This window comes from Raphanus sativus, chromosome 2, assembly GCF_000801105.2.
Source record: "Raphanus sativus cultivar WK10039 chromosome 2, ASM80110v3, whole genome shotgun sequence".
Taxonomy (NCBI): Eukaryota; Viridiplantae; Streptophyta; class Magnoliopsida; order Brassicales; family Brassicaceae; genus Raphanus; species Raphanus sativus.
The window spans coordinates 2,921,999-2,974,786 of record NC_079512.1 but is presented as its reverse complement, the minus strand read 5'-3'; the positions used below and the strand labels follow the sequence as shown (position 1 = coordinate 2,974,786).

The following is a 52,788-nucleotide window of genomic DNA, read 5'->3' as shown; positions in this document are numbered from 1 at the left end:
CAGTCACTACAAGAAAACATCGTGATTCTGACGGATATTTTCCTCGGTATGTCTCGGAATAACGGTATTCCGAGGACATACCGACGAAAAACGTCGTCGGAAAAATTTGGTCGGAAAGTTCAGATTCCTCGGAAATCCCTCGGAAATTTCCGAGGAAATTCTGAGGACACTAGTTTCCGACGAAATTCGCGGAAGAACGTTTTGAGGACCATTCGTCGGTATTTCCTCGGATATGTCCGATAGAATATTCCTCGGAAATGCGTCGGTATATTTCCGAGGACATTTCGAGGACATATGCCCTCGGAAATTTCCGAGGAAATCTTTCCTCGGAAATTTCCGAGGGAATATTTCCTCGGAAATTTCCGAGGGCTGTGTCTCGATAAAGTCCTCGGACATATACCGACGCTTTTCCGAGGATGTGTATCCCTCGGAATATTCCGACGACCCTTTCCTCGAATATTCCGAGGGATACACTTCCTCGGAATTTTCCCAATTTTTTTTTTTATAAAAATTGTAAATTAATTTGTTTTTATTGGAATTAGAAAATATAAAATTAGAATTAGAATTGAAAGAAAACATATTAGATAATATTCAAAGTTGTACAAATTAAAATAAAACATTCAGAGTTTTTGAAAAAAAAAAAAAGAAAAACTACGGGAACTGCTCGTTCGGGTACATTCTCTTCATCATTTCCATCATTCTCTCGTTCTGCCTCCTCGTTTTCCTCCCATCCCGCCTGTTGATCCGCCATCCTGGTCTCCAACGCAGCAATGCGGTCATCCCTGTCCTTCAACTGATCCATAAATACTGCTGGATCAACTGAGGACGATGGTGCACAAGGAGGAACCGACTGGGATCGACGACCCAAACCGACCAAACGTCCTTCTTCTTCGGTACCGACTGAAATAGAAAATAAATAAATTTAAATAATAGAAAAGATGATAAATGAAAATAAAATAAATGAATTGAACTTTTAAAGAAGAACATACCGATGCAACGATTTCGTTGATTCGAATCCGGGACAAGTTGGTAGAAGCCGTCGAAGTGGCGTCCATGTCGGTTTGAAGCTGAGATAGACGGATCTCTTCGTCTTTCCTTCTGAGTTTGGATCAGGTCGATCACATCCCTCACAACACCATCATCAATCAGCCCAGTATGCTTGTTGGTATGCGCCTTCCTATATAGGAGGAGATCATCAACCGGCTCGCCATCATTTTCTTCCGCCTTGAAATAAACATAAGTTAAACAAACGTTAGAAATTAGAATAATGCATAAAAAATAAAATAAACATATTAAATAATTGGAAGAAAAAAAAATTGAACTTACCAAGCGATCTCTGAGAGTGGCAATAGTCTGGGCACCCAAATTGTGCTTGTACATGCCCTTCCCGCCACGATCGCTCTTGCGGTTGTTGGAGTTGGTCAAGGAGATTTCTTTCGTCTCCTCCTTGTTCCAATGCACACACAAACTCTTCCAGACGGTGGGGTTGATCGACTGCGGGACCTTTTAATAAATAAAAAAAATAGTTAAATAAATTCAAAAATAGTTTAAAAAACTTTTAAAAATAGTTTAAATAAATGAAAAAACCTCGTTGGCGAGCCACTTCTGCTTCCACTCGTAGATCTGCTTCCCATAGTTGTCCATAACTTTTATGGACGAAGGCGTTACGGATAAAGGGTGTATGATCGGAATGCCAGTTGAACTCTTGCTGGAAAAAAACACAATTAGTAGAATTTTTATATTAAAGATTAAAAAATATAAATAAAAAATTAGAATACTTACCGCAAACTGACGAAACCACATCTGCTGGTCCTCGAGAGGAAGTGAGTGAAAGTCGGATATCCCTCTCGAGGGTCGATTCATCATACGGTTGATCCACCCGCTGATCCCGTTCTTAGATCGGTCGAACCTAAAATAAGGAACAAATTATTAATAATGAATGAAATTTTAATGAAAGAAAAAAAAACGTTTAATTACCATGTTTGACCGAGTCCCCGTGGCTCCGGAGTAAGATAGGGAAGATGCTCACGACCGGGCTGTTGAACCAACTGTTCAACAGTCATCACTCCGGAACCACTGGAGGAGCAGGAGAGTGTGCAGCAGCGGGAGCAGAAACCGGAGAGGGAGATGTATGGTAAGAGCTCTGTGGCGATGAAGAATCCCGAGAGTGGCTGGACGAACCCGAGAGTGGCTCGCCGTACCACCACGACCTCGTGGTGCGGAACGACGAGGTCGAACCCGGGGCTGATCACCAGTAGACCTGTAAATTAAAAAAAAAAGTTTAGTCAATAAAAATTGAAAAATATTTAAAATACAGATTTTAATCACAAAAATAGTTTTAGTCAATATAAATTGAAAAAATATTTAAAAAGATTTTAATCACAAAAATATAAATATAATTAGAAAAAATAGTTTTTTAATAAAAAAAAGGTTTCAAAATATTAAAAATGTTAATAAGTATAGAAATGATTTATAATTCAAAAATAGATTTTATATATAAAAAACGTTTCATAATTATTATTTCGATTTTTAAAAATCTAAAAATAGATTTTAATCACAAAATATAAATATAATTACAAAAAATAGTTTTTAATCATAAAAAGGTTTCATAAATATTTAAAATGTTTAATAAATATAGAAATGATTTTATAGTTCAAAAAATAGATTTTCTATACAAAACGTTTTCATAATTATTAATTCGATTTTAAAAACACAAAATTAAGAATAAACTTTCAAAAAACTTCTAAATCAACTCAATACAAACAATAATCACAATCAAACTCCCATTACACAATCCTACCAATCACCCTAAAAAAAATCTATCTAAAAACTTCTAAAATCATCACATCTACTTAAACCCCCACCAAATCGAATCTAATAAAGTGGGATAGGGTCCTTACATGATTTATGGATGAAATTGAAGAGGATTAGGGAGGATTCGCCGGAAATCGCCGCGGGAGAAGAGAGTGGTCGGCGGAGATCGCGAGAAGAAGAAGAGAGAAATGGGGAAGAAGAAGTGTTTAGGGTTTATAAAACCGAATTTCCGACGGAAAAAACGGCCGTCGGAATTTCCTCGGTCCGTCGGAATTTCCTCGGAAATCAATTATTTAATTTTCGTGAAAAATTTGGCGGTTTCCTTTGCCCGGTTAAATGAAAACATTCTGAGGAAAAGAATATTCCTCGGAAATTCCTCGTATATTCCGAGGAAATTCCGAGGAATACATGTTTGTGGTTTCAAAACATCAAATTTTTTTGCCCTATATCATTTTTTATATTAATGTAATGCATACCAATGATAATTGTTTGTTTATATGATCCTAAATCATGAAATAACAAAATTCTAAAATGAATTGTATGTATTCCCTTTACCATTCATTAAAGTGTATAAGTGTTTCTCGTATGTTGTGGGGATTTCGTTCATACATTCCGAAAACTGTTTATTATCGGGTGATACACCAATTTTTGACTTCATATTCAGTCTAAGTATTTTAATAAGGCTTATATAAGTGTTATTGAAACCGAAAAAATGTTGTTTTCGACTAAAAAAACCTATATTCCTCGGAAAAGCCTCGGAATTTCCGAGGAAATTCCGAGGAAAACTTATGTTTCCTCGGTATTTCCTAAGAATTCCCTCGGAATTTTCCGACGCATTTCCGAGGAAGAGAAAACCCTATAATCAAAACCCTCAATTCCTCGGGATTTCCTCGGAAATGTCCGAGGCTTTTCCGAGGAACAGATACCCTATAACCAAATACCCTAAACCGTCGGAATTCCCTCGGAATTTCCTCGTATTCTTATATTAAAAAAAAAAAAAAAAAGGCGATGCTACTCTGTTTCGGAGTCATCATCACCAGATGATTCTGAATCTGGATCTTGGTGAAACTCTCCAATCTCTGGTTCATCCTCTACGTGAACGACGGCTTCCTCTGCGAAATCGGTTAAATCGACTACAAGGCCAACTGCAGCTAAATCTTCTGCTGCACTTAAGTTGCCAGATGTGCTTGGTTGTAGTGGGTCTTCCAGCTCAGAACTTCCCTGAACTCGGCCTCTCGGGTTGAGTGATGTAACGGTGACCCATGGATCATCTCTGTTCCTAACCCGGGGATACTTGATATAACAAACCTGTAACATTTAAAAATAATTTGAATAATACACATGATGATGAATCATTCTGAATAATTGACATATGTATATTTAATTACCTGATCGGCCTGAGAAGCAAGAATGAAAGGATCATAATATTGCAGCTTTCGCCTCGAATGTACTGATGTAACACCAAATGCATCTGTTCTCACACCTCGATCTGGAGTGTTGTCGTACCAATCACAAAAGAAAACAGTACAACGCAATCCAACCATGCCCGGATACTTGATTTCCATAATCTCTTGTATGTTTCCGTAGTATACATCATCTCCTGATGCAGAACAAACGCCAGCATCATAAGTCGTGCTCGAACGTCTCCTCTTTTGCGTTGTGAATGCATATCCTCGAGTACAAAATCTCGGATATGACTTCACAACATACTTTGGTCCACGCACCATCTCGCGTATCCAATCATCAAATGTTTCACCTCTGGCCATACCAGCAGACACCTATATCAATATATGTGAATTACTATAAATATGTGATAAATAATATTTTAATTTGTTTAAAGCACTCACATAAGTAAGCATCCATCCAGCAAATTCTCTCTGCTTCAGTTCTTCTAGAGCCTCCTCTGTGGCGTATCTATATTCGAACCGCTTTTCTGCCATGAAAATCCTGTACATATGATGACAATAATGTAATTAATTAAGATTTAAATTTTAACTTGTTAAAATAAAAATTTGTAAGCTAATTTATTTACCTCTCATATTGAAGAATATCTTCGCAGTTGGTGAGCAAATATGTTTGCAAATGACTGCGCTCCTGCTCAGTAAGTCGACGGTCCTTTGGTTTTCCGCTAAGTCGTCCAACATCTGTGAAGATGTCTGGAACCGTAACATGATATGTTGCCCGTTCGCCTCTATCATCATGCCGAGCAGGTCTTCTGTTTTTGGTCTGCACTTCTGTTGGAAAGTAGTACTCGGCAAAGTTTGAAGTTTCTTCATTGATCATCTGTGCAACTATAGAACCTTCCACCTTACTTAAATTTTTCACCATCTTCTTCAAATGGAACATATACCGTTCATACAGATACATCCATCTATACTGCACAGGACCACCAAGTTCCAATTCTCTTGCCAGGTGAATAACAAGATGCTCCATAACATCAAAAAATGATGGAGGAAATATCTTCTCAAGGTTGCACTGAATCACGGCTATGTTAGTCTTCAAATTTTCAATACCTTCAAGAGTCACTGATCTCGTGCATAAATCACGGAAGAAAGCACTTATCCCTGCAATTGCTTCATGAACATTCCGTGGTAATAGTTCCTTGAAGGCAAATGGAAGGAGGCGCTGCATCATTACATGGCAATCGTGACTCTTCAAGCCCATAAATTTTCCTTCGTTTCTATCGACACAGTTACGCAAATTAGATGCGTAACCGTCTGGAAATTCCACATCGTTTGAAATCCAATCAAAGAATGCATCTTTTCCCTCTGCATCAAGTCGGTATATGGGAAAAGGAGCCCTACCATTTTCATCAACATGAAGTTCTGAACGAGCACATATATCGACTAAATCCAGTCTTGACTTCAAATTATCCTTTGTTTTACCTTGAACGTTAAGGATCGTGTTCATGAGATTGTCAAAAAAGTTCTTCTCAATATGCATGACATCTAAATTATGCCTCAGCAGATGATCCTTCCAGTATGGCAAATCCCAGAAAATACTCTTTTTGTGCCAGTTATGTAGTTCTCCAACAGCATCTACCGGATAACGCACGTGTCCACCGACGTCTGGCGTCCTATCTGCACCAAAATCTCTTAGTTGTGTCAACAAATCTGCCCCACAAATTTCCGGTGTTGGACTGTCAAACACCCTCTTGTTCTTCGTAAACAAATTCCTACTCCTACGATATGGATGATCAGGTGGTAGGAATCTCATGTGACAGTCAAACCAACATGTTTTCCTTCCGTGTTTTAGTTGGAAAGCATCAGTGTTATCTTGACAATATGGACACGATAGCCTTCCATGTGTTGTCCATCCAGATAACATACCATATGCTGGAAAATCACTAATTGTCCACATAAGTACTGCCCGCATTTGAAAGTTTTCTTTACACGAAATATCGTATGTTTCAGCACCTTGAGCCCATAGTTGGTTCAACTCATATATTAGTGGCTGAAGAAACACATCAAGTGATCTCTTAGGATGCTCTGGTCCGGGAACGAGAATGGAGAGAAACAAAAACTCTCGTCGCAAGCACAAGTTTGGCGGTAAGTTGTATGGTGTAAGAATGACTGGCCATAGAGAATATTGTCTTCCACTCTTGCCAAATGGACTGAAACCATCAGTACATAATCCAAGGTAGACATTTCTTCTCTCATACGCAAAGTCGGGATATGTTGATTGGAAATGCTTCCACGCTTTTGCATCTGAAGGATGTCTAATCTCACCATCTGTTGAATGCTCCGCATGCCATCTCATTGGTTGCGCTGTGCGTTCCGACTGGTACAACCTCTGCAACCTTTCCGTCAGAGGCAAATACCACATCCTTTTATATGGCACTGGAACTCTTCCACTCGTATCTTTATAACGAGCCTTCCCACAAAATTTGCATGTAACCCGCTGTTCATCAGCCCTCCAATAAATCATGCAGTTATCGCTGCATACATCTATTACCTGATACGATAAACCAAGACCAGCTACCAGTTTCTGAACCTCGTAGTATGAACCAGGGGCTACATTATCCTCAGGTAGAATACCTTTTACAAAATCAGCAATCGCATCCACACAGTCTTCAGCCAAATTATAATCTGTTTTAATGCCCATCAGTCTTGTTGCAGATCATAAAGCTGAATGACCATCTCTGCATCCTTCATACAAGGGTTGCTTTCCAGCATCCAACATATCATAAAATCTCCTAGCTTGTGCATTGGGTAAATCTTCCCCTCTAAAATGATCATTTACCATCTGCTCAGTACCTACACCATAATCTACATCCGTTCTAATTGGTTCTTCTAACCTAACCGCAGGCTGAGGTTCGCTAGTACTACCATATTCATAATCAGTTTCCCCATGATGATACCAAATTTTGTAACTCCGCGTAAACCCATTCAAATATAGATGAGTCCAAACATCCCACTCTTTAATAACCTTTCTATTTTACAATTAGAGCAAGGACATCTTAACTTACCTGTTTCTGCTTCCGGTTGTCGTTGAGCTATCCCCATGAATTCGTTTATACCTGTTGGTATTCTTCTGTAAGCAATCTCGTGTTCGGATCCAAATGAGGTCGATCGATCCAAGAACGATAATAATTTGAAGAAGACATCTTTTTTTCAATCAAATTCGTGAGTAAATATAGTATGTGAGAGGATGAAGAAATGGAGTGAATGGAGAGGATGAGGGGTGCTCGTATTTATAGATGAGAAGCTGCCGACATTACCCAGGAAATTCCGACGGAATTCCGACGGCAACGGCTCCTTCCTCGGAATTTCCTCGGTAATTTGAAAATTCCCAACGGCTCTCTAACGGCTATAATATATCCTCAGATTTTCGTCGGTTTTTTCCGAGGAATATTGTTTCCTCGGTATTTTCATAAGAAAATACCGACGAAATGTTGTTTCCTCGGAATTCCGTCGGTATATTCCGAGGAAATTCCGAGGAAACTCAAAATTTGAGTTTCCTCGGAATTTCCTCGGAAATCTCTCGGAATGTTCCGAGGATCTCATTTTCCGTCGGAATGTCCGTCAGAATCGCCTTGTTTTCTTGTAGTGAGTAGACATTTTTACAATTAATATTTAAAATACGTATCAAGTACAAAAGAGTCTTACAAATACATTTTTTATTTCTATTGTGATCTAACAAATAGGTTAATAATTTTATTTACAAAAAACAATTATGTGCTTTCAAAATATAGATGGAGATAGTCTTATATCTATCTATTCTATTAATACAAAAGTACAAAATTAGATTAACCCTTAGTTTTTCACTATATTTACATTGTCATGCCATTGAAATATTAAATGAAGCTATATTTAAGTATGATTGTATTTTCCTAATTTAAATAATAAATTTAAGCATTTAATGTTTCTCCAAATTTAAATAATAGATTTCCTGAACAAAATCTAAACCAAAATATATGTCCTTATATATTTCATACTAACATATTAAATATTTTTAATATTTATTAGTAATAAATAATAAAATAAAAAATCACACATGATAATCAATTTATATAACATCTAAATAAAATATATTTTAAAAAAAATGTTATATTAAAATTATGTAATACATTTTAATTTACAAATATATATAGTATACCATTAGCACAGAGAAAAAATTTAAAGTGAAAGAAAATATTTATACGGTCACGGGTCAAGCTCTAGAAATGAACAAAAACAGCGCAACATTATTTTTCTTTAACAAATTTATTTTAATAGAAATTATAGTTCCAAATATAATTATATGTTTTATGTATTTATAATTTTATTTTCTTTGTTTTGAGAGATGTTAAGATTTTTGAATTGGAAAAAATTATGATCCACCTCTATATTATTTTAGTTAGGAAATTTAAAATTTATATCAGAATATTTTATTAAAAATTTAATTTTAATTTTATTATAACTTCAATGATTAATTTATAATCTAAATTTATATATAAATATTACAAATACATCATTTAATATTAAAAAACAAATTAAAAGCATCAAATAAATATCCGTCCGGTCGGGCGGGGTCAAGATCTAGTATAATATTAAGAGGTCCTTAAGTAAATAAAAAATTGTATAAGTGATATATAATATATATATATATATGATCAATTATCCTATTTATTAAAAGTATTTAACATAAAAAGCATCTAATTAATTCAAAAGCTACATTTACCATTTAAACAATAAGTTTGCAGCATTTAATTCATAATCATAAACAATATTGTTACCATAATTCTAGATCTTCTATAATTTTTTAAATATCCTAATTTATTCTACAAACGGTTTTTTCCTTATAATATAAATTCATCGATTACATATTTCCTATAACTATAGGGATGTATTTGTGATGGAGTTGTGTTCATTTTCTTTGTAAATTAATGGAGTTGTTTTCATGTGACAAGCTTTTTGATAGGATTATTCAATTTGGATACTACACTGATAAGAAAGTCAATGAACTGGCGAAAACAATTTTGGGGTTAAGAACTTCTCACTCTCTTGGTGTTAAGCATCTAGAGTTCAAATCAATTTTCTGTTTGTTATAAATACAAAATTCTTTTTTTTTCCGAAAATAGTCGACTTTGACTCTCAATATACTTTCATTCAGGTTTTCCTAATGTATTTACTTTTCTCTATGAATGTTCTATTTATGTAACATCAATCTTTGAGTTTGAAATTCAAAATTTTCAAAATTTTGCACATGAGGTTTTTATACATGTTATCACTAGAGTCTATATTATGTAGTTCCAAAAGCTTTCAGAAAAAATATGGTATTGAATTAGATGTAATACTTTCTTCTGCAGCTGGTAACAAAGATTCATTTTTTTTTAATTTTGGTATCAATTAGGTAGTCGTTGGTGCTAATTTAAATTTGGCCTATCATTTTTTATATAATTGGTGCCACTCCACTTTTAGTATATAGAAAAATATAGACAAAAACTAAATTTAATTAACACTATCAGAAAAATATGGCTGAACCTGGATGAAATAAGACCAAAGAAAGTATATGTAAATTTTATATTAATCCAACGTAAATTTAATTTGAAATATATCCCAATATAAATTTTGCTAAGAATGAATCAACTATTAAATCTTGGATGGAAATTTCTGATCATACTTAATATACTATAATAAATTTCATATACATATATAAATTATAGATAAAGTTATAAATTTATTACATAAAATATTTTTTCAGCCAAAAAATAATTTCGCGCTTTAAAAGTGCAGATCAAAATGTAGTATATATTACTAAAACTAAAGTACATTTTAGTACTCTTTGGAAATAATGATAAAATGATAATTGTTTGGAAATATGAATAGCAGATTAATTACTTCCTTTTATTTACACATTTAGTTATTGCATTCACAATAAATTAAGTACTTTTTGTATTTTTTATTTATAAATTTTACCACTGTATTTAAAATGAATTTAAATTAATTAATAACAATGGTTATTATTTTTTGTGGTGAAAATAAAAACATAAACTGAAATATATAATATATATTATATTAAACAATTTTTAAATGTAATATTTCCTTATTTAGTCAAATACTAAAATTTTGAGGGTTTAATTTTTAAGAAAACAAAATATTATAACATTAATAATAATTCATAGAAAACTAATGAAATAAAATAAAAATTTTAATATGTTGTTTCATTTTAAAATAAATTAACAAAAAAAACAGCATGTTAATATATGAATAGTACAATTACATCAAATTGCATCAAGTTCTAAAATATTAATATAATATTTTGTACAAATAATAAAAAATTATTATCAAACATCTATATTATAAAATAATATATTTTACTCTATATGTAAATTACAAACATAAAAAATATAAATGAGATTTTTTTTATAAAACCAACGGTTTATAAATTTACGTTGAACACAAATTAAATCAAACATATGCACGAGAGTGCATGTCAAGTTCTAGTTTATCATTTAGCTACTAAATTAGATTCTAACTAATTTTATATTTGAAAATACTATAGTATAGCCTTCAGATTTTTTTGTCACAAATATATCTTCTAAAGATTAAAATGACCAAATCTTTAATTAAAGTTTAAATATATACTTATACTCTTAGGATTAGCTAATTTAGACATTGGGATTCAGAGTTAAGGGTTTATGTTTTGGGATTAAGGTTTAACATTTTATAAAAAAATTAAAAATAGTTTCAAAAACCATTTTCGAATTTCAAAAATAAATTTTTAAAAAATATTTGAAAAATAAATAAATTACAAAAGTTAGAATTAAAAAACATATAAAAATAGTTTTATTATATTTAACTTATTTATTTATTTGTATTTAGTGTATAAGGGTCCTTTACCTCTTAAATGAAATAATTTGGTCATTTTTCTCCTTAAAATTCTTTTTGTGACAAAAAGTTGAAAAATGTATATTTGGAAGAATGTCCTTGTAATTTTGTATGCTTACCATGCCTTTAAATTTATTGTTATTAAAATTATACCGAAATATCATTATTATATTTTAACCATAAAAAATTCTCGATTTTAGATAAAGTAATAAATTTATTGTTAATAAATTTAATTTATTTCCACTACATATTTATTTAAGTTTGTCATAATTAATTAAATTCCAACATAATTTTTTTCAAAAATGGTGATATATTTACTTAATTTAGTTATGACATACTTAATTAAAATTAGAGGGATTTATTTCTTTTAAATTAGTTTTTTGTTTACAAAAGCTTTTTTAGCCACAAATTTACTTAATTTGGTTAGTTTTGTTATTTTCAAAGATGTATTTTTATTTAACCATAAATTCACTTAGCTCTGAGTGTGAGACTTTCAATTGAATTTCTTGAGAAAGAAAAAAAGAGGAAAAAAATGAAGAAGATTTGAAGATAAGAGAGGCAAGAATTTAGAGTCTATTAGCTTGACTACGTCAGGCTCAAGTAGCCTACTAAGAAGTAAAACGCAAAAGAGTTGAATCTAATAATTAGGTAACGCGGTAGATAAGTGTGTTGCAAATCATTGGGATAAGAGTTTTTGTGACTTCTGTAGACAATCCTTGCAAATCATTTTAAGGTTAAGGTCAAAGATCTCATAATCAAGCTGATACTTGGCTCATTGAATGCGGATACGATTAACTTGATAAATTACTCACAGGAATGAATATACACAACATACACTCACTGCTTTCCTTGGCAAACATTACAATGGGAGAGGAGTGTCTGGCAAGTTATTCTTTTGAACCTGCAACACAACTTGCAAAAACAAATTTAAGACAATACCAAAAGGTTATAAACTAAGATGATGTGGTGTGTGACATACACTTACCATGTAACCTCCCAACAAAAAATGTCAAGAAACTAAGCTCCAAACCATGAGAAGTCATCATCAAATGCACCATAGGAATCAAACCCAGAGTAAAATGTGCTACTTTCAAACGCCGCCAACTCATTGAATGGAGACAGAATGTTACTGTCACTCTGAAATTGAGGAGGCAAATCTCTTCCTGCTACGCCGTCTTCATGTAAACCGTGAGGTTGAAGTACTCCTACTGAGGCCTCAGACCCGTTGTTGTGAGGCGGTGCTTGTGCGTTCATTTCTATAAGTACTTCTTCCTGATTATGAACAAACACTGCAGAGGGATTATAAAAGCTATAACCTGACCCAAACTGCAACTCCTGGTTAGGGTTTGGTCCGTAAAGCATTGGTCTTTCGTCTACAGGCATCATAGTTTGTCCATTAACCGGAGGAAGATAAGTATAATTATTATCAAACTCAAGAACCATCACTTCCCTACTGTTCTCCTCTGCTCCTAAGGCTATGTTTGGTTCCAAAACACCTTCATCATAGTGATGAGTACCGTTGATGTTATGTTCTAGCATAGGGGCATCAACATGATTCATATCATGTATAATATTTCTCTGTTCAGCTTCTTTTCTGCTTCTTGGTCTTTTCCTTCTCTGATGTTTCTCTGCTTTATCTTGATCTCTTACTGGCTGCGAGCTGGCTGTTACTGAACCTGAGGCCTCCTCTGTCCCATCAACATCATGGTCACTGTCACTGTTGACCACAGTTTTCCTCCTCTCAGCGTTATTATCACCTCTCCGGGGTATCTCAGTTACATTAGATGTTCCATTGTCGTCACTACTATGCTGCTGAATCAAGGACTCCTCTTGGTTCAAAACTGCCAACCAAATCGCGCTCTCTTTAGCCGTCATCTTGTCCTGCAAACACTTAGACTGGCGAACATGCCTCTTGATCTTCGCAACATCAGGCAACATATGGTTGATCACAGCCGTCAGAACCCCAACTTTCCACATCTTCTTGAGATCATGCGGCTTCCTGTAAGGAGGAGGACTCTGGCTCTTGCCCAAACCAAGCTTCACCCACCACTCTTCCTCCCCTGTCGGCCACCAAGGAGGAGCAACCCCTCTCTCCAACGGATACTTCCTCTGAGGAGGATCACAATGCTGCATCAAAGAAGACAGCAAAGACCCTAAAGTAGCATCTTGAAGATCCTGGAGCGAGTTTCTATTCCGGTCTGGTTCCCCAGACAACGCTAAACGCTCCTCTTCGTGCTTAGCTATCGCAGCTGGTCCGTTCTTATCAAACCTCACCTTCTCTTTCCACCAGGCTCTTATATTGTCAGAGGAGCCGCTCACAGGCTTCCCCTTCTCTGGTATAATGCCGTACACGAAGCCCCGGACTTTGCAGACTTCCATTAGCTTCAGCATGTACTTGAGTATACCGTCTTGTGCTCTAGACATTTTCTTTCTCTGTGCTTGATCAGAGATCTTCTTGGGAGTCTCCTTCGTTTGAGAACGGGTTTTTGTTTGTTCTTTGATTCTTTTGAGACGTACACGATCTTTCAACATCCGCCTCTCGAGGTCTTCCGCATCAATGTCTTCATCACTCACGTCAATCTCTGCTGCATTGTCGCTAGCTAAGTCATCAGGCTCATTCTCCATCCTATACCAATACATTAACCATTATTATCAGCTATTCAGCTATTCATTGAACCATCAATTTGGAATGAGACTGACCCACAAAAAGAAATTATCTTTGAGTATTGAAAGTTTAAAACTTTATGGGAATCACGTGACTCATTTCATCATCAGTTCGAACACACCTCAATACAATAAATGAGCTGAATATCGTAAATTCACAGCATAAAAGGCCAAAAAAAAACTGAAATTGAATTCGAATGTTTCCTCACCTGATATCTGCTACGGAGATAACAAGATCAGTCCCGCCTATGTAGGCAAGTCTGTTCCTGCTATGAAGAGAATTTAGAGTTTTTTTTTTTTGTTTTTTGTTCTTTAATTCATCTCCTATAGTTTAGGTGGAGGAGTATAAAATGGCTGTGAATTGGGAAGGAAGAGGCGACGATTGGTCGAGGACCGAATCCAAAAGTATATTATTTTATTTTATTTTTAATCAATTTTGTTTTATTTTTACTTTTGTTGCAAAAACCAAGTTGTGTTCTCTTTTCTGTCGTTTTCTGTTTTTTTTATAATAATGATTTCTTAGTTTTTATGGCCTTTTTTATCTGTCCTTCCGAAACAACTTTTTTTTTTGAATAATCGAGAAGTGATCCGGCGGTTGTGGCCAACCGACTAATCCTCCTGAGCCCGGAACCAGCTTGCGTCTGTACCCTCAAGGGGTCTAAGTCATTCCATGGCCAGCGCGTATCGAACCCGGGTAACTTCCAAAACAACTTTTTGGAATTTTTTTGTCAGCCCTTCCAAAACAATTTATTCTTCTTTATATTGCAAAAGAAAAAAATACTTTAATTGTTTTTGCTACCAACATTTAGTCTAATAGATATTAAAACGATTCAACTGATCTGGTATTGTATAAATATTTGAATGAAAACTACAAACACTGCATGACTTATTTTGTCTAATAGAAATTAAGGAAAAACAAATATCTGAATGAAAACTATATAGAACACTGCATATCTGTCTTTAGTATTTTAACTACCCAAAATGTATGCCGGCTATAACAGCAGCAGACACTTATATTTTTGATATATTAATACTAGCTTAATACAGCTCATATCGTTATCTATAATTAAAAGAAAATAGTTATATTGCCGAGTAGGAGTATCAACTACAGCATAATACACGCTTAACGTGCTTCAGTACAAAATATAATGGAGGAGCGTACAAGAAACAAAATTACGGAACCAAAGCCTATTACTATTAGTAGTATTTTAGCTTCACTAGAGAGATTCAACGAGATGGAACCTGAGTTTTGGTGATGTGGCGGCAGTGTCAACGAGTTGAAGAACTTGTTTGTCGCATACCATTATTTTCTTAAACGGAAATATTTAGATCATGGTTGCAATTACGACTGCATCTCATTTGGGGTGTAAGGATTAAAAAAGTTGTAGTTTGATTTGGAAACCAACAAAATATCTTTTTAACTGAATACTATATGGTCCTAATGAATTAACTCACTCAAAGAAAATATATTCTTGCAGTTTGTTTTGGGAACCAAACACAAAGATATTTTAATATTTTGAATGCTGTACTATATGATAATAGATTAACTCAGTCAAACAAAGAAGAAGATAAGATTATGATTTAAAAAATTGTATAGCCATGAAACTTTCATAATGACCCCTAATTTTGTTAAAAAATTATTGCTTTTCAATCAATACTATTAATTCAGGAACCCTTTTATGAAATTACCCTTACTCTTCCATGGTATATTACTTTTTGTGCCATCAGCTTTGTTCTAAAAATTAAAATTCATTAAGGGTAGTTTAGTAACAGAAATGTCAACCGCATGATGTACCTAAAATGTCGCCATTATTGTTTTGATTAATGTGAATATATATATGCTAATTTATTCTATACTAACAATTTGTTAATCGTAACCTTTTAAACAATGCAGAAGAATAACGAGAACGTATTAGGCCATCTTCTTATTTGTGGTATTGAACATTTGTTTTTTTTGTTTTTTTAATGTATAGAACGAAACCTATAAGAATGAATATATATATATATATACACACATATTTGTATAAACTGCGATGTGAGTAACATAATATCTTCTATAGATATATAGAACATTTCGTTTTCACGTGAGCAAAAAAAAAATTAACTCCTTATCATTAAACTTAAACTCCTATTTTAAATGTCTATCTATATCGAACTCCTAATCATACTAATCTCAATTTCGAAATTTTATTTATTTTTGTAGTTATATTTATATAAAATTAAATATATCCTAAAAAAAATATTCAGAGATATAATTGGTTACAGCCTGGATTTTATAAAAGTTATATTTCTTAAAAAAAAATAAAAAATATATATATATATATATATATCCTTTTAAGGGCGGATAATAAATTTGGTTCAACTATTTGGAAAAAACAATTTGAAGATGCGGGTTACGAGTATTTTATTCGGGGTGGGTACAGGTTGATAGATTTTAGATTGCGGATACACGCCGACATGGAAAATATTTAAAAATAAAAATAAAAAGAAAAGTAAGAACTTTTTTTTAAAAAATGGTGATTTCGAAAAATAATTTAAAATTTTAAAAAGATATAATTTTATTATAAATATATTTTTATATTTTTATAATAATTAAATTAAATAATTATTTTAAAAATTTTATAATCCGCGGATAACAAACAAAATTAAATGGGATGGGTGCCGATTCAAATTATATATTTGCGGGTAGTGCGGATAACTGCCGACACGAAAAGGTTTTAAAGAATAAAAATAAAAAGAAAAGTAAGAACTTTTTTTAAAATATGGTAATTTAAAAAAACAATTTAAAAATTTAAAAATATACAATTTTTATTATAAATATTTGTTTTTATATTTTTATTATAATTAAATTAAATAATTATTTTTAAAATTTTATAACCTACAGATAATCGCAAAATTAAATGGGACGGATGCCGGTTCAAATTATATGTTTGCGGGTTGTGCGGGTCATATTTTTTGACCAAAACAAAATTGAAATCCGCGGGTTGGCGGGTTCGACCGTTAATCCAGCCCTAACCGAGCGTATACCGGATCAATTTTTAAGTTGCTATTATTTAATAAAATATATTTTGATTAAAATTTACACACATATAGGATTATAAAAAAAAATACAAATATAATCACAAAGAAAACACAAATATGAAAATTAAACTAAAACAAAAAATATATCCGCCCTTTAAAAGGCGGGTCAGAATCTAGTGGTTTAATTAATTCATCGTACTTTGATTCAGCATACCTCGTTCGTCGTATTTATGTTTTCGGGTTTACTTTGTCTTAGTATTTAATATTCTGATCAATACTCCCTCTGTTTCATAATAAGTGTCATTCTGAACTCATTTTCTTGTTACACAAAGAGTGTCACTTTACAATTCCAATGTAAATTATACTAACTTTCAGCTGAAAATTAATTGCAAACTGCATTGATTTTATAAATAATTTTATTTATCTAAAATACTATTAGTCAAAGAGGTATAATTAATTACAACTTACATATATTTCAACAACTTTCTTAATCTGTGTGAAAAATGTCACAACGACACTCTTTAAGAAACGGAGGGAGTATATTAGAAAGCTTGATATGAATGATATGTGGTTTAGAGTAACTAACAACTAAACTAAATTAATACTCCCTCTGTTTCTGAATAAGTGTCATTTTAGAGTTGTGCACACGGATTAAGAAACCATTAAATTTTGCATATTTTCCATACAAAAATATCATTACCCATGTATCTCGACCAATAGAAAAATAAAATACATAATAAAATTAATAAATTCTGCATTGTAATTCGAAAACGACACTTATTTTGCAACGAAAAAAAATCTCTACAACGACACTTAATATGAAACGGAGGGAGTACTAACAATTGTTTTTAGTACTAACAACTAGATCTTGATCCGCACAACCGTGCAAATTTTTTTATTTATATACTAAAATGTTTTAATTTATATAACAAAGTTTACCAATAACTTAATGTAATTTAGTGTTAGCTATGTTTATGTGGCTTATATTAATTACTATAAATTTTGTATTCTGTAACAAAAATTATTTTGGAAACTTTATTATGTAACAATATTACTTTACATAGTTTTTTATTTTAAATTTAAATTTATTTGAAAGCAAAGTAAACTGGATCTATGTAGTAGAAATATATTTTTTGAGATACTGTAAATAATTTCTTTTAAAGAAAAACTATAATACATTGTACTTCAAAATATGTTTCTAGTAAATATCATATTTTAGAATACACTAAGTTATCAGTGAATATATAATTATAATACTTTATGTAATTTTTAAATTTTAATATAAATCAAAACTAAAATAAAATCTTAATTTCTAATTATAGTTTATGATAACTAAATTAAAATTAATTACTTTGGATATAAAATTTAAATTGATTCTGAAAATATTTTTAAAAGAAATTTCTTTAAAAATATTTATTTGTATTCAATTAAGAAGATAAATATTATACTACTATAATTAATTCTTGTAAAATTAATAAAATTTTAAAGAATGGTACAAATTAAAAATCACGCATGAAAAATTCATCACTACAGTATATATATATATATATATATATATATTAAAATAATTTTATATTTATCAATACATGTTTGTCAAGACAACATCTATATAAAAATTGATACATGTATAGGTATAACATAATTAACAATAAATAACACTTATTATGAAAATACAATAGTGTTAGTATTTTAATGTTTGAATTGATTTTATTATTTTCATGGTGAAATTCTAAGATTATTTTATTTGCATAATAAATGTTAATTATTATTATTAATTAGATCATATGCAGGTATTAACTCTAGAATAATTAATATTATTATGATTAAGTAGATTGTAAATGGTTATATGCAACTATAATTATATATTGATGGAATAAATATATTTTCAAAATTATCCATATCTAATAATATTTTGATGGAATAAAAAAAGAATTAAATATTTTGTTAGGATATTGTTATGAAAATACAAAAAAAAATGTAAGCAATTTTTTAGAGATGGTCCAACTTAAAATATCAAATTGAGGTTGTTACTTCTATTTTAATATATAAGATTTTCAAAATTATTCATATCTAATAATATTTTGATGGAATAAAAAAAGAATTAAATATTTTGTTAGGATATTGTTATGAAAATACAAAAAAAAATGTAAGCAATTTTTTAGAGATGGTCCAACTTAAAATATCAAATTGAAGTTGTTACTTCTATTTTAATATATAAGATGTTACCCTCATCTAACTGTCTTTTAAGAAAATATTTTTCTTGGAATTTCTAGAACACATCCTATTAATTTAATATCAATTATTCAACCCCAAAAATTGTAATTAACATTCGGTTTAAATGTAGTTATCACGATACTGTTTTCAGGATATTGTTATTTTATAATTTTATGATATGAGAATATTTCACTTTATAGTTTTGCATTAAAATTACGATAAAAATTATGACTTTTTTCTTGTTGTAAGCTGCCTTTCCCGCTTGTAACTTTTTTTTACTATTGATTAAGGGCCTGACTGGTGTAACCGCAGCGGTTTCGGTTGCGGTTGCGGGAGTTTGTAGGTGCGGGTGGTTGCGGTTTTAAGCGTTTTCTAGAGATTTGTATGATTGGTACAGCTGTTAGATATTGTTGCGTTTGCGGGACTTTTATGACAGGTAAACTACCAAACGCAACATCTGTTAAATAATAATTTAATAATATTTACATTTTATGTAATTACAAAAATATTAAAAATCATAATAATATGATAAATATAAAATTTATATTTATAAAATCATATTATTCAATTTTAAAAATTTATAGAAAATATTTTAGTTTTGAATTTTATAATATAAATTGAAATATAATATGAATACATTTTACAATTTCTATTATTTCAATTGAAAATTTTTATTGGATATTTTTAGTATTATTTTTATTTATTCTGTTTTTAAAGAAAAAAAATTTACCCTCCCGCAACTGCCCGCAACCGCAAACGCTAGCTGGAACCAGCTTTTGATTTTAAGAGGTTCGGAGCGGTTTGAAGCGATTTGTAGCATTTTCTGTGATTGTTTCGAAACACCAACAACCGCTATGAACCGCAAAAGCTGTGTTTGCGGGTGATAGCGGGAAAACCAGTCAGCCTGTAAGTTGTCTTTTTGGGGAGGGGGAGGGGAGGGGGATAATTCAAATACTCTGTAGATCCATTGTTGTTGTTGTTGATTTTGTACATTTTTATCATAACTGAAATTTTATATAAAAATATGATTTGTATATTACATTTTATAGTTTTGCAATTAAATAAAACAAAAAATATTAAAAGCAATGAATGGATGTGAAGGAACGGGAGGGGGTGGCGATTTCAAAACTCTGTTGACCTATCTATTGTCGTTGTTGTGGTTGATTTTGTACATTTTTCATACTATATGGAATTTCATATAATGATGATTTGAGTAACATTACTTTTTATAGTTTCTTAAACTAAAATAAAAAATTTTAGCAACAAAAGAAAAACTAAAATAAAATCAAAAATTTAAAGTAATTAGTGGGGACGTGAAGGAAAAGTCCTGATAAGAGTCATGAGTCTTGACGAAACAACAATATATGATTCTTAAGCCGTTTGTCCAAAAAAAAAAACAATAATTAACCAAATTTAGAGAAATACTTGGGTTCACCCCTAGAATGAACCTTTAGATTCACCCAACCAATAGATTTCGTTATTTCATATTCAGTATCTTTAAAAAAAAAACAAAATATTGTCAAATTTTATTATGTTTTTAAAATAAAAAATAAATAGAAAATAATATTAGTCGAAAAAAAGATTTTATATTTAAAATACCGTGAGCAAAACACTAAACTCTAAATCATAAACCTTAAATCCATGGTAAACCCTTGGATAAATCTTAAATCTTTGGATTTTTTTCTAAATATTTTTAACAAAATCAGCAAAACAGTAAACCCTAAACCCTAAATATTAAATCCTAAACCCTTGGGTAAATCAGAAATCCTTGGGTAAATCATATATTAAATCATAAACCCTTGGATAAACTCTAAATCATAAACCCTAAATCTTAAACCCTAAATCCCTGGATAAACCATAAACCCTTAGGTAAATCATAAATATTAAACCCTTGGGTAAATCATAAATACTAAACTCTAAACCCTTGGATAAATTATAAACCCTTGGGTTTATGATTTATCCAAGGGTTTAGGGTTTACCCAGAGGTTTAGTGTTTAAGATTTAGGGTTTAAGATTCAATGTTTGGCTGACGGTATTAAAAATATATTATTCTAAAACGTATTTTTATTTGCAATTAATATTAGTTTTTATTAGTTTTATTTTTTAGTTTAAAAATATTAATATAATTTGACAATATTTTATTTCCTTTTTTAAAAGATATTGAATATAAAATAACGAAATTTTATTGGTTGGGTGAACCTAAAGGTTCACTGTAGGAGTGAAGGTTCACTGTAGGAGTGAACCCAAGAATTTTTCCCAAATTTATCTATGGCCTTAGTTTACGAAGGTTAAGTTGTATCTAAAAAAAGTAGAGATGGAAAGAAAAGAAAGAATCAGTATGATCTCGTTGTTTAACTACCTAGTAGGGTTATGTCTTTCCATTTTACACTATGCTTTTAAATTTTAATTATGATTTACTACAATAATACATGCTTTTTTACAATTGGGATTTACTACAATAATACATGCTTTTTTTACAATTGGGCTTAGTTGGGCCAAGGTGGGCTTGTCCATCCGTTTCGAAACGACAACGAGAAGGAACCGGTCAATCAATCACACCAGTTTAAGGTATAAACCCCAAACCTCTCTGATAAACCCTAAGACTCGAGAGACGAATCCCCATGAGACGATTCCTGCAGAGATTCCCCAGTTTAGCGGCTCGCAGTCTCATCAACCCTCCCACGATTCTCCGACATCCAAAGATCATCAACCCTCGCGTTGTTGTTCCGTCACTACTCAACCGAGTTACTTCCCGGTTCGCCTTCTTCTCCTCAGAGCCCAACTCGGTCCGTGGCTCGGGAAGCAGCGAAGAGGTTGTTTCTAAAGAAGGTGACGTTTCTTGAAAAAACCAAACTTAAGTCTTTTTACTCTGTTCACTGTGAGCTTACTTAAACCCTCTTTTTTTTTATTTCTACAGAGCTGAAGAAGAGGATACAGAGCTTCTTGGAAGATGGAGACGAAGATGCGTTACCCGATTTGTTCGAGGCGATGATGAAGAGGAAGCTATCGGGGAAGCACGACGAAAGCGACGACGAGGTGATGGAGGAGGTGCGTAAGTACCCAATCAACGATGATGCACGTAAGAGTGATGGTGGTGACTCGTCTGATTCAGATGTTGAGAGTGATGATGACCTGAGCGATGGTGATTCTTCTGATTCAGATGTCGAGATTGATGACCTCAAAGAAGATAGTAGTGATTGGTCTGATGATTCAGATGTCGAGATTGATGGTGGTGATTCTCCTGATTCCGACATAGAGTTTGATGGTCTGAAAGATGTTGACTTGTCTGGTCGTGGTATAAAGTTTAATGATGGTCTGAAAGATGTTGACTTGCCTGGTCGTGGGATCAAGCTTAATGTTCCGAAAGATGGTGACTTGTCTGGTCCCGGTATCGAGATTAATGGTCCGAAAGATGGTAACTTGTCTGGTTTCGATGTCAAGATTGATGCTCTAAAGCCTGATCACTCGTCTTATTCTGATTCTGAAAGTGATTAACTTGGTGAGTTTCAGAAATTGCAGCTAATCTTTATTTTATTTGTTGCATGATTAATCACTATGTCAAAACCATTAACACACAGCATTTTTTTGGTTTGGTGACAGACTTGCATTACATCCCACTAATCGAAGATTTTGAGAGGAAGCAAATGGAAATAGAACAACTTTTGAGTTCTAACTTTTGAATATAACTAGAGCTTAGAACCTCGTGTTTGTACTTTCTCAGTAGTAATAATTTTCTACTCTAATGAATTTTTTATGCATACTTTTGAATGTGCCTTTTATATTTGATTTAGCTGTCCAACAAGTTTATTATACCTTCACGAGGTTATAGCAGAAAGCTGATGAATATGTTGGGTTCACATGGTTTCATCTCTTTCTCCCAAATGATGTTTAGTCTTTATATGCATTGTCTGAGCATTCTTTACAATTTATTAATCTATTTGAGCTTAGACCAGAGATTGAGTTATACATCTCGAGATCTCTGTGTAATCATGAACACTCGTTTAAGTAACGTGACTCACACAAAGCTATCTCCATCTATATATAGAACGAGAGAGGCCAACTCTTAACTCCAAACTAGAACTCTTCTTCTTATTCTCTCTATTAAAACTCCAAATTATAGATACAATGAAGTTTTCTGGCTCAAAACCAGTGTTGCTCATTTTTGCAATCCTTCTCTTACTCATTGTTGCTCAAGAAAACAGAGTTGTTGCAGGACAGACATGTGATCCTATGCAGCTTACTCCATGCGAGGAGGCCATATTGAAAGGCTGTAAGCCGTCGGATACTTGTTGCACCAGGTTGAACCAGCAACAACATTGTGTATGCCAGTACATGAAGAACCCTAATTTCAAATCTTTCCTTGACTCACCAAATGCTAAAAAGATTGCCACTGACTGCCGTTGTCCTAAACCCAAGTGCTAGTCTCTCTTCTTCTTCAGTCTTGTGTTTTTTCTTGCTTTAATGGATTTTGCTGTCCTTTTGTGTTAAGTTAATTATCATGTTTGATGATTTTCTTCATGTTTCCTACTTTGGTTAATGATTTTCTGCATGTGTTTGTCCTCAAAAGATCTCGCTTTCTGTGACATAAATCTAAGATTTAATAATAAACTAGATTTTGATCCGCACGCTCGTGCGGATATATATTTCTATGAAATATGTTAGTTTTTCATATTAATGTTAGAGTTGGACAAAAAACCGGAATCCAAAAAATCAAACCGATCCTGATACAAAAAGAAATATCAAATCCGAACCGAAATTGATTAAATTTCAAAATTTTGGTATTTAGAGAAGTAAAACCAAATCCATCGAACCGAAATATTTCGGATATCCAAATGTATTCGAAATAGATTTATATACTTATATATATTATTTTTTAGATTTAATGTATATAAAAACATCCAGAATATATATATGGTATTTTTAAGTTGGTTTAAATAATTATATATATATATATATAAATAGTCAAATGTAAATATCTAAAATAGCTAAAGTATATTTAAAACACCAAACTAATTATTGATTCTCTATCCACATATTTAAATCAAACCAATTTATATTTTAAGTTCAGGTATTTTGATATATTTTATTCAAAATTATATGTAATATATTGTTTTGTTTATATAGTTTGAGAAATTTTAAGTATATAATGAATTTTAAAAATAATTTAATCGGTTATCCGAACTCGAACAAACCCGCAAAGATCTGAATCGAATCCGAACCAAAATTTAGAAATATTCGAATGTGACTGAAATCTTTGACTCCGGAAACCCGAAATCCAAGCAGACACAAACTAAATCCGAATGGGTACCCGAAAATCCACCCCTAATTCACAATCTATTTTTTCCTTTAAAAACACAGCAAACATATAATAAATTACTTTACTATTATATAAATAGTTACATATATTTTATTTTTGAAATTTAATGTGAAATAGAAAAATTATAATTTAATTTGGTATATGAAATTTGACTTTGTATTGCATTTTTCTTATATATATTGAAAACATTTTTTAATAATGGTTATTAGAAAATATTTTAGTAAAAATAAATGTTTGAACATATGTATATTTTGAATCAATTTTTGATATAAATCAACTTTAAATTATTATTTTGATTTGAAATATATATATAAAGTTTAAGTTTTGTTTTATAATATTTTTAAAAAATTATATTTTAGATAATTAGATTAACTCATTTTAATATATTTTAAAGTTAACCCAGATAGATAGTTTCTCATGATATAAATGATTTCTAATTTTCCATTAAATTATATTTTTAGATAATTAGATTAACTCGTTTTAATATATTCGTATTTTACAAAATTGATTATTTACGTGGATTTCTACAATTTTATGTATTAGTAACAAATAATGATGAACAGACTAAAATACCATAACTAATATGAAATTACCAACTTTCATTTTTTTGTATTCTTATATTTCAAATTTAGTAGGGTAACTCCACAGTAATATTTTTAAAACTAAGATTATGTAATGTATTAATATTATTGGATAATTTATACAGACCCGTTCTTACCATAAGGCAAGTGAAGCATAAGCTTCAGGCCACATTAAAATATTTTGTTTTAGGGGCCACATTATAAATTTCATATTCTTTAAATCATTGTTTAGAAATGGTTCGGTGTGTAACAAATTTGCTTTACCTTAATTACATTTTTGTTTTTCTTTTAACTTTAGCACATATTTTGTTTTTTAGATTATTGGTACATATTGTTTAATAGAAATTTTATGCCTTCATAATCTGAGTAATATTGTTATGATCTTACTCTCTTTGATTTCTTCATCATAGAATATTTTCATCTAATTTAACTATTGCTAAATATATTTTACTATATCTTTTAAATATATAGCTGCAGTTTAATATAAATGTTTATATGGTTTATATATTTTTATCATTTTTATGAAATTTAGAACTTATAAAAACATCTAATTTTGATTAGTTATAAGAATAAATAGTTAAATATATCAAATTCACTAAATATTTTTATAGAAAATGATAAAGGCCACAATTTTAGATTGCTTTAGGCCACCGTATATTTAGGGACGGCACTGAATTTATAGTCTAAGCATTATAAGATTTTTTTAAAAAAAAACCAGTTTGGTTCATATAACTACGAAATGGATCTTCACGTGTTGGTTGGAAAAAAGGCTTAACATGTATAACAAAAATCAAAGGTCTAATTAGCAAGTAGAATTATTGTTATTAATGTGATAACTTTAATTTGGGGGCTTGTTATATTAAGTTAGCAAGATTTATATGAAGAGTAGTGGTTTGTTATGTTAATGTTAATTATTGTAAAGTTGATAATAAAAGATTTGGCACGTGAAAGAAAAGATGATACACATTTTTATCGGTTAGAAAAATATTGGATAACAAAATTTTAGTGGGCTTGTTATTCACGTGAAAGCCTAATAATAACTAATGAAAGTGTAGATTAAATGTTAGTGACATTTGATGGTAATTATTGTAGAAAATTCATGGTTAAATACTAAATGTACTTCTATTTTAATAGATTAGACTAGATTTTGATCCGCGCTTTGAAAGCGCGGGTTTATTTTTGTTGAAAACTTTATATAATCACATTTATATAATCTGTCTTGTATATGCATTTATATAACATGTTTCATATATGTATTTTATATCCGAGTTATTTTCGGTTAAAACTATATTGTAAATGTATTTTTAGGTTTTTAATTTTGAATTAGATATTTTAAATATAAATCAATATAACAGTTTTATAGTTTTGATCGGTGTTTTGAAACCCAACTCGGACCTGCCGTTGAACGGATTACCGGTTGGTAACCCGATATTTTTAATATTGTGATTTTTTAATGATAAGACAAATTCGGTGATCATAAGTTGGAAATTTGTTTAAAATATATTTATATTTTTCAAAATTGTTTTAAATGATAATGATTGTTTTCAAAATTAATAATTTTAGAATTAACTAAAATCTTAAAGAATAATCGTCATGCTATTATTGAATTTAAATAACTTACCAGACTAACCAAACTCATAACGGAACCAAACGACTTCACCGAAAACTTTAGTTCTTTTCGGCAATATTCAACCATATTATCATTTTGAATCAGAAATTAATCAATAGTAGATGAGATTAGATTTAGGAAACAGCGGTTTAAAATCAAACCATTAAATAGTTTAAAAAATGATGCAGTTTCAAACATGACCGATTAGAAAAATACTAAAACAATGCAGTATCAAATATTGAAATAATCACAGACCGAAATTGAATTAGAAAAACCGGCGCAAAATGTCCACAATACCCTAAATGAATACAAAGGAAAAACTCCTTAGTAAGGGTAAAAAGAGTAAAAATACCAATATGCTTCTGCTTTAATAGTATAGATATATGGCTGATAGTTCTATTAACATAAGATCGATGTAACATCCAGTTTCAATGACATTAATTACAAAATTTAGACTATTTATAAAGAGTTTCACAAAAAAAAACTATTTATAAGGAATATTTCTTCTGGCTGCAAATTTAATCTTTCTTCTTGCTGCAAATAACCTTTGATCAAATTAGCATAAGCTAAGATTCATATCTAAATTTAACATTCTTTCAAAAAAAAAAAAAGATTCTTATCTGATTCAATGCTTTTTGACTGAAAATCGACAATTGATGACTGTTTCCATACATTGCATATCATATCAATGGTCAAGAAAAAACAGGTACTACATGAATATATATAATTAAAAGGGAAAATTGCCAATAGAGAACAAAAAACAAGGGTGTTGTCCCTCTGGTATAAATCATTTTTTGTCCAATTTTTTTTCTTTTTACCCTTTGTATTTCTGAAAACTAATGAAATAAATAGTTTTGTGAATCAAAAAAATATTAAAAATACAAACAATTAATAAAACACATATATACACAAGCTGGTATTTTTTTCTTCTTCAAAAAGTTTATAAATAAAATTTTGAAAATACGTTCTACTAAAGGTAGAATGTGCCTTCTACGGAAAATGATATAGTAGAAAACGATTTCTAAAATAAACACGTTCATCTACTATTTTTAGAACGTACATTCTACTATTTACTAAATTTTTAAATAAGTGGAATGCACATTCTACTAATCCTAAAGCTATCTACTTTTCGTCCGGATGCATCTTCTACTTTTATTAAGTATTCTAAATTTTGCGGAATGTATTTTCTAAAATGTACTCTTACGTCTACTAAAAGTAGAAAGCGTGTTCTGGATTTTTGTCAATCTTCTAAACTTTTAGAAGGCGCCTTCTACGGATAAGATTACCTGATTTTTGCGAAAATTAATGAAAGTTTCAGTTAAGGAAATATTCTAAAAATATCCTAAAAATATTCTAACTTCCTAAAACGTATTATTTTCGATTTTACTTGTCAAATATTTTTTAAAAAATGATTTTCCCTTGTCTTCTTCATTAATCTATGGTTTTCCATAGTTTTTCTTTTGATTTTTTCATAAACTCTTGTTCTATATGATACATATATATACAACATGTGGTGTTTTGAAATTAGGTGCAATTTTTTTGTAAAGTTTTATTTTTATTTTATTAAAGTTTACAAATTTATTTTTATTAAAAACATTTTTAAAAGTTTTATTTTTATTAAAAAGTTTGATAAAATTAAAAAGGTTACAAACATTTTAAACTTTTTATAAAAATAAAACTTTGTAAATTTTTTTAATAAAGTTAGTTTAAAGTTTTTACTAAAAATTTTTATAAAAATTTATTTTTATTTTTATAAAGTTTAAATTTTTTTATTTAATTAAAGTTTTATTAAAATGTTTTAAACTTTTTATAAAAATAAAACTTTGTAAAATGTTTTTAATAAGTTTATTTAACGTTTTTATTAAAAAAATTGTAAATTATTTTTATTTTTACAAATTTTATTTTTATTGAAAATATTAAAAGTTATATTTTATTTTCCCTTTTTAAAAACTTTTTAATTAATTTTTTAAAAATTCTTTTAGTTTAATGTGTTTAATAAAAACTTTAGACAAACTTTATAAAATTTGTAAACTTTATAAAAATAAAAATAAAACTTTACAAAAAGTTTTTAATAAAAAGTTCAAACAAACTTTATAGAAATACATTTTAAAATTTTTTTCATATTTATTAAATTTTTGATAAAACTAAAAGTTTACATACATTTTAAACTCTTTGTAAACTGTTTTTTATTAGGTTGATTTAACGTTTTTTATTTAAAAAAGTAAATTATTTTATTTTTATTAAGTTTTACAAAGTTTATTTTTATTAAAAAATAAAAGTTTATTTTTATTTTCCCTTTTTAAACGTTTTTAATTATTATTATTTTAAATTATATTAGTTTAATGTGTTTAATTAGATTAATCAAAGGTTAGTTTTGGGATTATAAAAGAAATTATACTAAACGGACAACTAAATGATGGTTTTATACTATAGGGACAACAATGCTAAATTTTTGTTCCGTTTTGACAATTTTCCCTAATTCAAACGTATTTTATATATTTCATATGTGAGATCTTTAGTATAATATGTTTGGAAGTATTACTCATGCGGAAACCCTCGTAATATATAAATGTTGTATTTTATTATTTAAAAAATAATTCAATACATCACTATATATAAGTACAATGTTTTCTTACTTCTAACAAAAGAAAGGCAAAAGTAATCTATTAGCCTGATGAAAGAAACTCCAATCGAGGAAAATATTTGTCTTCAAATGGTAATCAAGTATTATGGATTCAATTTATTTATTTTTCATGGGTCCATTGAAAGAAAGGTAATCGAAAGTTAGGATTTTGAACTAGAAGAATGTGATATTCCTTTATTATTGAAAACACTGAACAAAAGGATCTCTACAAACTGTCCGCACAACCTGAAATGAAGGAAAAACCTCCGGACAAAGCAGATATAGGTAAACCATGGAAAGCTCGTTTGGAAGTTCAAAAACCAGCCGTACTCAACCCTCCAACGCCTGGTGATTGGGATACAAAAGATGACCATGATCACAAAACCCCCGGTAATCTTAGATTTCACCGGATTATGGTTTACTTTTTTTTTTCTAAACTTAAATTTTTTTTCTTTTTTCAAAAAAAAAAGAATGTGATATTCCCCTAGACAGCAAATCCAAACCTACAAGATAGGAAACTGTTCTAAGTGTCTTTTTTTAATTCTTTAGGTTTGATGTCTTGATTTGATTTTGAATAATACTCCCTCCGTTTCAATATAGTTGATGTTTTATAAGGATAATTTTGTTTCAAATTAGATGAAGTTTGGAGATTTTAAGTTTAACTTTAACTTTATTAGAAACTGTTCAACCAATTAGATTTCACTATCTTTTTTTATTATTGGTTAATTGATTCTAAAATAATTTTTTTAAAATAATTTTTTAGAAAAATCTAGTTTTCTTAATCTTTGTGCACTAAGGCAAAACATCAAGTATTATGAAACAGAAGGAGTATTTCTTTGGGTCAAGCTTGTGCAGTTACAGGATATTAACCTTTCTAAGATACACGCTTTATCTAAAGTATTGATAATTTCTAGGAGAGTGAAGACTTGAGAATCAATTATAACCTTGAAGAGAGTGAGGATCTTCAGGATAATAAAGAAGAAAAGATAGATGATATCATGATAATACTTCGAAGAAGAAAGAGTACACTTGGCTCTAGATTTGGAATCCATGACCAAAAAGGAATTAAAGGTGCGTGTGAGCATGCTCCAATCAATAAGCATGCTCCTGAGTGTGAGCGGAAAGCAGAAGCTGTCACCAACCAAGATGAATATAGTCTTCGTTCTTACTAAAAAGATAAAAAAAATCATTTTTTTGTAAATTAGTTCTTTCAATGTTCTTTATGTTAACTGATCTTTATCGATTTATTTCATCCATAGTGATCGTCAGAGAAGGTGTGGCTGTGGAGAAATATTCATTTAAACGTCCCATACCTGGTTATCTTCAAAAGGTAACTGAGCCACTAGACATCAATGTATGTTTTGAGTTTAGTGGTCGAGTTGCACATAGATGTGCTTGGGGAGGAGGGAAGGTAGTGTTTCAGATGCTTTTGCTGAAAAGAAAGGAGGAAACCAAGTAGTTGATGTTCAAGCAGTGAAGAAAAGAAGATACGAGGGAGGAACCTGTGTTTGTTTCTAGACGAGTTCAAGTTCAGAACAAAAGATCTTTTTGGAAATATGCTTTGGTCATGGCAAGGAAGCATCATAACGATGAGCCTGCAGAAAAAGAATGAGAAGAAAGAGAAGGAAGATTGATGCTGACAGAGCTTAAAGATCCAGATATAGTTTTTTTGTTTTTCTTTCATCAGGAACAATAGTGTTTTGGAGGATCTTGTTTAGATTGTCATCTTGGCAAGAACATTTGCATACATGATTTGTGAGGTGTAACCTTGGTTTAAAAAAGCGCTCGCTTAGAGCGTCATGGCGTTAGGCGAGGTGTGGCGATGTCCTCATCGACTCAGCACCTCAAGGCGTGGCCACAGACACAAAGCGAGCGCTTTCTACGCTTTCTTTCTAAAGGTCAAGGTGCATAAAGCGACGCTTTACTGATTTTGAAGTCAAACCGAATTGGTTTGTCAAAATAAACTACTAAACCGAATAACAAACCTTAAGAACACATACCCTAAGTTTAAAGTTACGATTTTTAGCTAGTATTCTTTTCTCTATTCACGTGAATTCAAGGTTTTGATTTATTCTCTTCTTTTCTATCACTGGTAATTACACTGTTTTGAGTTCAACTTCTAGCTATATATGCCTATGTTCATGCATGACCTTTCTTTGCTTTCATACACAAAGCGAGCGCTTTGTGTCGCCATAGAGCAAGGCGAGAGGCGAGACACCCGTTGCCTCACCTCGCCATGCGCTTTTTTAAACCAAGGGTGTAACCAATTCAATTTTTTTCTATAAAAACTCTTAAAAGACATGATTGTGGTGTCATTCTTCTCATTTCAGCTTAGCTTAGTAGAGAACGTTGGTACCAGTTATATTCGAGAGGATAAGTCTATAGTCGCTCGTAAATTTAAGTAGTTTTGTTAATTTAAGCAGTTTTTATCCATAATAAATCTTGTTGAAGAATTTTGTCATTAAAAATGAGCTTTTGGCAGTAGAACCAAAAAAATTCAGACTCAGCGTATTGGAGGGCTATTCTTTCACTAAAGCCGCTGGCAGAGCAATTTATAAAATGTGAACTGAAGAATGGTGAAGCTGCAAGGTTTGGTATGATAGCTGTGCCCTTATGGCCAGCTTATCAAATTCATTGGTTCAAATGGTCCCAGGGATCTTCGACTGCCCATTAACGCCTCGGTTGCAGCAGCAAGTGACTCAGCAGGATGGAGACCGTGATCTCCCCGATCCGACAACGCTTCTTGCTCTGCATATTTACCTAACAACGGTTAATCTGCCACACCAACATAAAGGATTGGAGGCTCAATACACTTTATTAACCATATGAGAAGTATTTATACAGAGTACAAAGTAGGGTAAATGTATTCTAATGTATTTACAATGTAATCCTCAAAGTATATTCTATTTACTTAACACGCCCCCTCAAGACGGTGGGAGTTGACGGACACCGATCTTGACGCGCAGGTCCTGAAAACGAGTTCGTGGGAGAGGTTTCGTAAGTTCGTCGGCGAGCTGGTCATGAGTAGAGACATGAGCAACACGGAGTCCACCATGCTGTATCTGTCCACGCACAAAATGATAGTCTAGCGCAAGGTGTTTCATACGAGAATGGAATACCGGGTTCGCACATAAGTAGGTGGCACCGATGTTGTCGCAGTAAATCGTCGGAGGCATTGGAAGCTGTATTCCAAGTTCGTGAAGAAGAGAGTTGATCCAGCGAAGCTCTGCAGCCGTATTAGCAACTGATCGATACTCAGCTTCCGTTGAAGATCTTGCGACGCTTTTCTGTTTCTTAGAAGTCCATGAGATAGGCTGGCTACCAAAATAGACGATATAGGCATTAGTTGAGACGTAATCATCAGAATCGCCCGCCCAGTCTGCATCAGAGAAAGCATGGAGAACAGGTTTGTTCTGTTTTGACAGAAAAATATCGTGGCTTAGTGTCCCCGAGAGATAGCGAAGAACTCGCTTAACAGCTTGCCAGTGCTCAGTTGTAGGTATATGCATGAACTGAGAGAGCTTGTTAACAGCATAGGAGACATCTGGACGAGTGAGAGCAAGGTACTGGAGGCTACCAACAAGACGACGATACTCATGAGGATCAGGCAGCGGTGTACCGGACTTGAGAGAAAGCTTTGGTGACGTTGGCAGCGGTGTAGCAACATGCTTCGTGTTGAGCATGTTTGCATTGCTCTGATACCATAGAGGATTGGAGGCTCAATACACTATATTAATCATATGAGAAGTATTTATACAGAGTACAAAGTAGGGTAAATGTATTCTAATGTATTTACAATGTAATCCTCAAAGTATATTCTATTTACTTAACACAACAATAGGGTACTGACTCGTTTCATTGCATGGTAGGCACAAAGGTATGTAATGTAATGGTTTTCGGCTAAAGATTTTTGGGAAACTTTAAGACCAAAATCTGAGCTGAAACAATGGACTATATATGTTTGGTTCAAAGGAGTCATTCCAAGACAAGCTTTCAACAAGTTTAAATAGATTGCCTACAAGGGTGAGACTGAAAGATTGGGGTTTGAATATCCAGTCATCTTGTTTCCTGTGCAACTTATTGGATGAGTCAAGGGACCATCTCTTCCTCTCTTGTAACTTTGCAGTGGCTCTTTCTTTGGAATCTGGTTTTTGCGCGTCTCCATCCAAACCATCGTCTCTTCTTCACCTGGACAGAACTGCTCTCTTGGACAAGACGATCTACAGAGGCAGCCCCATCTACGCTTAGGAAACTCGTCACTCAAGCAGTCATATATAACGTTTGGAGACAACGCAACTCTGCTCTGCACACCAACGATTTCACACCTCCTCAGATTACCTTCAAGACCGTGGATAGGGATGTGCGTGATACAATTTCAGCAGGAAGGCATAGGAGAAATTATTCATCTCTTATGTCAATTTGGATTCGGTGACTTCACCGAAATCATTAACTATGTTCTCCTTGTTTTTAAGCAAAAAAATAAAAAAAAAAAGATTTGTTTTATTGCAGTTGTAGACCCCAAATTGCGGTACTGCTCCAACGAAAATAGTTTCTTTCAAAGTTGTTACTCTTTACATATCATCAACATCTAAGCATAAGCTAAGATTCGTATCTATTTAAATGCGTTTTGACTGGAAAAAATCGACCATTGAACTAGAAAAACTGTAATTGACATTCGTTTTAAATGTAGTTATCAGATATTGTTATTTTATAGTTATGATATGTGAATATTCAATTTTATAGTTTTTCATTAAAAGTACAATAAAAGATTATAAGACTGTCTTTTTCTTGGAAGCTGCCTTTCCCTTCTGCATTTTTTTTTGTTACGATTGACTAAGCCACATTCTCTATTTCTCGAATTGTATTTGTGTAAGTAATAATTTCTTTTTGATAAAAGTATAAGTTGTATTTGTAAAAACTAAGCTTGTACTTTGTAGCATCTTGGGAACATTTCATTAGTAACGAGGTAAAGAAACATCCATACAACCTGCACACTTCCACTACCATGAAACCACAAGAGCCCCAGCCTTTCCAAAAGATAACGAAGGTAGCTAAGCTTCTAAGTTTGTACTTATATAAACTTATAGGTTGTATATATGTCTATAACTTTCCCCAAAAGGTTATGTTATCGTAAGTTAATATGTGTCCACATGGATAATATGTTGAATATTAATTTGAGTTTCACTACACTTTTTAACCTTATAAGCATAAACATACCTTAAAACAAAATTAAAAGGCTATCGGCAGCGTGCGAATTAGGCTAATATACTGTTTTCCCAAATTTTTTTTTTTTTGAATGAATGTAAAGTTTATTCAACCAAAAAAACCTTTTTACATCAAATGCATAGTGTTTGATTATATACTTCTATCTATAATCAAAAAAGAAAAACTTTCTTCAAATTTCAACTTTAAGTAATCTCTGAAACTAGCCGAGTCCCAAACCAGACGCACAAAGCCTTCTCCAAATATGCTTTACCATAGGCTTTAACTGCTAGCAAATGGAGCCGAATGGTTTTATCAATAAGCTTGCTCAAAACTCCCACTTCTTTTGGTTCTTCTCCATGCCTCCTTGAGTTTCTTTCTCTCCAAATACTATGAACTGCGGCTTGGAAAGAATATCTAACCAGAAACAACTTTGTAGAAGATAGACTCGCATCAGATATTAAGCCCACAATATCATCCCATCTTGCAGTGAACTTCTCATTCAAAATCCCCTTAACCAAATTTTCCCAAATGCAAGAAGAGTATGGACAGCAAAAGAAAAGATGCTGACAGGTTTCTTGAACTTCATGACATAGAACACACTCCGTGTTTATACCAACATTCCAGCGTTGCATCTTATCTCCAGTTTGCATCCTGCCACACATAGCTATCCAAAGCATGAAAGAGAATTTTGGAGTGGCTTGAGGAAACCATACTCCACGACTCCAAGTACAGATTTGCTTACTCTCTCTTAACTGCATCCAAGTCTTCTTTGAGGAAAACTTTTCTGTGTATTTCCCTTCCATACTCTGCCAGAGAGGAATATCATCATCAGTCATATTTCTACTTCGCACTTTATCAATCTCATCTTCAATATTATTGAGGAGATGTTCCCTATGTCTTCTTCGTCTATGATTCCTTATAACTTCCTCCACTGTTGCATTATCATCAACTCCAAATGCAATAGCACCTCGCTCGCCCATTTTTTCTTTTAAACATCCCAGCTGAGACCAATTTCCATACCAAAAAGAAGTATACTTCCCATTTCTCACCTCCATCTTAACGTAGCTTCTTGCTAAATCCCTCATTCGCAGTAACTTCTTCCATACCCATGACCCCAAACTTGTTACAGAGATCGACCAGAAGGATCCTTTGCGAATGAGGTAACAATGAATCCATTTCACCCAAAGCGATGATCTTGAAGATATAAGTCTCCAAATAAGCTTCAGACAATGAACTTTGTTTACTTCTTTTAAGGACCGAATTCCCAGACCACCTTCATTCTTTGGAAAGCACGAATCCTTCCAACTCACTTTAGCTTTCGTTGTTTTTAGATCCGGGCCTGACCACAGGAAAGCTGCACACAGTCTCTCTATCTCCTTCAAACAACTACTTGGCAACCTGAATGCTGCTAACCAAAAATTTGTCAAGCTCATGATTACTGAGTTAATCAACTGAAGACGCCCTGCGTGTGAGAGAAACCGACCCGTCCAAGACCTCATTCGCTTCCTGACCTTTTCCACTAAAGGCAAATAGTCAATGACAGTCATTTTCTTCGTGAGAAGAGGGAGACCCAAATAACGAACTGGCAGTTGACCCGACTCAAATGGAAAAGTAGAAAGAATATCAGTCTGATGATTCTCGTTTATACCAGCCATATAGAGAGTAGACTTTTCTAAACTGATCTTCAACCCTGATATTTTTGCAAACTCTTCAAAGATTCTAAGGATACCCTCTATCGATCTCTTGGTACCGTCTGTGAACACCAGTAAATCATCAGCAAAACACAGATGCGTCAAACAGATGTTCTGGCATCTAGGATGATAGCCAATTTCTTTCTGTTCTGCAGCCTTGTCTATCATCTTCGAGAGCACATTCATACATATGACAAACAAATATGGGGATAAAGCACAGCCCTGCCTCAATCCTCTCTTACTTCGAAAAAAACCCTGCTAATTCACCATTCACTTGGACTGAAAAGGAGGGAGTACACACGCAAAGCTCTATCCAATGAATAAACTGCTCAGGCATATTAAGGGCTCTAAGCGTATTCAGAAGAAATGGCCAATGCACCGAATCAAATGCCTTTGCTACATCAATCTTCATTGCACATCTAGGGGATATCTCATCCTTGTGATAATCCTTAACTATTTCAGTCGCTAATAAAAGATTCTCTACCAGCAACCTATCTTTTATGAAAGCCGACTGGTTATAGGATATACAGCTAGGAAGAGTACCTTTGAGACGGTTTGCAATAATCTTTGAGATGACTTTATACAAGACATTACAGCATGATATTGGCCTGTAGTCCCTCATTTCCATTGCATCATCCTTCTTGGGAATAAGTGCTAAGATTGTAGTGTTCAATCCTTTCGGCAGAAATCCTTTACTAAAGAAGGAGTGCACAGTAGTGGTGAAGTCCTTCGATATAACACTCCAGGAAGCTTTGAAGAATTCAGCTGTGAACCCATCCGGTCCTGGTGATTTATCATTTGGCATCTTGAAGAGAACTTCCTTAATCTCTTCATCAGTTACCGGTTTGATAAGCATACTTCTCTCTTCATCGCTACATCAAAACTGGACAATCCTCTGCAGTTCTTCAACTGTCTTCCCACTTAAATCACCAGGCTCATGCGCTAAAAACTCAGAAAAAAACCTCTCTGCTTCTTCCTTTATTTCTTCGTGTGAGTTAACTACTAGCCTCGATGCACATCTGATTTCTCTGATGGCGTTTCTCGTTTCCCTTATCTTAGCAGCGTTGTGGAAGGCCTTGTTGTTTTTATCTCCCACTTGCAACCAGTGAAGTTTCGATCGTTGCTTTAGTATTTTCTCTTCTATATCTGAAACCGTCTGCCACCTCTCTGCTGCTACAAGTTCTCTTTGGATATTTGATTGAGTGGGCTCATTTAGAGTAGCTTCTTGCCTATCACAGAGATCCTTATAAGCTTCACCAACCTTCTTTGTTAATCCTCCTAACTTCTTCTTGCTTAGAGTCCTTATCAACGGTTTCAGAGCTTTTAATGCTTTCGAGAACCTGAAGAGCGCAGAAGTAGATTGAAACAACGGCTGCTTATCCTTCCAGTAATCACTTACAGTTTTAAGAAACTCAGGCATTTCCGCAACTGCATTGGTGAACTTGAAAGGCCTATGTTTTCCAACTGCTTCAGGCTTATGGTGAAACCTTCCCCTAAGGTGGTCTGAACATCCTCCTGCCTCAAAAATACTATACGCTTGAGTTCTCTTATGCAACCAAGCTTCATTTACCAAAATACGATCAAGCTTCTTACAGATAATCCCCTCGTTCCTCCTATTGCACCAAGTAAACTTTGGTTCCTGATACCCCATATCTGTAAAATGGCAGTATTGGACTACATCTTCAAACTCTCTCATACCCCCTGTCATGATATCTACTTCTTGATAGTTTGAGTGCTCATCTCCCTCCAGTGTCTCATTAAAATCCCCCATGACTATCCATTCTTTCCCCCTGAATAAACTCGAATCTTGATGAGTTTTTATATCTTCCCAAAGTTCCCTTCTCTCCTCAACTGTATTCTCTGCGTATACAAAGGAACAGAAGAACTCATCTTGCTCCCCCTCTAGAAAAACTGATACTGTTATAATCTGAGCCGATTTAAAAACTGGAGTAATTCTGATTTGAGGACTCCACAAAACCCAAATCCTCCCCTTCCTGCTGAACTCATAGTTATTTACAAAAGACCACCCCCGACATACTGAAGATACAATCGCCTCAGCTTTATTTTCCTTCACTCTTGTTTCTAGTAAGCACCCAAATTGAAACTGTTTATTCCTTATCCAATTATGGACCACTGTTTGCTTGGATTGTTTGTTGAAACCCCTAATGTTCCAAAAAAAAACTGTCATTGAGAAGATTTTTTAACACCTCGTCTCCCCTTGGTTCCAGGAGTTCCTTTTCCAGTCTCTGAGCCATTAACCGCAGGTATGAGCCTATGATTTGTCTTTGAGCTCCTTGGAATATATGGTCTCAGATAAGTGCCCTCATCTTTCTCAACCCTTTGATCATCCTCTTCTTTCTCATCTCTTTGATCATCCTCTTCTTTCTCAACCCTTTGATCATCCTTCGCTTTCTTTTGATTTTCTCCATCATCTGCAGAATCCACATGTTTTATTTCCTCATCCTTCCTCATATCTCCAAGATCAACCACCTCATTGTTCTCTACATTCTCTTCTTTCTCTACATCAATTTTCCCAGCTTCTTCCATATCAGTCAATACCGAAAAACGTGATGCAAGTTTAACCTGCCCATACTCCAGCTTTTTCCCAAATTAATTAGTGGTTTATATTGTAGGGGCTCAAAAGCCATCTCCAATGTATCTAATACAAATATATCTCTACTCACGTAGTTGAACAACGAATCACTTAATTCTACAACGAAACTTATGGTAATAATAAATGTTAGTAGAGTTTTAAGGTAGTGTTCATCTTGCATTTGCTTATTTGCCATCACTTGTGCTTAGATCAAAGAAGACTTCTACGTTGGCTTTGCTTCTGTTTAATTAGTCCAACTTTTTAAGAATTAAGATACTAAGATTGCTGAAGGTCTTTAAAAATTAGATTGGAAAAAACTCATTCTATTAGTTCTGTACATAAATTAAAAGTATTCAACGATTTTTACGAAGTTTTGGAAATCATGCATTCAAAAAATTAGTCCTTCCCTCACGTTTTAGGCATTCTGGTATCTCATTAGCTAGTAGGTACTAGGTACACTAGCAAATATCAATGCTCAAAGTCAAAGTAAAGAAGATGGAAACCAACCTCCAAAGTTAGAATACAGAAGAAAAACGTGCTTGATCATATATACTACACCTAGCCAAACAAAAGACTTTGGAACACTGGCTAAAACAATAGTGAACACAAAAGTAGACAGACATAACTATTTTAGTACTCCATTACTCGTTCGTTCTCACAATAAATTGGGTAATTAAGAAAGAAGAAGAAGCTTAACATTTTACCAAAAAAGAAGAAGAAAAGGGTACTAACTGAAAAAAAAAAACTTCGAGGTCTTAAGAAGTTGTCTAAATAGAGCTAATGGGTCCCATTCAAACAATGACACACTTTCTCTATTGGATATACCTTCTGTTAAATTTAGAGGGCCCCACTTCCTTACAAAAATCCCCATAACTCTCATTTTCACTGGCCCACCTTTTGATTTTCTAATTGTCTTTTTCTTGATGTCAAAAAAAATTGTCTTTTTCTTTTATTTTAATAATTAAAAGAAAACAAATATAAAAATGGAAAACAAGTGTCTATATATATAAACGGAATTACTCGATCCATAACAGCCACTCTCCATTTAAAATATATATATTTTAAAACAAATCAACAATCAAATATGGCGAATCTTTCTTTTGATTTTCAGACATTCACAATGGATGATCCCATTACTCAACTTGCAGAACTGAGCAACACTCTTCACCAGTTCCAGACAATGTTCGCTTCTCCTTTCTCTTCTTCTCTCGACTCTCTTTTCTTTCATCATCAACAAAACCAACAATTACCGGATCATTTTCCCGGTAAATCTCTCGAGGATAATAGTTTTCAACAAGAGACTTTCCTCCCTTCTAAGTGTCAAGAACAGAGTGAAACAGAGGTTTTGAATGGATAATACTTTTTTCTCATTAATCTCTCTTGTTCGATTACATCATTGTCTTATAGTAGTCCTAAGAACAATCTAGATCCTGACAGCTATGCTGACAGCTCATAGCTTTACAGTTGTAAAGGTTCACACATCTTCAATGGCTAGAGTCTCAAATCTATTGCTGGTCTTTGTCTCTTGCGCAGGTACGGAAGAGGATAGAGACGACCGTTGAAGACTAAGGTTCTTGGGCTTCGACTGACCTTGGGCTTGAGGTAAAGTCTGATGGGCTTCATCCATACTTACATTCCCCCTCAAACTTGAGGTGGGAGGATCACCAACTCCAAGTTTGAACCGCAAGTCAACAAACGGTCTCTTTGCCAAAGGTTTGGTGAATATGTCTGCGAGCTGAAGAGCCGCTGGTATGTGACGAGTCTCGATCAAGCCTAGAGCAACCTGCTCACGGATGTAATGATAATCCGTGTCAAAATGTTTTGAACGGTTATGGAGAGCTGGGTTTGCGCTTAGGTAGACAGCAGACAGATTGTCACAGAGCAGCAAGGTGGCGTTTGGCTGAGCGACATCAAGATCCCTGAGCAAGAAGGAGAGCCAGGTAATCTCTTGCGCAGTAGCACCGAGAGCACGATACTCAGCCTCCGTTGAAGACCTGGAGACAGTGGGCTGGCGTTTAGCTGACCAAGAGATCAGATTCTGTCCAAGTCGAGTGCAGAATCCAGTCGTTGATCGTCTTGTTTCCTTGCAGCCAGCCCAGTCGGAGTCGCAATAGGCTGAGAGTTCGAGACCGTTATCTTTAGTTATGTGAAGACCGAGATGCAAAGTTCCCTTAATGTAACGGAGGATTCTCTTCAAAAGGCCAAAATCAGCTACTGTGGGAGCATGCATATGTTGACAAACACGGTTGACAGCGTACTGAATGTCCGGTCTAGTGATTGTCAAATATTGCAGCTTACCAGCGAGGCTTCTGTAGTAAGTAGGCTCCTCAAACAGCTCAGACTGGTGATCATCAATGTTGATTGGCAACGGGGTGGGCATTGGGTTACAATCAGACATTGAAGCTCTATGCAGAATGTCTTTAGCATAGGCCTGCTGGTGGAGAAAGATACCATCTTTGTGACGTTCCATCTCGACTCCCAGAAAGTATTTCGGAGTGCCCAAATCTTTCATAGCAAACCGAGAGTTCAATGCAGTGAGAAGCTCATCTAGTAATCCATCATCACTACCAGTAAGCAGAATGTCATCAACGTAAAGCAACAAAACCATAGTCTTCTTCTGGCGATGATACGTGAACAGAGAAGGATCAGCTTTGCTGCAGGTAAAGCCAAACTCGAGAAGAAAGCCACTGAAAGTATCAAACCAAGCTCTGGGAGCTTGTTTAAGCCCATATAGAGCTTTGGTCAGTTTGCAGACGTAGTCAGGCTTCTGTGGGTCTACAAATCCATCAGGCTGATACATGTAGACTGGTTCGGATAGGACACCATGGAGGAACGCACTGGAGACGTCTAGTTGCTTCACTGTCCAATCTCGAGCAACCACAATATTCAGCATTAGACGTATTGTCGCAGTTCTTACAACCGGACTAAACGTCTCCAGATAATCAAGCCCTTCTTCTTGCTCAAAACCCTTTGCCACTAGACGCGCTTTTGGATGACCTTGAGTTCCATCGGGGTTGATCTTGTCAGTGTAAACCCACGTGTTGCTGAGAACATTCATATCAGGCGTTCTGGGAACCAGACTCCACGTATGCAGCATGTGTATCTTTGTGATCTCCTCTGTTACAGCATTGTTCCAGATAGGATGGGCCATTGCCTCTCTGATGTTCCTCGGTTTCTTCAGATCATACTTGGACGCAAGAAGAGCATAGCGAGTGTTAGGCTTTTGAATGCCAGCTTTGCTTCTTGTTACCATAGAATGCTGATTCTGCAGGTTTGGAATCACAGGCTGGGCTTGAGCTTCAGGAGGAACTTCTAGGACATGAACAGGAGCTTCTGGATGGTGAACCACCTGAACTGGAGCTGGTATAGTCCGAGAGACCTGCTTAGGAGGAACAGATGCAGGAGCAGACGCAGTAGCAAGTTGCCAAGCCTTGAGTAAACAAGTGTCATAACGGGGAACAAATGTCTTGTACTGATCTTTGAAGGGAAACGAGGTCTCCTCAAAGATAACATGTCGAGATATATACACCTTGCCTGTTGGTGGATATAGACATCGGTAGCCTTTATAGCGAGGACTATATCCAAGAAAGACACAAAGCAGTGAGCGAGGCTCAAACTTGTGTTCTGCAACTGGACGGAGGCAAGGGTAACAGGCTGAGCCGAAGACACGTAGGTGATTGTAGTCTGGTTTGTTCCCAGTGAGAAGCTCGTAAGGACTCTTGTTGTTCCTTGAAGCTGAAGGCAAGAGATTGGAGACATACGAGGCAGTGTAGAAGGCTTCTACCCAGTGATGCAGTGGCAAGAAACTTTGAAACATCATAGCCAAACCAAGCTCTATAAGATGCCTATGCTTGCGTTCTGCAATCCCATTTTGTTGGGGCGTGTAAGGGCAGGAGACTCTATGTTGTATTCCATTATCTATCAAATGCTGTCTCAGATTGTTGTTTATAAATTCTCCTCCCCCATCTGTCTGTAATATTTTGATCTTCTTGGAGTATTGATTCTCAACCAGCTTTTGAAATCCAAGAAATACTGAAAAGAAGTCTGCTTTATTATTAAGTGGATAGAACCAACTGTAGCGAGAACATTCATCAATGAAGACAGCATAAAATCTAAACCCCTGGTTAGACACAACAGGAGAGGGACCCCAGAGATCACAGTGGATACATCCTAGAGGTTCTGATGAGACTAAAGAAGTTGAAGAAAAAAACTGCAAACGACTGCTCTTGCCCATTTGACACGGCGTACAGACAGGGAGAGTCTTGCTTTTATTAAAGGAAATGGCTTTGCTGCTATGTAAAAGTTGGAGAGTGTTGGAGCTCGAGTGTGCAAGCCGGTGATGCCATACTTCCTCAGAGGCAGACACTTGACGACTTGAGTAGAACGCTTGAAGCTCGGTACTCTGCAACTTGTACAACCCATTACTTCTGAGCCCCTTTGCTATCACTTTCTGATGTGGTATATCAATCACATAGACATGTTTAGCATCAAAGAATATCCCACACGGATAATCATCACATAGCTTGGAGACAGATAGTAAAGATTTCTTGATGTCAGGACACACCAATACCTCATGAAGAGAGATGTTACCTGAGGGAGTTGTGATAGCCCCGGTTCCAACATGAGTAACCGGTAGATAGGCTCCATCTCCGACCATCACAGCATCAGTTCCTTCATAAGGATGCGACGTCTGGAGGTTGTGAGGTGAGGAGGTGATGTGAGCCGAGGCACCGGAGTCAGGGAACCACTCTCTGCCATTCTCATCAACGTGAACTGTCATGTAAGCAGCGTTGTTTTGATAGGCATTGTTGAACCTGTTGTAGCACTTCAAGGCGGTGTGACCTATCTTCCCACAGATCTGACATATAGGACGCTCACCAGAGGTAGGAGGAGGAGTTTGATGTTGAACAAAGCCACGCCCTCTTGTCGAGTAACCACCTCTTCCTCTGTAAGATCCACGACCACGTCCTCTGTAGTTTGGATTGTAAGTGGGAGCAGGAGGGTTTTGGGCTTGCGGAGAAGCGGCAGGTTGAGCTGCAAACGCCATGTGCGGGTTCATTGTAGCACTATCTTCATACGACTTTAGTTTAGACTCAAAGCTCTGCACTTCCGAGACGACATCAGTAAAGGTTGGTTGAGGAAACTTCATCAGAGAGCTTTGAATCACAGTTGTGATAGGATCATATTCACGTCCCAACCCATTGAGAAAGCCAAAGATCTTCATCGACTCATCTACTGGTTTCCCAATGGAGCTGAGCGAGTCGCAGAGAGTCTTGAACTCTCGAACATAAACAGAAAGGGTCTTGCCTTTGTTCGTCAGAAGCTGCAGATTCCGACGAAGAGTGTATTCTCGTGCAAGCGAGCTCTTGTTGAAGTTCTCTGCGAGGCAGAGCCATATCTCCCGCGACGTCGTGAGATTGTGAACGTAGCCTAGGACTTCTTCAGACAGGGTTCCAAAGAGCCAAGAGCGAACGAGTTGATCGGAGCAGAACCACGACTCGTACTGAGGGTTTGGTGTTTGAGTCTCGACGCCTTCTACCACCGCGGTTCTCGTCGGATCCGGAGCCGTGACAGCACCGTTGACGAACCCAATCAACTTCTGGCTCGACAGCAAGGACTCGAATTGGGTCTTCCATAACAGATAGTTCCCATCGTTAAGCTTGAGAGTGACGGAGTGAAGGATGTTGAGGTTTGTAGGAAACGCGTAAACAACAGGATCGGCCATAGCTACCTGTTAAGGTTTCTATTGCTCTGATACCATGTCAAGAACAGAGTGAAACAGAGGTTTTGAATGGATAATACTTTTTTCTCATTAATCTCTCTTGTTCGATTACATCATTGTCTTATAGTAGTCCTAAGAACAATCTAGATCCTGACAGCTATGCTGACAGCTCATAGCTTTACAGTTGTAAAGGTTCACACATCTTCAATGGCTAGAGTCTCAAATCTATTGCTGGTCTTTGTCTCTTGCGCAGGTACGGAAGAGGATAGAGACGACCGTTGAAGACTAAGGTTCTTGGGCTTCGACTGACCTTGGGCTTGAGCTAAAGTCTGATGGGCTTCATCCATACTTACACTAAGATTCACGACAGCGACGAGTCTTCTTCAAGAAACGATACCAAGAAGAGAAAAACATTAACGTCGTCCGTGTCTACGTCGGAAAACAGTGGAACCAAAAATGTATTTTATTGACCTTGAACCCCTAATTTCAATATATCAACAATACTATCGTTTCCATTTTTAACCTTTTTCTATAATACAGAGTTATGCAAGGAAAGGAAGGTCGAAGAGTAGAGAAGAAGAGAAAGAGAGAGAAGATGTTCATGTTAGAGTCAAAAGAGGTCAAGCCACTGATAGCCACAGCTTAGCAGAGCGGGTAAAACTTAATTATCTAATCCAACATATACTGATTAAGTGTCCCTATTAATTCATTCTATATATTGATTGTTAATTTTAAATTGTATAGTAGATGGAAGTTATGTATGAAGAGTATTTACATATAAATTTCAGGTTCGACGAGGGAAAATAAACGAGAGATTGAAATGCTTGCAAGATATAGTCCCCGGATGTTATAAGGTGGTAATGAGAAACTGAAATCAAATTATCTTGTTTAGACTCTTAATATAGCTTTTTACTGATTACTTTTGTTTGGTGACAAAAAGGCAATGGGAATGGCTACGATGCTGGACGAAATAATTAATTACGTTCAGTCATTACAAAATCAAGTCGAGGTATAACATCCATAAGACTTAAGTTAGATTATCAAATCACATCTTTTCTAATGTAATTACTAATTCGTTTATTTTTTTAATGTGGAATCAGTTTTTATCTACGGAGCTTACGGCAGCAAGTTCGTATTATGACTTTAACTCGGAGGCTGATGCTGTTGATTCCATGCAGGTACAGAATCTTGAATTTTTGCCTAATTAATAACTTCTTAAAGTTTAATACAGGATGAATTATCTCTTAATTTTGTTTCTGATATGAATAATTATGTAGTTAAACTACCTTTATCAAAAAAATTATGTAGTTAAACTAAACTTATATGAATAATTAATATTTGCAGAAGGCAAAGGCACGTGAGGCAGTGGAGATGGGGCAAGGGAGGGATGGGAGCAGTGTCTTCCATCCATCATCATGGACCCTTTGACTTTTGTTTTTTCCTCCCTTTTTGTCGTCTTTCTATGTGCTCTTTTTTGGAACAATAATGTGCTCTTTCTAAAGTGCTCTTATTTAAATAAAAATACTTAGTAGAATGTTTCAATAATGGGCTTATTGCAAAAGTGACTCAAAACTTGAATTCAAACAGAAAACTAACCTTTTCTTTTGACTCATTTTTTTTTGAGTTTTTAACCCCACATCTGCATTTTATCTACGAAAATGCCATTAACCCTTTTTTTTTTTTTTTTTCGAAAATGGCTTCTTTACTGTCTCAACCTCATTTTCTTCAAGTATTTACAATATTGCCACTGCCATGAATAGTGGGAACAACCTTGTACGAACTGTTTGGAGCTTTTAATGCCCTTTAATGCACGTAAATCTCTTTACACTCTCTCTGTTTCAATTGTTATGAACTAAAAACAACATTTCTTTCACTTTCTCTCCATATTCATCCAAAAAACTGAAGCTTTTGATTCAAAATTGTTTGGAGCCATATTTCTTTCGTTTTGACTTACGGTTGCTTTCGTTTGAGGTTCTGGGTGGTTGGAGAAGACCCTGTGTGCAAACAAAGTCATCTCACCTAGTTGAAGGTACGAATTTGAATTTTTTTCAAAATCTGTTCGCGTAGAAGACTTACAAGTAAGTCATCTGTATGTAGAAGACTTACTGATGAGTCTTCTGGTCAAACGGACGACTTAAACTAAGTCGTCCAGCTTTGTTTGGTGAAAAAAAACAGTCCAGACGACTTATATATAAGTCGTCTACGAGAAACAGGCTAGTTTTGCATTTGACCGAATCGTGTCAGATCTTTGACTATTTCTGGACGACTTATAATTCAGTCGTCTCTCGGAAAGTTAAAATTTCAATATTTTATTAAACTAGACGACTTACGTGTAAGTCGTCTTAGGTTAGTTTTGTAGTTGAAAAATAAAACTTCATAATTTAATTTTTACCAGACGACATAATATAAAGTCGTCCCGTCAGAAGACTTAATTTAAAGTCGTCCGGGGAAAGCAAAGTCGTCCAGAATTTTTCCCAATTAAGTCGTCCAAACCTTGCTTATCCCGGACGACCTTAAATTAAGTCGTCTAGCTGGACGACTTTTAGTTAAGTCGTCTGGAGAAAGTTAAATTTCAAGTTTTATTTTTCAATTACAAAACTAACCTGGGACGACTTACGTGTAAGTCGTCTAGTTTGAATAAAATATTGAAATTTTTACTTTCCAGAGACGACTGATTTATAAGTCGTCCAGAAATAGTCAAAGATCTGACACGATTCGGTCAAATGCAAAACTAGCCCGTTTTTCGTAGACGACTTATATATAAGTCGTCTGAATTTTTTTTTTTAACAAACAAAGCCGGACGACTTAGAATTAAGTCGTCCCTTTTAATTTTCAATTGCAAAAGTGACCTCTTTAGACGACTTACCTTTAAGTCTTCTGGACGACTTAAATCTAAGTCGTCTGCGATAATGTTTGTTGAACTTCTTCATTTTCTCTATGTTTACTAATGTGTTTTATTTTGAATATTTGCAGATGATTTTTAAGTTACATGCAGTGTATGGAGAATGGTTGTTGAGAGATTTCCGTTGGGATTTTGTGGTTGATGATCTCAAAGGAGCAAGATTGTTTTTATTGAATGAAGATTCAACACATGCTGAACTTGTTTGCAATGGCTCAAGAAGATTATAACCTGGACATGAGATCAGTGACTGTGAGATTAGCTACTCATTACCAGCAGAAATGATGATGACTCCAAGCAGTCCTCCCATTCATGTTACAAGTGATAGACAAGTTCGAAACTTGCTCGAGATACTCAAAACGCATAGAGTATGTCTTTGTGTATCAAGCCGCAGCAAGGTGGAAACGGTTTCAGAGAAAAGAGAAGAAGCTGGTGATAATGATGAAGCTGGTGAATGGGAAGAAGATGTTGGTGATAATGATGAAGCTGGTGAATGGGAAGAAGATGTTGGTGATAATGATGAGGCTGATGAATGTTTTGAAGATGTTGGTGATAATGAGTCTGTTGAAGATGAAAATCAAGATGGGGAGGAGGAAAATGGGGAGGAGGAAAATGGGGAGGAGGATGCTGATAACACTATTGTTGGTGAAACGGATCAGAATGGTGGGGATTACAGTCTTTATGGAAAGGTTCTAGATGAGGACGAGGAAGATGATGATAATATTTGTTTTGAAGAAATTGAAAAGACATATGCTAAGACAAATGCTATTGAAGGAGGAAAATCGGATTGTACCAGCATCTATGTCAACCAGAGTTTTGTTAGCAAGGATGCACTGCTTTCAGAGCTGCGGTTGACAGCAGTGAGGGGTAGGTTTTCTTTCAGAATATACAAATCAACAAAAACTCTCCTTGTGGCAATATGTCGGGTTAGCGGTTGTGGATGGAAGATCAGAGCGAGTGTGAAACATGGGTCAAACACGTTTTGGGTAACAAAGTATGTGGAAAAACATTTATGCTCAATTGGAGACCGAATCGCTCAGCGGAGACACTGTACTCCAAAGTATGTTGGTAGTCTTTTCATTGATCGTGTTGGGATCATTGATGGGATAACTCCACAGCATATCACTGATGCAATGAAGAACATGTTTGGCATGACGCTTGATTACACCACTTCATACAGAGCACTGTTATATGCACAGAAATTGGTGAGAGGATCAGCAGAAGAAGGGTATTCGCGTCTGCCTTCATATCTCGAGCAAATCTCCATTGCAAATCCTGATTCTATCACGGCTATAGAACTTGATTCTGAGAAAAGATTTAAGTATCTATTTCTCTCTTTTGGAGCTTCTATCAAAGGTTTTAAGTATCAGAGAAGGGTCATTGTGGTGGATGGAACTCACCTAAGTGGAAAGTATGGAGGTGTTATGTTAGTTGCAGCCGCACAAGATGGCAATTTTCAGATATTCCCATTGGCTTTTGGGATCGTGGATGCTGAAGATGAACCTTCTTGGGAATGGTTTTTCACAAAATTGGCTAGTTGTATATCTCATGACAAGCCTCTGGTGATAGTCTCTGACCGGCACGCGGCCATTAAAAGTGCGTGTGAGAAGGTGTTTCCTTGGGCAACCGAGAGGAATATGTTATTATCACCTTCAAGATAACATTGTCAAAAAGTTTAAAGGGAAACATCTCATGTACTTGGTGAAAGGGGCTGCTTATGCGCACACGGTTCACGATTTTAACCGGTACATGGCTGAGATACGGAGTGCAAACCCGGAACTTGCAACGTATTTGGAGAAGGCCGACGCCAAGCTATGGTCAAGGGTTTATTGTAAGGGAACAGGTTCAACATAAAAACAAGCAACATCGCTGAATCTATTAATTCCGCACTGAAGCGAGCAAGAGGATTTCCGATTCCGTTCCTGCTGGAGTTCATAAGGCAGAAGTTAGGAAAATGGTATTGGAAAAGGAGACAAGATGCTTTGAGTCTCCCAACTGTACATAGCCGGGGTGTTGAATACTTGCTTGCTGTTCGATCAGAGATAGCGGATACGATGACGGTCGAACCAATTGATGGATGGCGTTTCTTTGTCAAAGGTGGCAAAATGGACTGTGCGGTTGATTTGGAACATGTAAAGTGTGGTTGTGGTGTCTATGGAGTGGAGAAAATACCTTGCTCTCATGCTATAGCAGCTGGAACACATGCTGGTGTGCATATCGACACACTTGTATGTCCACTTTACTCAAAGAATCATCTGTATGCAGGATACTCAGAGAATATATATCCTATCGTGTCACAACATATTGAGGAACGAGAATGCTTTCCTCCAAACGTAAAGCGTGGTCCGGGGAGACAGAAGAAATCAAGATGGCAATCTTGGTTGGAGCTATCTAGGATGAGGGGACACAAACCCAGGAAGAAACACAGGGCACGGAGATGCTCAAACTGCAAGGAAACTGGCCATACGAAACCACAATGTACACAACCAGTTGACTAGTTGTCCAGACGACCTAAATATAAGTCGTCCAGTCTTGATTACCCGTCCAGACGACTAATTTCTAAGTCGTCCAGTGTTTCGTCTACCTTCTACGAAGTCGTCCAGTGTATTAGACTACCTTCTACTATCCCTTCAAGTGTATTTTTTTAGACGACCTTTTACGAAGTCGTCCAGTGTATTTAAGTCGTCCAGTGTATTTAAGTCGTCCAGTGTTTAGACTACCTTCTACTATCCCTTCAAGTGTATTTTTTTTTAGACGACCTTTTACGAAGTCGTCCAGTGTATTTTATTTTTAGACTACCTTATTTTTTTTAGACGACCTTATTTGTAAGTCGTCCAGTGTATTTTATTTTTAGACTACCTTATTTTTTTAGACGACCTTATTTGTAAGTCGTCCAGCTGGAAACCTTCCAGACGACTTATTTGTAAGTCGTCCAGCTGGAAAACCTTCCAGACGACTTATTTGTAAGTCGTCCAGCTGGAAACCTTCCAGACGACTTATTTGTAAGTCGTCCAGCTGGAAAACCTTCCAGACGACTTATTTGTAAGTTAGAAAATCTATACAAGTTAGAAAATCAAATAAATCATACATGCCCACAAACATACAAATAGATTTGTGTAAACAAATAGTTCAAATATACAAATAGATTTGTGTATACAAATAGTTCAAATATACAAATTGATTTGTGTATCTATACAAGTTAAAAAATCTATACAAGTTAAAAATCTATACAAGTTAAAAATCTATACAAATGATTTGTGTATCTAATCATACATGCCTACAAACATACCACCATCCTCATTATCTTTCAGATGCTGATCAACAAGCTCCGTCCATATAGCCAAAGCCATAGTATCCCTCATAGTCTTCGCATTGGACCTAGCAAAGTCTTTAGGGCTAAAGGGACCCCAAGAGCATGACATTCAATGTACTTTGCAGCGTACACGCCACAATCACCATTGTTGGCCGTGGGTACATCTTTGAGGAGTCTCTCATAAGTGTATCGCTCCAACCCATGCATCTGGTCTCCGCACTCCACAATCAGATAAGGGACCATCTCGAGAAAAGGCTCCATTATCTCATCCCATCTTTCTGGTATGGTAGTTGAAGGTATGCTGTCCAGACGACTATGTGCCTCTTAGGGATCGATATCCAAATAGCCACCCAATGTTTGTTGTCCAAGTTCAGTGGCGCATAGATATCATCAATGTCCTCCCCCCACTTCTTGTCTGATTGGCAAATGAAGGCATTGATCCGTCATACAAACTCGCCGCCCCACTAGGTAGCATTTTTCCTAAACCATTGTGATCAGACGACGATGTTTTGAAGACCAGATACTGTTCTCTCCAAGACTGGGTAAAGTTGTGATCCAGGAAGCACATTCGCTCGCTCCGGAAACATTGTGGGTTCTCCTTATACCTCTGCCTCAGCACATTCATCCAAGCATCTATATGCTGCATATAAAAAAATAATACAAGTTAGAACCTTCCAGACGACTTACAAATAAGTCGTCTGGAAGGTTTTCCAGCTGGACGACTTACAAAATAAGTCGTCTGGAAGGTTTTCCAGCTCGAAAACCTTCCAGACGACTTATTTGTAAGTCGTCCAGCTGGAAAAACCTTCCAGAACGACTATATATTTTACAAATCTATACAAAGACAAGTTACCAGACGACTTATTTGTAAGTCTTCTGGAAGGTTTTCCAGCTGGACGACTTCACAATAAGTCGTCCCAGCTGGAAAACCTTCCAGACGACTTATATTTTTACAAATCTATACAAAGACAAGTTACCAGACGACTTAAAGATAAGCAGAAGACTTACTACGTCTTCCAGCCATGCTTTGGATGTCCGGAGTTTTTTGATACCACCAAGTGGTGATGTACGTGGTTTGTCCTCTTCCTTAGTGAAATAATCACTGCAAACAAAAAGCAATCAGTTTTGGTAGACTAAATCAAGCTATTATGGTTAAAGCAATCAACTTACGGATCAGTTTTTCAACCAATCAGCGAGCTCCTTCATCTTAGGTCTGTTTAGTGTGGGAAATGGATTATACTTTCCCACTCTAAGGAGTTTCCTTTTCTCTTGCCGTATAAGGAGATATCTGCGTGGGAGCAGGTTTCTTCGTTCGTTCACTCCTTGCACGCACAGAAAGCAGTGGGAGCTGTTTGGTCCAATACAACCAGGCTCGGTTCTGAAGCTGAAGCTGGATCGGTGGAAGCGAAGCTCGGTTGTTGATCGTTGGAAGCGAAGCTCGGTTGGTCAGTGGAAGTGAGAGGAACAATCTCTTGAGGTGACACCATCTGCTTTATCCTCCGGCAAGATCTTATATACCGAGATCGCCTCATCTGCTGTATCCTCCGGCAACAATCTCTGCAATAAAAGAGAACAAGTTAACCCTGGACGACTTAAATAAAAGTTGGGAGAGGATTTGGTTCCTGCTGGAGTTCAGACGACTTATTTGTAAGTCTTCTGGAAGGTTTTCCAGCTGGAGCGACTTACAAATAAGTCGTCTGGAAGGTTTTTCCAGCTGGAAAACCTTCCAAGCACGACTTATTTTGTAAGTCGTCCAGCTGGAAAACCTTCCAGACGACTTATATTATTTACAAATCTATACAAAGACCAGACGACTTAAAGATTTGATATTAACCTCTTTGGGCAGAGGAGAAGGCTGTTTCTTTTGTGGAGAAGGCTTTTCGTTTTTGAGGAGCAAGGCTGTTTCGTCTGAGAGGAGCAGGCTGTTTAGTTTGAGGAGCAGGCGTTTTCGTCTTGAGGAGCAGGCTGTTAGTTTGAGGAGCAGGCTGTTTAGTTTGAGGAGCAGGCTGTTTCGCCTTTTGAGGAGTAGGCTTTGCCTTTTGAGGAGCAGGCTGTCTGGTGGGAGGAGTAGGATGATTGGTTTGAAGTGGAGGCTGATCCTTTTGAGGAGTAGTCTGTTTGTTACTTAGCCCCGGTTTCTGGGGCTTGTGGGGTAGGGTGTTTTTTACTAACCCCGGTTTTCTGGGGCTTGAGGGGTAGCCTGATTGGTG

General features: G+C 34.8%; 5 protein-coding genes across 6 annotated transcripts; 3 read left to right on the top strand and 2 right to left on the bottom strand.

The window, feature by feature from the left end:
• Window positions 1-3,804: 3,804 nt before the first annotated feature.
• On the bottom strand, window positions 3,805-5,345 carry LOC130500283 (uncharacterized). The gene is made up of 3 exons (XM_056995132.1): window positions 4,847-5,345; window positions 4,662-4,761; window positions 3,805-4,592 (listed from the first exon to the last, which is right to left on the bottom strand). Exons 1-3 carry the CDS (start codon window positions 5,245-5,247, stop codon window positions 4,167-4,169), a joined length of 927 nt encoding a protein of 308 aa, XP_056851112.1. The 5' UTR covers window positions 5,248-5,345; the 3' UTR covers window positions 3,805-4,166.
• A 6,526-nt stretch (window positions 5,346-11,871) lies between these two features.
• LOC108831071 (ETHYLENE INSENSITIVE 3-like 3 protein) lies at window positions 11,872-14,161 on the bottom strand. 2 transcript variants are annotated; one of them, XM_018604639.2, is made up of 3 exons: window positions 14,000-14,161; window positions 12,112-13,752; window positions 11,872-12,038 (listed from the first exon to the last, which is right to left on the bottom strand). In XM_018604639.2, the coding sequence occupies exon 2, from the start codon at window positions 13,749-13,751 to the stop codon at window positions 12,144-12,146; it is 1,608 nt and encodes a 535-aa protein (XP_018460141.2). In that variant the 5' UTR covers window position 13,752; window positions 14,000-14,161; the 3' UTR covers window positions 11,872-12,038; window positions 12,112-12,143. The 2 variants fall into 2 exon arrangements, with proteins under 2 accessions (XP_018460141.2, XP_018460142.2); XM_018604640.2 differs by having other exon boundaries at window positions 11,872-12,027; window positions 14,000-14,160.
• A 7,431-nt stretch (window positions 14,162-21,592) lies between these two features.
• Window positions 21,593-22,799, top strand: LOC108831074 (uncharacterized). The gene is made up of 3 exons (XM_018604643.2): window positions 21,593-21,854; window positions 21,943-22,524; window positions 22,626-22,799. The coding sequence occupies exons 1-2, from the start codon at window positions 21,647-21,649 to the stop codon at window positions 22,518-22,520; spliced, it is 786 nt and encodes a 261-aa protein (XP_018460145.1). The 5' UTR covers window positions 21,593-21,646; the 3' UTR covers window positions 22,521-22,524; window positions 22,626-22,799.
• A 316-nt stretch (window positions 22,800-23,115) lies between these two features.
• On the top strand, window positions 23,116-23,599 carry LOC108831075 (non-specific lipid-transfer protein 2-like). The gene has a single exon (XM_018604644.2). It carries the CDS (start codon window positions 23,151-23,153, stop codon window positions 23,445-23,447), a length of 297 nt encoding a protein of 98 aa, XP_018460146.1. The 5' UTR covers window positions 23,116-23,150; the 3' UTR covers window positions 23,448-23,599.
• Window positions 23,600-41,713: 18,114 nt separating this feature from the next.
• LOC130500334 (transcription factor BEE 3-like) lies at window positions 41,714-46,943 on the top strand. The gene is made up of 6 exons (XM_056995274.1): window positions 41,714-44,824; window positions 44,907-45,020; window positions 45,155-45,220; window positions 45,307-45,375; window positions 45,467-45,544; window positions 45,711-46,943. Exons 1-6 carry the CDS (start codon window positions 44,699-44,701, stop codon window positions 45,792-45,794), a joined length of 537 nt encoding a protein of 178 aa, XP_056851254.1. The 5' UTR covers window positions 41,714-44,698; the 3' UTR covers window positions 45,795-46,943.
• The last annotated feature ends 5,845 nt before the right edge of the window (window positions 46,944-52,788 follow it).

Bases quoted from the DNA above. Each gene is read 5' to 3' on its own strand.
- LOC130500283 (XM_056995132.1), bottom strand. From the start codon at position 5,247: ATGGAGCATCTTGTTATTCACCTGGCAAGAGAATTGGAACTTGGTGGT. The intron at 4,762-4,846 runs GTAAATAAATTA...TCATATGTACAG, and splicing joins GATATTCTTCAATATGAGAG to GATTTTCATGGCAGAAAAGC. The intron at 4,593-4,661 runs GTGAGTGCTTTA...ATATTGATATAG, and splicing joins CTGGATGGATGCTTACTTAT to GTGTCTGCTGGTATGGCCAG.
- LOC108831071 (XM_018604639.2), bottom strand. From the start codon at position 13,751: ATGGAGAATGAGCCTGATGACTTAGCTAGCGACAATGCAGCAGAGATT.
- LOC108831074 (XM_018604643.2), top strand. From the start codon at position 21,647: ATGAGACGATTCCTGCAGAGATTCCCCAGTTTAGCGGCTCGCAGTCTC. The intron at 21,855-21,942 runs GTGACGTTTCTT...TTATTTCTACAG, and splicing joins AGAGGTTGTTTCTAAAGAAG to AGCTGAAGAAGAGGATACAG.
- LOC108831075 (XM_018604644.2), top strand. From the start codon at position 23,151: ATGAAGTTTTCTGGCTCAAAACCAGTGTTGCTCATTTTTGCAATCCTT.
- LOC130500334 (XM_056995274.1), top strand. From the start codon at position 44,699: ATGGGCTTCATCCATACTTACACTAAGATTCACGACAGCGACGAGTCT. The intron at 44,825-44,906 runs GTATTTTATTGA...TCTATAATACAG, and splicing joins AAAACAGTGGAACCAAAAAT to AGTTATGCAAGGAAAGGAAG. The intron at 45,221-45,306 runs GTGGTAATGAGA...GGTGACAAAAAG, and splicing joins TAGTCCCCGGATGTTATAAG to GCAATGGGAATGGCTACGAT.